The sequence below is a fragment of the Haliotis rubra genome, unplaced genomic scaffold (genome assembly GCF_003918875.1).
Source record: "Haliotis rubra isolate DU_JTF1 unplaced genomic scaffold, ASM391887v1 Scf1397, whole genome shotgun sequence".
Classification (NCBI taxonomy): Eukaryota; Metazoa; Mollusca; class Gastropoda; order Lepetellida; family Haliotidae; genus Haliotis; species Haliotis rubra.
This window is the reverse complement of record NW_025765333.1, coordinates 138,574-196,904: the sequence shown is the minus strand read 5'-3', so window position 1 is coordinate 196,904 and position 58,331 is coordinate 138,574. Positions and strand designations below refer to the sequence as shown.

Below are 58,331 nucleotides of genomic sequence, written 5' to 3'. Positions count from 1 at the left end.
CCCACCCCCCTTGAACCAACCCCACCACCCCAAAGATGAAATCAACGAACAAACACAATAAAATTAAAAATGAAAACAACGAATGAAGAACAACAAAATGGAACAAACAAATGAATAAAGAGGCCACATGGACACGGACGCACAATGAAGAGCGGAAGATGAATGGACATTTGAAGAGCCAGTGATCAGAACAGGAATGGAGGACATGGACAGGACATGGACACATGAAGAATGGATGAGAGGAATGGACAGGATAATGGAATGGACGGAGGACCGAATAATGAGAGGAAGGACGGAAGGAAGGACAGAAAGAATGGATGGGACGGAAAGGAAAGGAATGCAGTATACACACAGAAAGAAATGGAAGAAGGAATGGAATGGAGGAAGATGGAAATGGAGGAAGGAAGATCCAGACATGAATGGAGGGACATAGACAAAGGAGACCATGAACCGAAACACAAGAAGAAATGAATGGAATTGCAGAAGGAAACACGGAGGGAGGAACAGACAGGAAGGAAGAATAGGAAGAAGGACAGAAGAGACAAAGGAAAGGAAAGAGAAGGAAGGAAGGAAAGGAACAGAGGAATGGAATGGAAGAAAATAACAGGAGGAAGAAATGAAAGGACATTCATGGATGGAAGGAAATGGAAGGAAGATGGATGAATGGAATGGAAATATGGAAAATAGAGTGGAATGAAGCCTGAATAGGAACAGGGAATGAAGGACAGAATGGAAGAAATGGAAAGAAGGAATGGAATGGGAATGGAAGAAGGAAAAGAAGGAATGGAATGAACAAATGGAATGGATAGAATGGAATGAATGAAATGGAACGGAAGGAATGGAAGGATGGAAGATGGATAATGGAATGGAATGGAATGGAATGGAAGATGGAAATGGAAGGAAGAGAAAGATGGAATGACACAGGAAGGAAGAATGGAAGGAATGGAATGGATGGACATGGAAGGAATGACGAATGGAAGGAAGGAATGGAATGGAGGAATGGAATGGAAATAAATAAATGTAATGGAAGGAGGAAAAGATAAAATAGTACGCAGTATATTGACACAGCTGGAGGAACCGACAGTGAAGAGGGGGGGTGGATGGATGATGAAAGCCACGAAATGGACAGGGATCTCCTGAACACAGGGAACATACACAGGTGGATGAAAGAAGGAAATAAAGCAGGAAAGGAAGTGTAGGAATGGAGTAGTGGAAATGAAATGGATGGAAGACAGGAATATGGAAGGAAAGATGCCCAGAGAGAAGGGAGCACAGAATGAGAATGATCTCTGGCCGAAGGATATGAGATTGATCTTGAGGGTGGTTAGTAGTGGTTGATCGTCGGATCTTAGAGTTTCACCGAAGTGATATTTCTGGAGAAGTTCTTTCAGGTATGCTGGGTGCAACATCATGGTAACAGCTGTATGTCAGGGATAGAACTTTGAACTCGATTCAGCAGCTTTGTACTGGGAGCCAATGGAGATCATTGGTGTTATATTTGGATGTTTTCAATGCGTTGGCGATGGATTAAGAACTGTTCCTAAGCAGCCCAGTGCTGGTCTTGAGATTGTTATTGCTGGAGATATCAGTCATGTGGATTGCCTGGTCTGGCTCGCTTTATTTACAGCTCGCTGTTAAACGGAGGGAATATTTGTGTGGTGTTACACGTACAAACGCACATATTTGTCAATGTCTGAGACATATTTGTTGAATTCACAAATGCATCTATTTCTTGCTTATGTAATTATGAAACAGAACATATAGTATTCCCAGAAATTGTTGAAAAGGTTATTTAGGCAAATATCTAATACATAAAACTATAGAGTTTTACTCAAATAAATATGTTGAGATTTGATTCTCTTTATAGTCTATGAAGTGTCGCTTCAGTACTTTGTGTAGAGACCTCATTGCCTGCCCCGCAATACTGAATGGCCTTTGAATACACTACGGATCAAAGATTTAGTAGGAAATCGTGGCTGACAGGCGTATCTCAATATTTGACCTTCTTCAACTTTCTTCATTTCTCAATGTTTCAGTCCTTTCTAATATTTAAGTTCTTTCGGTTTATTCGGTCCTTCATTAGTCCCCTACACATTCTCACATAGGGTAAGGCTGGGCTGTAGCTGGGCCAGTCTAAAAACGTGAAACAATTTCGTCCGACAACCACCGTTTTGTAAGTAGCCATCAGTGTGTTTTTGGTCTTTATCATGTTGGAAAATCCAATTATCTTCATTCAGTGTTCGGGCCGTTGTAAGGAGGTGATCATTCAAGATGTCAATATATCGTTCCTTCGTCGAGTTTCCATTGAAAATATACAACGTTGTCACTCCACGTGATGATATCCTGGCACCCCACATCTGAAATTTCTGGGCATGTTTTGGGGCCTTGGTAGATAGGTTTCACAGTATATTTTGTCCACATTTTCACAAAGTTGGGACAAAAGCCAGACAGAACTTTCTTCAGAAATGAAAAACATTATCCCAATCTTGATTTTCGTGAGCCCTACACCAGTTTAAACGTCTTTTCTTTTGTACATCTTTCATCAATGGTAAGGAATTGAATTCCGCGCTTTTTCACCCAGTTAAGTCTATGTAATTCCTTGTCTTAGGGTTTCATTACATACCTGAGGACTTCTCTATTAATCATCTCTGTTTCTGACATTCTCAACGTTTTTCAATTTTCCCTACTTCACAATCTGACCAAATCGCCGTCAATCCGCGGTAGCATACTGAAACGTCCTTACCTCCTGTCCCTGTCTTGTGCTCAACCCCATCTCCTGTATATTGTAGACAGAGGAATGTCATATCTAACAGCTAACTCTTTTGGCAATAGTCATATCCCTTCCAAATTCATCTTGAACCAGCTTTCTTTTCAATTCTACTGTCAAATCTGACATGGCAACAACAAAGGAAGCGGTCTGCTACACCAGGAGATAACTCTGCTTGATGTAGTAAGGTTCATTCTTAAGTTCATTAAGGTTTGCCTCCCATCCATATTGAGTACCTTACAACATAATGTAACAGCAATTTTACATTCTATTATCGGTATTGTAGGAAACAAAGGGTTTGTTAATAATTTCTGGGGAAACATGTAGCGAGAGAACACGCTCAAAAACAAATTCCATTAGTGTAAAGGGAAAATAGCTGCAAAAACTATATGAATAATTCACTGAATGTGATGACACCAGGTGTTTGCAAAAAGGGTAAGCCTGTCCCTGCACAAGCGGCAGCATTTGCCATTCACTAAATCTGCCTAAAGAGTTGAGGTATTTTAGCCTGATGCCGCAATAATACGCACCTATCATGTGACGGTGGGTCCCGATCCACAGTATTTCGTAACGTTACGACCTGTCGTAACACTATAGTTTATCACAGGCTTTCGAGATGTAGTAAGCTGTTGAGAACGTTGTGGCTGGATCCGGGACCCACACAACAAGTGATCGTTGAACCCATAATTTGGAACACTGCTGCAGCTGACGTGAAGAGATTCTCATGTTTGTAAGTGAAATAAAACGTTTGGGAACAAGATTTGACATACAAACAGATTGGGGAGTCAGTCTTCGTCCAAACATATTTTTTGTATTTGACTTTGCATGATTAAATATGCTACTGAGCATATGATTAATCTCGGGGACGTAATTCCACCAGCAGGGACCACTGACTCAAGATTGAGCCGAGTGAGTGAGTTTATTTTTACGCCGCTTTCAGCAATATTCCAGCAATATCACGATGGGGGACACCAGAAATGGGCTTCACACTTTGTACGCACGTGGGGAATCGAACCCGGTCTGCGGCATGGGTAGTTGTTGTTGTTATTTTCAAAAGTGGCGGCGATTCTGGGTTCCACATCTTTGCTCTAGGTCAGTTGGCTGAATGTTAAGGCATATATTTAGGTATATCTGTTGTTCTCAAATACTCGAAGTTTATCCAGATAAAATAACACATCTTTCACAACTGGCGATTGTCATAAGCCCTTTGGAGATTTCCATCCACAATTACCGACTTACAAATAAACAACATACGTGAAAATCGGAATTTGAATCTGCGCTCATCAATGGCTTTACACAATAATCTGCAACTAATGGGAATGGAACCCAGTCTGCAGCATGACGATCGGAACGTTTAACAATAAAAGCTCCCACCGCCCCTCGACCTAGTTGAATGAAAACAGAACGTAAGAAAAGGTTTAAATGTATTCCAGGTTTTGAGTTAAACTTCGAACCTGTGGTTTTACTGTATATTAGATACAATCAAACTGATTCAAAATCACTAAAATGTCAGTCAACATCACATTTAAGGGTACAAAATGACTATAATTTGTCGAATAGTTTAATTTCATTTAAATATGTTAAAATCAGAGTGGCTTGAAACAGTTGTGAAAAGTTCACATGAGGCTGGAACATTATCACTTAAATGGTGTCTGATATGTGTAAAAATCCACACATTCAAATATATAATAATTAATACTCATTTGGCCATGACATGGGATGCATTAAGGCGGATCTTCATTCAATAAATAACGAATAATAACGAATGTGCAAAGTGCTAACTGGTCTTACGAGAAACTCTAAGACAAAAATATTTTAGAAATAGGCTCTTTTATAATCTCTTCATGGTGCGGTGGAGTGTTGGTGGGTTTTCTCTGCAGTGTTTTTGTTGTTGCTGCTAGTTTTTATTGGGGTGTGTACGTTGTTGATGTATGCATTGTTGCATTTTTGGCATTTTGTCTTTGTTGTTTGTTTTGTGTTGTTTATATATTTGTTGTTTCCGGGCTTTTTTTTGTTTGTTTTGTTTATTGTTATGTTATTGGTTTTATTTGTTGTTTTGTTTTGTTTTGTGCATTTGTTTTGTGTTTGTTTTTTGTTTTTGGGGGTTGTTGTCTTTTGTCTTTTCTTTTGGGGTGGGGTGGGTGGGGAGTGGTTGTTGTTGCTATTTTCAAAAGTGGCGATTCTGGGTTCCACATCTTTGCCTTGTCAGTTGGCTTGAATGTTAAGGCATATATTTAGTATATCTGTTGTTCTCAAATACTCGACGTTTACATCCGACATAACACATCTTTCACAACTACATTGTCATAAGCCCTTTGGAGATTTCCATCGACAATACTGACTTACAAGTAAACAAGATACGAAAATCGGGAATTTGAATCTGCGTCAACGGCTTCTCTTTGCGCAGAAATTCTGCAAATTGAACTGTGGTGCCATTGACGTTCTTTTGTCCGCTTTGGCACAGGATGTTAGCATTCATGTAATTTCCTTTAAAATTATTTAGCATTCATGTGATGTAACAGTAACTGACGTCACGCCAGGTCGCATTATACCTTGAGGAACGTCTCACATTAACTTTGCCTTGAGCTTTTCGCTACTTGTAAACTTTGGAACTTGTCCGCCTGTGGTTGACATATATTGTTGCATCGTTGAGGATTTACTTTGGCTTCTTGATTAGCGTATTATCCACTGTAGTTTGACTTCAAATATACGTTAAATAGTTTCTTATAACCACTGGTCGAGTTGCTGCGAGGAGAGACGGACAGATATCGGAAAGTCGTAGAAATAACTGGTGTAAAAATTTATCTCTGTCAAACACAATGGTGGGGTCATATCTCAAGTTGTCTGCTCGGTAAACTCGATCAGCTCTGTTTCATGTCAACATGATTGGTCAATTTCTTATTTCCTGACATGTCTATCTCTATGCCTCTTGTGACCTAATGCCATTATTTCCGGCATTGCCGCATGTTTATATACCCTGCTGAAAGGCTTGTCAATTGTAAGTCTTATATCAGCTGATTGATCATCAAGCGTTGGGTTGATCCCGCGGGTGTCCTGACTGGAGCCATTGCTGTTACACCTTACGTCCCTTTGATCTGAGAGTCGGATGTTGGGCCATGGTTGCCCTTGGCTCTATCATCAGAGCCGTCAGGCTTGTGTTCCCGAAGACTCTCCACGTTAACGCTCTCAACTGAGGATCCAGCGACGACAGCGCTATCATCCGACACAGCGTCTTTTTTCTTGGTCTCGAAGTGAGAAGTCAACCTTTGACCTCGGTGATGGATTCCTCTCTAAGTTCGAGGTCGTTTTCGTGTCCTTTAATTCAAGGTCGGTGTCACCCACTAAGGACTTCTTTTTCTGGATCAAACACTAAATGAAAACACAAAATTATATGTGAGTGATGAACTCGTTTTAAATATCTCGAGATACCTTCTGGACACGCACATAAATTCTCAGCAATGTGAAAGTTGTCTGACTGACTGAGTTTGGTTTTGCGCCGCTTTTAGCAATATTCCAGCAACATCACGGCGGGGGGCACCAGAAATGGGCTTCACACACTGTACCCACGTGGGGAATGGAACCCGGTCTGCGGCATGACGATCGAACGCTTTAACCAATAAGCTCACCCACCGCCCCTCGACCTAGTTGAATGAAAACAGAACGTAAGAAAGGTTTAAATGTATTCCAGGTTTTGAGTTAACTGAACCTGTGGTTTACTGTATATTAGATACAATCAAACTGATTCAAAATCACTAAAATGTCAGTCAAATATCACATTTAAGGGTACAAAATGACTAGAATTTGTCGAATAGTTTAATTTCATTTAAATATGTTAAAATCAAGTGGCTTGAAACAGTTGTGAAAAGTTCACATGAGGCTGGAACATTATCACTTAAATGGTGTCTGATATGTGTAAAATCCACACATTCAAATATAATAATTAATACTCATTTGGCCATGACATGGGATGCATTAAGGCGGATCTTCATTCAATAAATAAACGAATAATAACGAATGTGCAAAGTAACTGGTCCTTACGAGAAACCTCCAAGACAAAAATATTTAGAAATAGGCTCTTTATAATTCTTCATGGTGGAGGTTTGGTGGGTTTTCCTCTGTGTGTTTTGTTGTTGCTGTAGTTTTTTATTGGGGTAGTGGTTGCCGATGGTATGTATTGTTGCATTTTTTTTGGCATTTTTTGTCTTTTTGTTGTTTTGTCTTTCAGGTGTTGTTTATATATTTGTTGTTTTGGGCTTTTTTGTTGTTTTGTTTTATTGTTATGTTATTGGTTTCCATTTGTTGTTTTTGTTTTGTTTTGTGCATTTGTTTTGTGTTTGTTTTGTTTTTTGGGGGTTGTTGTCTTTTGTCTTTTTCTTTTGGGGTGGGTGGGGAGGGGTGGGTTTGTTGTTGTTATTTCAAAAGTGGCGATTCTGGGTTCCACATCTTTGCCTTGTCAGTTGGCTGAATGTTAAGGCATATATTTAGTATATCTGTTGTTCTCAAATACTCGAAGTTTACATCCGACATAACACATCTTTTCACAACTACATTGTCATAAGCCCCTTTGGAGATTTCCATCGACAATACTGACTTTACAAATAAACAAGATACGTGAAAATCGGAATTTGAATCTGCGCTCATCGGCTTCTCTTTGCGCAGAAATTCTGCAAATTGAACTGTGGTGCCATTGACGTCTTTGTCCGCTTTTGGCACAGGATGTTAGCATTCATGTAATTTCCTTAAATTATTTAGCATTCATGTGATGTAACAGTAACTGACGTCACGCCAGGTCGCATTATACCTTGAGGAACGTCTCACATTAACTTTTGCCTTGAGCTTTCGCTACTTGTAAACTTTTGGAACTTGTCCGCCTGTGGGTTGACATATATTGTTGCATCGTTGAGGATTTACTTTGGCTTCTGATTAGCGTATTATCCACTGTAGTTTGACTTCAAATATACGTTAAATAGTTTCTTATAACCACTGGTCGAGTTGCCGCGAGGAGACGGACAGATATCGGAAAGTCGTAGAAATAACTGGTGTAAAATTATCCCTGTCAAACACAATGGTGGGGTCATATCTCGTTGTCTGCTCGGTAAACTCTGGATCAGCCTGTTTCATGTCAACATGATTGGTCAATTTCTTTATTTCCTGACATGTCTATCTCATGCCTCTTGTGACCTAATGCCATTATTTGGCATTGCCGCATGTTTATATACCCTGCTGAAAGGCTTGTCAATTGCAAGTCTTATATCAGCTGATTGATCATCAAGCGTTGGGTTGATCCCGCGGGTGTCCTGACTGGAGCCATTGCTGTTACACCTTACGTCCCTTTGATCTGGAGAGTCGGATGTTGGGCCATGGTTGCCCTTGGCTCTATCATCAGAGCCGTCAGGCTTGTGTTCCCGAAGACTCTCCACGTTAACGCTCTCAACTGAGGATCCAGCGACGACAGCGCTATCATCCGACACAGCGTCTTCTTTTTCTTGGTCTCGAAGTGAGAAGTCAACCTTGACCTCGGTGATGGATTCCTCTAAGTTCGAGGTCGTTTTCGTGTCCTTTAATTCAAGGTCGGTGTCACCCACTAAGGACTTCCTTTTCTGGATCAAACACTAAATGAAAACACAAAATTATATGTGAGTGATGAACTCGTTTTAAATATCTCGAGATACCTTCTGGACACGCACATAAATTCTCAGCAATGAAAGTTGTCTGACTGACTGAGTTTGGTTTTGCGCCGCTTTTAGCAATATTCCAGCAACATCACGGCGGGGGGGGCACCAGAAATGGGCTTCACACATTGTGTCCATGTGGAGATTCGAACCCGGGTCTTTGGCGTGACGAGCCAACGCTTTAACCATTAGGCTACCCCACCGCCCCCAATGAAAGTTGAAGGTACCAAGAAAGGGTAATTGTAGGTTAAGTGTCACAGGCTCGCTACGGTATAACTGAAATGCTGTATAACGTTGAGTAACATCAAACCATGACGGATTAACTACACTGATAAGAAAGAATCGTGTAGTTCTGAACTGTTTTGTGAAGCACATTATATTGTAATACTATGATACTGTATGTTATACGTTTGTCCTTGTGTACAATCAAACACCGAAAGAGCCGTTGAACGGCGAAAGGTCTTGTGCTGATATAAAGGAGTTTTCGGAGATTAGTCTAACCAATGCAGAAACTTAGCAGAAAGTGAGTGAGTATGGTTTTACGTCGCTTTTAGCAATATTCCAGCATTATCACGGCGGGGGACACCAGAGGTGGACGTCACACATTGTACCCATGTGGGGAATCGAACCCGGTCTTCGGCGTGACGAGCCAACGCGATAACCACGAGGCTACCCTATTGCCCCCTTAGCAGAAAAGAGTGTGAATCTGGATGCAGGGCAGATAGATAGATACCTTTAAAGAGCTTGTTTGAGAGGTCGACATCTGCACAGGATGAAACACAGCATGGCAAGCAGGATCACCGATAGTATACCTGTGGCTATCTGCTGACCTAAACGAAGATAATATACAACCAAAAATCTATATGATTTCATGAACGGTTCACAAATCCCCTACTATGCAAATCAAGAGGACTTAACGATTTTACACTCATGTAAATATTGTTTTATGCCGCAGCAAGCTCTGTCCTAGCTATATGACGACTGAAGGTAAATTCAATTAAGGCAGCCCAATGGTCGATACTGTGAGCACAGAATCAATCCACTCACACAGCCTGAAAAACAGTACACTCAAATGGAGGTAATTCAAGTGATATGTGATAATCATCGCTTTCCTGGGATTTACATTACAATAAATTTGTTCCAGTGAATACTTAAAACACTTCTTTCGCCTTTCTGCTGGTCAAAAGCTCATTTGACAGTATATGTAGGATGAAAAGAACAAATATTTATCCCCAACACAACAAATGAAACTGGATGACTGGATGACTTGGACTTTACGCCGCTTTTAGCAATATTGCAGCAGTATCACGGAGGGGGACACCAGAAATGGACTCCACACATTGTACCCATGTGGGGAATTGAACCCGGGCTTTCGGCGTGATGAGCGAACGCTTTAACCACTAGGCTACCCTACCGCCCTTATTTCTTTAAGTATTGACTAAAATAACATTTAGTCAAATAATTCAAGAAACAACCCCAACTTGAAAAGGTTATCCCGTAACTAGAGAGTTACCTTGCAGTTGCTCTTCCAAGTCAGACTGTCGTTTAGCCATTAATGTATAGTTTGTCTGTAAATAGGACATTTTGGCGAGCTTTGTCTTTAAGCCTTCATTGCTCCTCTCCAGTTGGTAGACGGCATTCTTCAGTGTTCTCACTGTGATGTTGCTTGCTGCAATGGTGTTTCGGAGGTCGTCGTTGTTTCCCTGGAGACGTTGTAGGTAACGTGTTGCATTATGGAGAGACTGGTTGGTTGTAGCGATGTCGTGTTGGAGTGTCTGTATGGTTGTACTGCCGCGTTGAATGATTTCCCTAATCGTGTCGTTTTGCTGTTTTTCTTGTTCCAAGGCCGCCATTACTGAAATTGAAATAGGCACACAATGTATTTGGCATAGCTACCAAAGCGAGCGTTTTGCATAGTAACGATTTGCATAGTAATCGTGTCGTTTTGCTGTTTTTCTTGTTCCAAGACCGACTTTACTGAAATTGAAACAGGCACTCAATGCATTTGGCGCAGCTATTTCTGCCAAAGCGAGCGTTTTACCAGATTTCTGTCAAAAGGTTTTCTAAAAGCCAACCACGTCTTGTTCCAAAGTTCATATTCCAAAATACCTACCTTACCTCGACAGTGGGGATCTCAATTCACACGATCAAACACTCAGGCAATAAATGACAATTTAGTAAAGGCATTGTTGCTTTAAACGCAGTACTGTTCGGTTCTATACGGGGCGGTAGGGTAGCCTAGTGGTTAAAGCGTTGGCTCGTCACGCCGAAGCCAGGGTTCGAATCCCCACATGGGTACAGTGTGAAGCCCATTTCTGGTGTTCCCCGCCGTGATGTAGCTGGAATATTGCTAAAGCGGCGTAAAACCAAACTCAATCATCAGTCGGTTCTATACGGTATTATATCATCGTTTGTTCCTGTAAGCTCACGACCCGTGAAGGTCCGGGTTAGAATGTGCCTTTAGTAACCCATGCTTGTCGTAAGAGGCGACTAACGGGATCGGGTGGTCAGGCTTGCTGGCTTGGTTGACATGTCATCGGTTCTCAATTGCGCAGATCGATGCTCATGCTGTTGATCACTGGATTATCTGGTCAGACTGCCGCCATATAGTTGGAATATTGCTGAGTGCAGCGTAAAATTAAACTCACTCACTCCCTGTAAGCTCACAGTTATTCAGTATCTTCACTATACGATTGCATATAAAGATATATCAATTAACCAGTTTGATTTTGTCATTGGGCGGCTGGTTCACCTAATGGTGAAAGCGTCCGGTCTTCACGCGGAACATCCGGTTTTGATTCCCCTCATGGCCACAACGTGTGAAGCCCATTTCTAGTATCATCCGTGATATTGCTGGAATATTGCTGAAAGCGGCGTAAAACCATACTCATTCACTGTTTTGGAGCAATCACCTGTGGACTGGGATGAAATTGTAGATTTTACGGGCGCTTTTGTAAGTTCCGATTTCGCGCTGACATGAGTGATAATGATGTGATTTGTTGGTTTGTTTAAAGCCGCACTTAGCAATATTCCAGCAATATGGCGGCGATCTGTAAGTAACTGAGTCTGACAATCCAGTTATCAACAGTATGAGCATCGATCTAAGCAATTTGGACACGATTATTGTTATGTTTCGTGAGTATGGACCAAACATTGGTTCAACAATTCATAAGGACAATGCAACATTTGACTTCCCCACCATCAGATAAGGCAAAGCATGTGTCATCAGCTGAAAACATTTGGGATTTCATGTCTCAAGGCTGATTTACTGACCCGTGTCCCACTTAGACACGTTGTACTGATCCGGATACAAACATGCTGAGATTTAACACCGTGGGGTCATCAAGTGCTTTCCCTATTGTAGACACCGATTTGATATACTGCCCATAACTGCGTTTGATAGATAGATTTGATAGATAACGGACCTCAATGAATGTGCGCTGGGTACAGCTGACCTATTTTCCGTCATATTTATACATCTCTCTTCTCTATTGTGTCGTTTTACGTCACACTCAGCAAAGTCCAGCTATATGGCGGCGACCTGTAAATAATCTGGACCAGGTAATCCAGTGATCAACAACATAAACATCGATCTACTCAAATGGGATACGACGACATGTGTCAACCGAGCTTGATCCCATTAGTCGTCTTTTACGACAAGCATGGGTTGCTGAAGACCAATTCTAACCCTGATCTTGAGGTATGTTAGTACCTGCACAAAAGGCGTCACACTGTAACGGCAAATCTTCAGTTCCACAGAGGTCTTTGACGTCGTCGCAGTTGTAACAACGTTGTCTCTCCTCCACGCAGTACTGAACCCTCTCTCACCCATCCTTATAACACTTGATTCGTTCCAGGCTGACAATCCCCGGAAACAAGCCAGAGAACGCCGGTGACAAGCAGCACAGTAAACATTTTGTCTTTTTTCGAAAGGGGCCTCAGTTAATCCAGTAAGTTCCTTGTTCGAAAGCGATGTGTGTTTAAATCCGACAACCTAGTTTTGAGTAACAGTCAGATGTTCCACGGGTGATGAAGAGGATTAAAAACCTGCGATGTTTCCTGACATGGTACCAACTTGGATGACTACTTTTGGTCTATAGATATAAACAGTAGACTGTTTGTTGGCCTTCAGTAATTTCTTGCAACTGACCCGTTTTCTTGTTGTGGCTGGGAATACATATTAGGCTTCTTTCGAAATATATGGGTATTTCCGGACCAAAATTAGATCCACGTGGGAAAGCAATGCTGTATTTTATGTCGCCAACTCATAATGATCATTCTGTGTAACTCTGCTGTGATCAAGTGACCTTCAATCTCAGTCTCTCAGATAACAGCAACGTGGTCGTGGTTAGGATAGTGCACTACTGACATTGCATATACCTCTGCCATGCCCTGTCCCACTTCTGCCCTGCCTTTCCCCACCCACCCACACACCCCCACCACTCACCCTTATCTAGGTGTCACACTGACACGCGCACGCACGCACGCACGCGCACGCGCGCTACACACACACACACACACCTGGGTCCGCCCCCTGCACACAGTCAGTTCACACTCCAGCCGCGCACGATCTGTCACGATAACATATCCTGGTTTTCCGGAGTCAGCTATTAATAGATACAGGTCATTGGGTACCCCAACACGATATAAATCACCTGTGTGTGGCCATAGGTAAATCTATTTGCAAAGCCAGCTAATGATCATTTCGGTAACTAGTGTGATCTTGACCTGGAGGACTGACGTCAAACAAACTGCACTCGTGCCAACGCATTATGTTTAATGATCAGCGCGAAGACAGCGACACTCACTCTCTCTCAGGGCCTTTGGGTAGCCTTAGTGGTTAAAGCATTCGCTCGCCGCGCTGATCCGGGTTTGATTCCCCACATGGGTACAATGTGTGAAGCCTATTTCTAGTGTCCCCCGCCGTGATATTGCTGGAATATTGCTAAAAGCTGCCTAAAACCATACTCACTCACTCACTCTGATGAGTGTTCTTTCTTGCCTTTCTGAAACGTGGGCACATGAGCCACCTGCCATCAGTTATTTAGAAACCTGTAGGACATGTAGAATTGCTGTCACGTCCTAGAAATACAGTAGTTTGTAGTACTAATGGGAGCTCACTTACTTTTTCCATACGATGCGTGAACATCCGGGTTAGAATTGGTCTTCGGTAAACCACGCTTGTCGTAAGAGGCGACTGACATGATCGGGAGGTCAGACTGGCTGACCTGGTTGACACATGTCATCCTATCCCAATTGCGTAGATGGATGCGCATGCTGTTGATCACAGGATTGTCTGTTCCAGACTATCTCACTCACTCATTGGTATTCATGGTTCTCTGGATATGTCTGACACATGCATACCCAGGCTATCGATTATATGAAATCATGCAAAAGTATTCGGTGCTCAAATACCACATGGGGCTGTGGGGTAGCCTCGTGGTTAAAGCGTTGGCTCGTCACGCTGAAGACCCGGGTTCGATTCCCCACATGGGTACAATGTTTGAAGCCCATTTCCGGTGTCCCCCGTTGTGATATTAGTGGAATATTGCAAAAAGCGGCGTAAAACTAATCTTACTCACTCGTATATACAACACATTGTTTTGAACGCCTTATGAGCTTTGTGCCCTCAGCAATGTACAGAGGTTACTTATACGAAGCAGTACTTGGATCCAAGGTCGCAAGATCGCACGACAGACTTGAGGACAGATTTACCTCTCCCCAACAGACCAATCTCACTGTCAATCTGGTAATTCGAATAGGCTCAAGTCACCCTCCCAGGCCTGTTGGCATGTGAACCGAGGCTCCGGTTACAGTCAAGGTCTACGGAATCGATGTCAATAAGCCTACTACAAGGAAGTTGGTACGTTGATCAATGTCGGCAACCGTCTGAACACCATGTTGAATAATGATAATGTGTCCATTTATATAGCCCCAAACTCCACACTAGGTATGCTCATAGCGCTCACAATCAAGGCCATTATTACCCCGGATAACCCAAACTGCCTGCTAGGCGCTAGAAGGTTAAAGTCATATGACTTTTTTTCCACCGGGTACCCATTTTCCTGCTGGGTGAACAGAGACAATTATGAACAAACTCACTTGCCTAAGGTGAGACCACATGTGTCACATGTGCTTCGTTGTGGGGCAGGACTCAAGTCCTAGAAACTCTCAGGAGTCAAGCTGCCAAACACGGTCACCCATCCAAGGACTCTCCGAGCTCGACGCTGCTTAACTTCACCGATTTGTGACCTGAGCTTTTAAGCACAGGACCACGAGCCACCACGGCCCCTCATGTTGAAGAGGGACTTTAAGTTCGTGGTTAAAGGTCATTGTCCGTTACGTATTTCCTGTCTGTTTATACCAGCTACTCGATCACTTCAAAGCTCGACTGTTGTACTTCGTCCTAATTATCACAGGTCAATAAAGCTTTACGAGTTTGTCGTTCCCTGATCTTTGCACCCAGTGTGGGCGATATTAAAAAACCCCAAGGTCAGAACGATAATGTGAAATGTGTCACTATCGAGATAACGAGGATGAATATAACGTTTCACTTTTATGTGTATCTGACTCAACTCCAATTGAAAGAATCTGATATATTCCTGTGTACTGTTGTAATGATCCAGATACTGTGGAATTACGATATCTTTTAAACAGTCAATAAAAATAAACACCACAAAACATGTCTATGTATTTATACCACTTGGGCGGTGGGGTAGCCTAGAGGTTAAAGAGTTCGCTTTTCAAGCCGAAAATCTAGGGTCGATTCCCCTACATGGGTACAATGTGTGAAGCCCATTGCTGGTGTCCCCCGTCGTGATATTGCTGGAATATTGCAAAAAGCGGCGTAAAACTAATCTTACTCACTCATATATACCACACATTGTTGTATTAAAATTATGTGCAAATTTTCTATATGTACTACAGGTCCGTGGAATCAAAAGTACCTGAATAAGCGGCGTAAATGTATGCTAACTCACTCACTCACTCAAATATCACATACATCCATTACTGACCCCTGATGAAACCAGCCTGTGAGTCTCCAAACGTTACCACAAACAAACATAAATTTTACTAAGAATCATGATACCAAATACTGACCAAAGGAACAACATCAGGAGGATGACTCTATCCTCTGCCATCAGCAGCTGCTGACGTCAGTCCAGCAGGTAGGACATGGTGGGAAATAGCACGTGACTGGAAGTGTGTTATTGTGTAATGTTTGTGATTATTACGCATTTGCATACTTGGTACACACAAGATCAGACTGTTTTCAACAGTTCAAGGTTTTCAAGGCTGAAGTCATATGCTTTCAAAGGAATGTCCTGATTATCTTACGTGGCCTCATACATTTTCTTGTGTCCCCTCATATTCAATACAGAAGCCAAAATGTATGGGTGAGTGAGTCTGGTTTTATGCCGCTTTAAGCAATATTCCAGCAATGTCACGGCGGGGTACAGCAGAAATGGGTTTCACACATTGCACCTATGTGGGGAATCGAACCCGGGTCTTCGGCATGACGAAAGAACCTTTTAAACACTAGGTTACCCCATCGCCCCCAAATATATGATCCAGACATGTTTTGAATATGCTAAATGGCACAATATGTTTCATTTCCCTTCTATTTGCTTTCCACGCTTCTTTGCACCATATACCCGTGACGATCCGGATTAGAATTGGTCTTCATCGGTTGCATAGACCGACGCTCAAGCTGTTGATCACTGGATTGTCTGATCAAGATTCGATTATTTACACACCACAACCATAGCTGGAGTAATGCTGAGTACGGCGTAAAAAAACAAACAAACAAACACATCTTTGCAACATATATGTGTCTCAGCCCTTGTGCCAACCTGGAGGAACATACAGTGTTCACCTATCAACCTCCTATCAAATATCGGTGGACATTTATAACATTTGTTACACGTGTAAAGATCTGTTTGCTTTGGGGACAGGTCCTTGAGTGACTGTTTTGATAACCAGGGATTAAGGTCATGAAGATTACTGCAGTCCTTCCCGGAACCCACACGAGTTTCCCCGGGAGCTCACTGACGACACATATGTAACAGCTAAATACTCCACAAACATGTACCCGTCTGACCTGAAACAATTTGAATGCAATACTGAACACTCACGGAGTACATACTTTTACCGGAGTTATTGTTGGTAAAGTTGGTGCAACCACACAATGTATCCTACACAAATGTTGTCACTGTTTTAATGAGATTTAACGACAAACGTGCGACGATAGACTTCCCCGAAAATCCAAATGGTTGTTTGTGAAAGGATATCTTATTGTGGTATCTGCTGAACAGACCCTCAGACCGAGAGGATTAAACGCCGCAGCCATTAAGGGCGCTGAATACATGGGTTCGGGGGTAGCTTGGTGTTGGAAGAAGTCGTTTGTCAAGCCGAAGGTCCGGATACAAACCCCAAGTGGATATAAATACAAAGGCTCACTGGTTATGTTCACTGTCGTGACATAGCTGTAAAATTCCATACATTTACTTACTATATTAAGGATACATTTCATTCGTAGACGAAATTGAGAAAAAATAACAAAATGACGGAGGTCTCGTTTGTGGGCTGAGGCAACGATATTAAAGAGCGCAAAATCGTTATCTATCTGAATGGAGAACCCAAACATTACATCCGGGACGTATGGCATTATTTCGAACATTTTTACAACTACTAATGCAACGGAAATGGCATTGCTCATTATACGTCATTGGAATAAAATCAGACGCCATTTCAAACATATCAAAGAGAAGTAAAGTGCAGGTTTCACGTTCCCTGTATGAAGTTCATTAGTCACAATACGCCCCCAAGCTTGTCGCAGTATAACCGTATTTCTGTATGACATACCAAGTAGCTATATATACCACTCAGACGCTCTTTAAGAAACTCCTATTATTCTTCATTCAAAATACGTTTGCTTTACAAACTTACTTCTACACCAAGTTTTCTTGCACTGTTATCCCATTTGCTTCAGATGAAATGAAAGGATATTTGAATGGTGGCTCAAAGGCAGCACACATTTCATTTGATAGAGGGGATTGAGTAGAAGTCTCTATTTACCTTAACTGCGGGAGCTCAAATTTTAGTGATGCCTGTTGACTGGTTGTTTAGAAATCATTGTCAGCTAAACCTCGAATGGCAGTATTACAGCGTTGTGTCGACCTTTGAGATATCCAACTAACGATTGTTTCGAAGTAAGAACTTGGGCCCTTATTTTCGAAAAGTTCGTAGCCCTCAGAATTCTTGTAGCCCTAAGTATTCGTAACTTTGATCGTAGCTACTGTGATAAGAATGGGCTTAACAAGTTCGTAGGACTACGAACGTTTCGAGAATAGATAGCCTGGTCCCTGTGTATTCCTTATTTTGTCCTTATGTAACATTTGTGTCGAACATCGTAAATATATACTTGTAAGTTTCTTAAACTTCGACACATCGTCATTCGACTTATTAAGTGTTACACCCCGTGAAGACCCGGATTAGAATCTTTATATATGGCTATATATGGCGGCGGTCTGTAAATAATCGAGTCTGGACCAGACAATCCAGTGATCAACAGCATGAGCATCGATCTGCACAATTGACTTTACCATGTTTTAGGGAATCAATATTCTCTCTCTAATAATAAAAGAATATTTTATATTAGCAAATGTAGAGAAACTTCTTCACAATTAAATCTTTTTATTGAAAGAATGCGACGCTATTGTCGAATAGAAAAATATATTTTTCAAGAAAGTGTTTCATTTACACAGAAATGGTCTGTATTGCAATGTGATAAATAAGTATCAATTTTAACTGTTTAAATTTTCATTAATCTAGCCCTACCAGCTGTCTTTCCTAAACCAAGGCATGTCTACATATATTGTCTTATAAATAATAACCTCAATCCCTAGCCCCGTGGATATGTACAGGTCATTTTAAAAGCGTGTATTCTATCAGATTTTGTTTTCAATATGACCACTGATGTTCTCATGTATTCATATTATTTTTAATTAACAGAAACTCTTTTTTCTGAATGATGCATCACTTTTACGCTAGCGTATGTTTCCTCAGTGGTCCAAACGTAGACTGTCTCAGTCGGGTCAAGTATAGACAGCCATATACATATGTGTATGGTCCTTGCTGTGGAAGAGAAATCTTCTTGAACCCAGTTTCATCTTACCTCAGCTTACATACAGACTTATGGGAATGATTGAACCTTAATATACATACATACATACACACATACAAATATTTATATAGCGCTAGTTTCTGGCATCTGCCACGCAAAAGCGCTGGAAATTAGTCTGGAACGACATTGGTCAAGTTCGGTAGGCAGCACTGAACAAATGAGTTTTCAGTTGTGACTTAAATGCTGGTAGATTCTCTTGCGATCTCAGGTGCATAGGTAGACTGTTCCACATTACTGGACCAGCTTTTGCGAATGAACGGTCGCCAAATGTCTTTGTTCGTGTGGTTGGTACCTCCAAGAAATACTGGGAACCAGACCGTAAGGATCTGGGAGGGTAGTGTCTTTTAAGAAGATTTGAAAGGTTGCTGGGGGCAAGTCCATTCACACACTTGAACTCTAACAACAGTATTTTGTACTGGATCCTGTACCTGACTGGCAACCAGTGTAGACGGTGGAGTACAGGGGTGATGTGGTCGTATTTCTGGTGACGGGTTATCACCCTCGCTGCAGTGTTCTGCACACGCTGAAGCTTGCCAAGTAGATGCTCAGATGTTCCAAACAGCAGCGAGTTGCAGTAATCAAGTTTCGACGTGATGAAGGCTTGGATAATATCAATAAAGTGCCGTATTGTCTTCACTCATAATGTTTGATACAATCACAGTCGTCAGCAAATGGTTACACAGCGTCAAGTGAACATCAGAATGAGTGAGTTTCAGTACGTGTCAGCGTTATCAGAGGCCTCATTCAGGTCACCATCCTGCACTAGATGTTCCCGGAAACTGTTGACACCCTGGCGTGGAGTGAGCTTCTCGAGGAGGGAGTTGACGTTCGTCATGTGCTGACTGGCATAGACCAATTTGTTCCTGTCCTTTGTTGGATCAAAGTTCGTACAGGGAGGAAAGGACTTCACGACTTTTCATCAACACAACCTTCTTGGCTGTGTAAGAAATGTTTCATCAGATATTGGATGAACTCGAAGCGTCCTTAACTGTAAACTTGTCTGATTCGTTTCCGGCGTCAGTCTGTGGGCTTATCTCCTCTGTATGTGACATTTTGACTGCTTCAGGTCCTGGTGACTCTCGACCACCTTAAACAACGATGCAAACGTTCTTCAAGAATTTGAAATAGTATTGAATCCCATATGTCTTAGGATAAACATTCTTATGCATTTGTCACTTAAAAATGGATTAAGGGAGTATGTATACTGCCGTATTAGAGTATCATATGGTGAGTGAAGATCTAGGCCCTTTAACATATTTACATACAGGTGCCTTTTAAACTGGTCAAATCAACAAAGATTTCAACTTCCTGTTTTTTCAGTGTGACATTTCGATTTAACCTTCATTAGTCATTCAACGCAACAAACTGATTTAACGCCTCGAAAATAGGATTCAACTGAAAATTTCTCATAGATTTCAACTTCATGAATCATTAAATGCGACCTATGAATCTTAACGTTACGAATCATTAAGTGCGATTTATTGTTTTAAACTTCAAGAATCATTTAATGCAACCTATGAATTTCAACTCCATGAATCATTCAATGCAAATTATGAGTTTCATTCTCGTGAATCTTTTACTCTGACTCATGGACTTCTTCGTCGTGGGTCTTTCAATGCGACTTCAGTTTTATGGCTTTACATTTCAGTTTGCATTGAAGGGATAAAGAAGCTGACTTGAGCTACCGATCCAAGCTAGGATAGCGAGCTCTTCAGTAGGTGAGATAGAAAAACACTCATTAAGTTGAGGATTCCCCTAAATATCACCCAAGATTCATTCCATAAAAACACACATACAGTAAATAAAGGGCAACTACAATCTCATTTACAAGATAAATGGTAAGACTAGAAATCGAAGTGAAAAAGCTTGAAAACGTTGAAATTCAACTTTTGGTGCACTTAGTAGATCCAGAAGAAATTATAATAATTATAGTTATAATTAAAATACACATCTTGTATCCAGAAAAATAGAGTGAATTAGTACTTGAATACATTTAAAACAGTTTTACTTCAGAGTTTAACAGTCTGCAAAAAAAGCAATAAGGTATGTGCAAAAATATATAATTTTCATTTTATTTGTTTTTTTGTATGAAAATCGTGACTTGAACTCTCATTATGCGTCATCTTACAAACTGAAAATTCACCTAGGAAATAAACAGGAGTTGCTTCCCCTATCAAGTTGGCCTTGACATTGACATTTAACGGCAATGTGACAGTAAGGAGCAATGTTGTGATTAAACAGGCCGAGAATAGGTAAGAATGGAACTACTCTCTTTTGTAGATCTAAAGAATATGTACATTGCAACAAGTGTGTCTATTCATTACCGATACATTGATAATATATACACAAAACACTCTTCTTAACTCATCAAAATTGTGTGTTGTTGTAAATTCAAATGTAAGTTAGGCGAGTTATTTTGTTTAACAACGTCAAAATTGGTGAACATACAAGAACCACACCGTGTTGACTTCCACTAAGATAGACTTAGAATAAGTCAGAACCTATCCTAGTATTTGTCAAAGTTAGGATATCCTAGCGCTAGGATACTTTTCGAGAATAAGGTAGGACACCTATCCCAGATCCTAGGATGAAAGTTAGGATATCCTAGGGCTAGGATACTTTCGAAAATAGGGGCCCAGCTCTGTCTCCCTTGAGTCGACGGCTGCTTAATGCCATCTTAAGATATAGATCACGTTAATGTCATTGAGAACTGTATGTATGTAACCGTTTAACTTCAATATTAAGAACATAAACTGCATAATATATTCATTAAATCTGGAGAGATATGTTTCTTTAACGTGCAATATGTAGTGCTTGAAACATTTACTGGCAAGAATGTTACGAACTGACCTCGGCGATTACGATACCATCTTCTGTAGACTATTACGCCCACGACAACCAGTGAGATTACCACGATGACACCAAACACGGCACCAATCACGGAACCAGCTCCTGGTGCGTCTGTTTCGGATTCATCCAAGGTTCCATTCGTCAGTTTACCTAAGCAGTAAAATACCATACCAATATAAATTATAAGCAACGTGAACACCACTGAATCGTAAATGAAACTGATTTTCAAGTTCAAGTCAGAAAGATATTCTCTGTCTTTAATCTAAAACACATCAAACTATCTGTGTGCGAATCCTGGATGCAGCGTTTGCGTTTTACTTCCTCGTCAAGGGGACAATCACTGTTGTAACTAATTCTAACTGCTCACGAGGTCACTATTGAAAAGACCCGTGAAGATCCTGATTATAATTGGTTGTCGTAACAGGCGACTAACGGGGTCGGATGGTCAGGCTCGGTGACTTGGTTGACAAGTGCCATCGTATCCCATTTGCTAGATCGATGCTCATGCTGTTGATAACTGGATTGTCGGGTCCTGACTCAACTATTTACAGACGCCGATATACAGCTGGAATATTGCCAAGTGCAGCGTTAACCAACCAACCAACCAACCAGAAGACATAAGCTCAACACGTTGAATTCCATGACATTAAACGTGAAACGGTTCCCATTCAATGGCATACAGCCTGGCACAGTTTGCATGAAATAAAATACAGCATCACACAATTTTGTCCATGGCATTAACCTATGCAGATTTCTTTCAAAGCGATACTTTAGTGGTTAAAGTTCGCTCGTCACTTTTTATACTGGGTACAATGCGTGTAGCCCATTTATGGTGTTCCCGCCGCCTTGGTATTGCTGAAATATTGACAAACCCACTCACTCACTCAGTATTAATCTGGCTCAGTAGTAAACTGACATGCAATGATGCAGTTTAACATGGAAACCATTCTGACACGCAATCTACTGACTCTGAGTCTACAAGCTATTTGTTTATCCCAATATTACCGAGCGCAATGCAGAGCAACAAAAGAGCGAACGACTACCTGCTTTCTGGACAATATCAACAAGGCCGAAAAGATCACGAATACTTGTAATCGAAACAATAAAAATCTGCAATAATGTCATAAAAGACAATGGTTTCTTGGTGCAAAATTGAACAAGTCTTAATCGATGCAGTTGTTAGCTGGATTGCCTGGTCCAAACTCGATTATTGTAGACCGCCGCCATATAGATGGAATAGTGCGACATTAAACAACAAACAAACGAACGAAGTAGTCTTAAATATCATAGTAACATTACTTACTTCGAGGTACTCTGTTGCTTTGCATCTCTCTTCTTTGTAACATTGATCACACATAGAATTACACAATCCAATATTTTCACACACACCGAATGGGTATTTCAATTCTTGCATTCTATACATGCTTTTGTTATGTGCGCACACGTGGTATTCACACAACCTGTTTCACAACTAACATTGCAGTAATATCCAGTGCTTCCGTCTCGGCAACCCCAGGGTGGCACTCTCCTGTATTTTGTATGCAGACAGAACCATTGCACATTCGGCTGCAGTTCCTCTCACACCTTGGTCCCCAGTAATGCTGAAGACATCTGTCGTCACAGTTCCCCGAATCACGGTTACATCGCCTCTACTTCCTCCACAATGTGGGGGACACTTCGTTACATCTCCTGCCATGGTGACCATGTCTGCAGTTGTCACATTCACCTGTTGTTTTGTCACATTGGTCGATTTGGCAGTTTGAGCACTCAAGGGTACAGTTTGGCCCATACCATCCCTTAGCGCAAGTATCGCAGGTCATTTCACAGTGTTGTATGGGACGATGAGGATCTGCAAAATATAATGTACAATTAAGCAATAACCAAAACGGATAACCCTCATCTGATATGGATTTTATGGTTTACAGTAGTGTACATTGCTAAATATTGTCAATAATGACTGGTCTATAATGGGAGTTTTATGTCCTTGATTGCAAATTGTGTCAAATTGTGGCTTTCTGAGGTCAAAAGCCAAATGTATCAGGTTGTATGTCATTTAAGGAAAATCTTGTCAAGTTCTAAGCTGTATGCTTTAAAGTGAAAATAAATATAAAAAACCAAAAATCCCAATTGTGTATGAACCATAAAAAAAAATAATAAAAAATATTACACCTATACGACGGCGGTCTGTAAATAGTCTGGACCAGGCAATCCAGTGATCAACAGCATGAGCATCGATCTACACAATTGGGATACGATGATATGTATCAACCAAGTCAGCGAGCCTGACCACCCGATCCCGTTACGTTACTCGCCTCTCACGACAAGCAGGATGCTGAAGATCAATTCCAACCCGGATCTTCACGGGGATGTCTTTTGGTAATTCATCATGCATGAAGTAAATATTGGGGAGTTCTGGTCGTAATAGAGGTCACCAGTATCTATGCTTGTATTAAAAGTCGAACACTATCAATCTGGGTCTAGATTTTCGAAGCTCTCTTAGCGCTAAGATTGTCGTAAGTGCCATACATTAACATTAACTTACGACTATCTTAGCGCTAAGAGAGCTTAATAAATCTAGGCCTTGGTCAGAACTTAAGCTTGACCTTTTAGGTTCAAAAGTAACAGTGTCACCTGTGACTCTTGCAGGTACTCTTGAATTATTCCACTCATAATGCTATAATATTAAAGATATGATTCGAAACAAGGAAGTATTAGGTGGGAGATGATCTTAACATCCCGTGACTGTCACAGCCACCAGCACGCAGGTACAAGCATGAAAATGACTGCACTGACGTAACACTCCTGAAATCCTGGTCGATATTAACATAAATGTATAACATTATATTCATAAGGTACTCCTTGGCTTGGTTCATATTCATCGCCACATGCATAGTTAACCGTTAGACATTTATCTTAACTACCTTGATTACTGATAAGTAAACGGTGCATGCTAAACGGTGTATTGCTGATTACTGACCTAATTCACAGGCACTCGCTGTTGCTAAACGTTACTACACAAATGTATGTAACACGGAGATCATCTCAAATACTCACAAGCATAACTTCCGAGGAAAAAGAGTAACGGTAAAAGGCACACGACTCTATCCATTGCCACAACTGCCTGTTGAATGTACTATGGGTTATGTTATTTTGGGGGGTGACTCATACGTTCAAATATAACAACGGGGAATGCCGTGGGTTGTTTTTGAAGTCACGTAGCCGTTATCGTATTATGCAGTCTGGCGGTGTTAGAGTGGTGTCATGTCGATCACTCAACAATGTAAGAATTATATGCCTGGTTTCTCATTGCATAAAACGTTTTTTGCTACAACACTCCTGTCAACACTTTGTATCGTACCTGTATCGTAGTCACGTTTTTTTACCTTCTTCCATATTAACGTTTTTCTCCTTTCTTAAAAAAACTTCGACTTTTCACAAGACGTTCACAAATAGTATGGGGTGGTATACATGAAACGAAATTAAGCACCACCAACAACAATATGAACATTGAAAGAGTCATAATCTTAGATGTCAAGGTGCACTCACCAGTGATTTGATTAGATACAATATGACTGCAGTCTGGCGGTGTTAAAGTGGTGTCATGTCGATCACTTAATAATGGGAGTTTTTAATGCCTGGTTTCTCATTGCCAACCACACCCATTGCTACAACTTTCCTATCAACCCTTCAGTCCAGATGTGAGGAGGTCATTATGTCACGCTGTCGCATTGGCCATACGCGTTATAATCACAAATACCTGTTAAAATGTGAAGATCTTCCGTTTTGTATCCTTTGTGATGAGAGAGTCACAGTCAAGCATGTCCTGCTTGACTGTGTTGGATTCTCCATCATAAGGAATAAATATTTCAATGTGAAACAGTTAAGGATCTTTATACAAATGTTAATTTTCATTTAATTATTGTTTTTATAAAAGAAATTGATTTATTTGATGAATTCTGATTAATGTGTTTTGTAAATAGATACATTTTAAAGATTGGTAGTTTAGATTAGTAAGACGTGTTTGGTATGACATGGCCCTGGCTGTCAAATACTTCGGACGACATGTATCTTCAAGTTTGTTTACATTTATAGAATAATAGTATATCCAACTTAAAAGTCAGTTATATTATGTCACAGTTAAACACTTTGGTTAAAAGAAAGCCTTTTTCTGTACTCTTAACATATCTTCTATGAAACGTGCTTGGACTCTGTTCCGACTTGATCAGGTCTGTGAAAAAACATCCAAAACCTAACAGATGTTTACGTATATCGACCTAAAGACCCCTTTATTGTGTATTTGTCGTCTAATTTGTCTAACACACTCGTCCATTAGCGTATTTTCTCAAGGCAATCTCATGTCTCAAGTATTTGATCAAGCCTCAATGTATCCTCTATCGTTTTTCCGTTGTCCCCACAGATGCGATTGGTAACACCTCCGTGACGTTTTATGAGCTTTTAACCACCCGGGACAAGCAACATCGAAAACAGACCTGAAAAACGTTGTGTTGAGAGTAAAGGTACACGTTCACACCCTGATTGCTTTAAATAGCACGATCTGTCACAATTATGTAATATTTACGTTTACATAGTAGTATTCTGTAGAAGCAGACACTACTGATGTTATATCTACAGTGTTTATACTGATTTTAACAGCCTTAGCTCAATCGGTTCCAATGGAGATGCCTAGCCTGCTTCTTGCTCCAATGTCCTTTCCTTGACACATGCAAGCTGAATCGTTTTTGGCATTGTTTTCTTAGACAATTTTACAAAGCACATGCTTTCATTTTTGACAAAATCACATGTGTGGCATTCGCTTGGGACATCAGAGTCCACTATTCTCCCCCCTTCATCCGTCTTGACAATATCTGCATCTTCCATACTGGTCATATTCATTATCTTTACAGTTAATACATTCCCTGTTGCAGTGATTTCCATGGTAACCCCTTACATAGTCGTGGGTACACGAACCATCTCGACTGGCACACGATATACTACATGGCGCCAGACAGTGTTTTCCATTACCAAACGTAAAGATAGTTTTATAACTGCACGTATTTTACAAGACCGATCCAGTCCGCCAATTGGAACTGTCGTACGCTTTGTGGATTTGTCAGACAAACCTCAAACGGTGCTAGTAATACAGGGGCTTGTCACAATAATATAAAAACCAAACGCCAAGGTATATATTTTCGCTGACGTGATCTCATCACTGTACAAACGGAAAATGGATGTAACAATGTAAATATCCCCATAACACTATACACTCGCATGATCAGAAAGAATAATTCCATTTTCATTTGTTTTCTATTTTATTCTATGTATATTTCAGTGCAAGTTACTTGTTTGGGCGTAATATAGATTTTCTGTTCATAGGATTCTGGCATCACTGTTTAGCTTTTCCTGAAAGATTGTTACCATTGTTGAGCCATGACTACTGTATCTTGGATCCCGTAATGCCTGCCACTGTTGCCACGTCTGTACCCAGCACTGTCTTTCGGTTTGTCCAATATTCTGGAAGAGTGACTAGGATGCCTATTCTCGAAAGTGTCCCAGCTAAGACAGATCCTAGCTGGTTAAGACAGGAATTAGGACATCCTACCGTTAGGATAAGACCCATTCTCGAAACGATCCTATCCCTGTCCTAACTTGAGCTACCGATCCTAGCTCGGATAGCGAGCTCTTCACTACCTGAGGCAGAAAAACCGTCATTACTGATGGGGATTCCCCTAAATATTACCCATGATTCATTGCAAAGTAAAAAGCTTGAAAGCGGTGAATTTCAGCTTTTGATGGACTTAGATTCAACGTAGATCGAAACGAAATTATAATTGATTATAGTTATAATTGAAATTCATATCTTGTGTCCAGAAATATAGTGTGAGCTAATACTCTAATAGATTCAAAATATTTAATGAGATTTTTAATATTTGTTGAAATACCATACTTCCAGAAAAAAGCATTGTTATATGTTAATAATTATGTTCAATGGGAAATGAATTTTCTTTTAAATTCAGTCGTTCAACAAAAAGATAACATATTTAATTAGTTTAAAAATCTGCCCAAAAAGCAATAGGATATGTGCCAAAAATACTGCATTTTATTTGCTTTAGATTAGGTCTTGATACATTCCTGGACAATTGCCGGATCTGGTGTTCCAGACTGTTTTGATTAACTATTATTCTCCTTATTTGTTTCAAAAGGGTTGGCTTAAATAGAAGAACCAGATACAAAACGTAGACAATGTTGTAACTGTTAACTACTTCCTGATATTCAGAACTACAACCACACACACACACACACACACACACACACACACACACACACACACACACACACACACACACACACACACACACACACACCACCCCGTTTTTTTGTTTTAGCAAAGCGTTAATATTTGAGAACACCAACAGCAATATGTATACTAAAATGGTAACGAGGTCTACTGCTTTAGCACCCCAACACACGGTGTCGCTAAACGACAAATGTATATATGTATTACCGACAATCATCTCAAATACTCACCAGCAATGCTTACGTGGAAAAGGAGTAACAGCTGGCATAATGACTCTTTACCTCATTGTTACCATTCTGGAGTGAGCTATGCACTATGTTACGTTATGTGTTTTACATTGTGTGTGTGGGGACCCATATCGTCAAGTGACGTGTAAGAAAGTTAGTATGATATCGTGGTGATATGTTATCATGTTAGGTATACACAATTATAATATCAGATAACTTTGGTGTTCAAGTATACATACATATGATTCGATGATTGATAAGATAAAATGTGTCTGCAGTTTATCAATTTTAGAGCCGTGTTATGTTGATCACTATCTTATTAATGTGAGACCCGTGAAGGTCCGGGTTAGAATGAACCTTCAGTAATCCATGCTTGTCGTAAGAGGCGACTAACGGGATTGGGTGGTCAGGCTCGCTGACTTGGTTGACATATGTCATCGGTTCCCAATTGAGTAGATCGATGCTCATGTTGTTGGTCACTGGCTTGTCTAGTCCAGACTCGATTATTTACAGACCGCCGTCATATAGCTGGAATATTTTGCTGAGTGCGGCGTAAAACTAAACTCACTCACTTACTATTAATGTGAGCTTTATATACCTCGTTTCTCTTTACCGACAACACTCTTTGCTTCAACTTTGTATCTTACCTGTATCATGGTCACGGTTTTCCCCTCCTTTCATATCAACGTTTTTTCCCCATTCTAAATCAAGGTAACCTTTTCCCAAAACGAAAGCAAAAGGTATGTTGTGTTCTTTATAAACAGAAATTAAGCACCACCTACAATATCAACTATGAGAGAGCAATAATTAACATTGATGACGAAATAGATAAACACATTCATTTTTTATGTTAATACAGTGACTCGATCATATGCAATTATATCGTTGAAATAGAGCATCAAGTGACATATTTTGTAACTGGATACAATGCAGGCCCCTTTTCTCAATAAAGGGGCAGTGGGGTAGCCTGGTGGTTGAAGCGTCCGCTCGTCACGCCGAAGACCCGGGTTCGATTCCTCACATGGGTACACTGCGTAAAGCCTATTTCTGGTCACACAGAGTTCCTCCACAAAAATTTCAGCGAGATTCAGCTTCATTATATTTCAAGACATATCATCATCATCATCATCATCATCAATATCTTTATTATGTATGAAGGCCACAGGCCAATATACATATTGATATACGTATTCTAAACAGGTATGAAGGCGAGAACGAAAAGAGGAAACAATTTCTTAACAATTCATAGCATTTACCTGTCTACCTGCATAGATTATCTTGCACCCCAATGAAAAATATCAGAAACATATATATGTATAGCTGTACTGCAATTTTGCTAACATTTTAATACCTATTTCTAACTTTTGTCTCATTTTTCATGCATAACAGATAAAACGAGCTAGATTGTTTATGTCTTCAGTTTTGTTTTGTTTAAGTATATTGCTAAACGATATCATATTAACTTGCAGATTCTTAACAAAAAATGCTCTGCATTTCAACAAAAAGTGATATTCATCTTCTAAATCTACTTTACATACAGGACAATGTCTTTGAGATGCATCAATATTTTACCACCTTCCTACGTTATTCTTTAAACGTAAGACACCAGCTCTGAATTTGACCAATACTTTACGGAACTTATGTTCGACATTTGAAGACAGATACCCCTATGGCTCAACTCTTATATTCTGTATATAACTTGTAACGTGAACTGTTTTCAGAAGTAGATGTCCAATTTTGGTAAATTTTGATCAAGCGTTCTTTAATAATGTGAATAAAGGCGCACGGATCACCGACAGCTTGTGAAAACCAGACAGATCCAAAACCGTGTGAGCAAAGTATATGACAGATCACAGACGCCCATGTGGGGTACCCAGCAGTATCTTGGTAATACAACATATTATATGGCTTTTTCTGGATTCCTCCATTATGGATTGTCGTTAACGTAAGCCAATATTTCATGACCTTTCTCTAAAGAGAATAGATAAGAGATTGTGCGTAATATTTTCCTTGGCGTATATTGGTAGGAGGTACGATATTTCTTTTATCTGCTGCTACCGAGCTAGTTTTCAATATGCTCAAATGGCATCTTTATTGGTTCAATGGTAGGAGGTGCTATTGACAGAGGTGGTTTACGTAGCAGTCGATAATGTCAACGTAACATCACGGTTTTAGTCCAGAAAATAGGTGGTTGACAACATGACGAACGGTTTGTATCATCTGGCCGTGAAACACTACCAACCAGGGCTTCATTCACACATAGGTCCCGTCCAACAACTCCAGATTCTCTCAACGCTAAAGATCTCTTTGATAGTAACGGGGCCCTAGTGCTGTTTTGTAACCACTCAATCCTCATTCTAATGATGGATCAAATAGTCTTACTTACTTACCAGCTACAATCATGTCAAACGTTCGGTCCCTGGAGAATAAACTCTCAGAACTACAGGCGAGTGTATCTTATCTCTGTAATATAGATAAGCTAGCCTGCTCTGTTTTACTGAGACTTGGTCAACGGTCTCGATACGGTCAACGATAACACTCTTTCTCTACCAGGATTTGATACCCTTATCAGACTGGACAGAAACAAGGAGGCGAAGCGAAAAAAAGTGGGGAGGTGGTTTGTGTATCTACGTAAATCAACGCTGGTGTAAGCAGTATGTAATCAGAGAAACAATATGTAACCCAACTGTGGAACTTTTAAGTGTTTCCTTTAGACCTGTCTATTTACCAAGAGAGTTTGGTCAAGTGTTTATTGTTCTTGTTTATGTCCCACCATGCGCAGACACAAGGTCACCGGCGGAGACCATACATAATCATGTACAGAAGATTGAGTCATTGTCCCCTGACGCTCCTAAGCTTGTTCTTAGGGATTTTAACAGTTCATGATTGCTCCGTGGTCAAATTTGCTGTAACGCTTCTCGTGTTGCTCTCATAACTGGTACTGAGGACCACTACATAAATATCAGACTTTACAGACTGGTGTGAGAGACCCTACCTACAGTTGAATGTATCTAAAACCAAAGAGATGGCAATAGACTTTTGCATGAAGAAAGAGGCATTACATCCCGTGACAATAAATGGTACGGTAGTTGAGAGCGTCACAGAGTATAAGTATTGGTTGGTTTTATAGTTTTAGGGCGACGTGGGCCAATAAGAGGCCTATTTGCGCCCAACACATTGACTTGATTTAATAAACAATCATACGTAATTTCATTGCCAAAAGGAATCGTTTAGCTAAGATAAAAGAAACGACAACACTATTAATTTGATAGATGTATACATATATGGAATAACCTCTGCTTCGTGTTACGGATTAAAACCTTAAGTAATCACTTCCATTTCTGAAACATGAAATACTCATTCAATAAAAAAAAAGTAGGTTCAGATGACAGAGTGTTAAAATGATTTAAAACCACAGAACTAAATCTGTCTAAGCCATTCGAGAGCCTGTCTAGATTACATCATATTTTCCAGATGACGAGACAAAATCTAAAACTGCCCGTTGCACAGACCCATACATGATATTGGGGCCCAAAACTGTTTCTAATGAGAATACATCATCAACCTCAAGTACAGCACTTCTGAGATTTTGTCTTATGTTGTTATGCCCAGGGCATGTAATTAGATAATGTTCGATGTTTTCAGGCGTCTCCAAATTGCAATGGCCACATTTAGAAGAGACCGTCTTATCTATAATACTCCTGTAGGCATTTAGCCCACAGTGTCCAAGTCTTAGACGTGAAAGAATAACCTCATCACGCCTTTTACGACGACGAATTTTATGACCAGATTTTAGTGATGGTCTAAGTTTGTACATATGTCGGCCGGTAGTACCTGTATCCCACAACTGTTGCCAACTCCTTGTAACAGATTTCGATAAAACATTTTCATAATCTTTAGGGATTGGTTGAAATTTAAATAAATCAACTTCAGGAAACTGTAACCCGGATTTGGCCAAATTATCTGCAATCTCATTCCCATGTATTCCAACATGTGCTGGGACCCACACAATGTCGCATGCAATGTACTTCATGTTTAAAGATGTATCCAACTTTAATATCTCATGCACAATGTCATCTCTAGATCCATTTGCACCAGCTTCTATAGCTTTGATTGCTGCCATAGAATCTGTAAAGATAATTGCTTCATGGTCATGTTCATCTACCCATCTCAATGCTTGCAAAATGGACAAAAGTTCAGCTGCAAAACAGAAAGATAATCAGGGAATCTGAACACCTTAGCGATCGATAAATTGGGTATCCAAAAAGCCCCAGCAGTACGATTATTGGATGGTTCTTTCGATGCATCAGTGTATATATGTGTGAAATTAGAATAATTTTCAGACAGAAAGTCTTGAGTTATCACTTTTATTATGTTTTGGTCCATTCTCTTATTCACGATTAAATTGAGTTCAGAATTCAATCCAGGCTTCAGCAGAACCCACGGAGGTGTGACAGGCGGAGCAGAAGGATCAACTGGGTTACAGTTGTAAATACCATGTTGATCAGCTAATCTCTGAATATTCAAGCCAAAGGGTAATTTGCCATGAGTCCAGTCACACATGACATATTCCACACAGTCATTAACAATCTCAGTGACTGCATGGTGTTTGTTCTTGGTTTTCATTTTCAAGAAATATTTCAAAGATACCTGTTGTCTTCGAAGGTGAAGGGGCATTTCTGAACACTCAACTTGAAGAGCTGAGGTTGGAGTTGTACAATATGCACCAGTGCATATTCTCAAAGCTTTAGACTGAATTCTATCAAGCTTATTAAGATGACATTTAGCCGCCGACATATACACCTGACAACCATAGTCAAGTCTGGACAAGATAAGGGCCTTGTACAGCAATAACATAGTTGACTTATCAGCGCCCCACTTTGTTTTTGAAATACACTTTAATAGATTGATGATCTTGTTACATGTGTTATACAAATGTGTGATGTGATGAGACCATGTTAATCTTTGATCAAAATACACACCAAGAAATTTGAACACTGACACCATTTCCAGTTTATGGTGTCCAAGAGTTAAACTGATATCATGAGGGATCTTACGTCTTGTGATCATCATTGCCACTGATTTTGATTTTGAAATCTTAAACCCCCATTTTGAACACCATGTACTGACTTTACTTAAGCAGTTTTGTATAGATTCTATGACAAACTGAAAATTACCAAAGCGTCTCCAAAACGATCCGTCATCAGCAAACTGTGCTGCATTTATGTTTAGAGGCAGGTCCTCGAAAATGTCATTGATCATAATATTAAATAAAACTGGACTTATTACACTTCCTTGTGGGGTACCATTTTCAGTCATATGCACGCCTGACAGTTCTTGACATATGCGAACTTGAATGGTTCTTTCGGACAAAAATGACCATATCCACTTGAACATGTTGCCTCTAATTCCAAGTTTCCACAATTTAAAAAGCAAACCATTTCTCCAAATCATGTCATAAGCCTTTTCGATATCAAGGAATACACACAACATGTATTCCTGGTTGCATAAAGCTTTCTGTGCTTCAGTTTCCAGACGAACATGCTGATCTATACATGAACGCCCCTTTCTGAATCCTGACTGGATGTGAGTAAGAAGCTCATTTCGTTCAAGATAATAGTTCAGGCGATTAGTAACTATTCTCTCCATGATTTTACATAAATTAGAAGTGAGAGCAATCGGTCTATATGATGCAGGAAGCGATGGATCTTTTCCTGGTTTGGGCACTGGAACTATTATTGCATGTCTCCATGTCCTAGGCAAGGATCCAGAACACCAACTTAAGTTCAACAGTTCCCGAATAACAGCTAGAGAAGAATCTGGCATATGCTTAAACATTTCATAACACAACTCATCCGCGCCTGGTGCCGAATTATGTGTTCTTGATATGGCTGCCTTAAGTTCATCATGAGTGATAGCTGTATTGATTTCCAAGCTACTTTCCAACATGGCAGAAGACATTTCAGGCATAAAGTTTGTTTCAAAACTTGTTTATATTCTCTGAATTCATGACAATAATTTTCAGAACTGCTAACAGATTTAAATTGCTTAACAAGAGCATTTACTTTCTGACTTTTTGATACGAGTTCTCCAGCTTCTCCCATTACCGGTATAGGTGAACGAATATTATTTCCACCGATCGTTTTCACCTTGGACCAGATACTAGTTAATGATGTAAATCTATTAATATTAGAAATATATTCCCTCAGCTCAACCGTTTTGTACTCCGTACAATACGTTGGAACGTAGCTCGTTTCTTACGAAAATCAGCCAAATCACATGGCAATGACGAGTGGCGAACCTTATTATATGCTTTTTCCTTGCGATATTGGCTTTTCACAGCTGTCATTCCACCAGGACTTTGGCGGGAATGCCGCTTTCTTAACAGACGATTTTCCAATGGACTCTTCTGCAATTCTTATTAATTGTGTTGTGATATTTTCATTAGACATATTAACATCACCATTTATAAGATCGGATGTGATATGTTCAGTACACAGACTAGAAAAAAGTGCCCAATTAGCCTTCTTGAATTTCCACCGAGGGACTTTATCACAAGAATCACGATATGGTCGAACCTGAATTTCAGTAAAACAGGAAAGTGGTCACTACCTAACGCATCTTCCTGAAATACATCCCAGTTACACTTACTGGCTATGTGTGATGATATCATTGATAGATCTAAAGGAGAAAAAGTCCATTTGCCAAGATCCATGCGGGTCATTTTACCATCGTTTAAAAGGACAAGATCTGCTTCATCTAAAAATTGTTCAACAATCCGACCATTATAATCCGTCTTGTTGCTTCCCCAAAACATATTATGGCTGTTGAAGTCCCCACATATAAAATATGGGCCTCCATTGGGATCAATTAATTTCAGATATTCATCTACGTTTGGCTTACCTGTATTATAAATATTAACAATAGTAATGGCTTTATCTTCCTCATAATGAAGTTTTACTGCGTTAGCCTCATACACTGTATTTGGTAATTCTTGAACCTGATACGACAAATCAGTCTTAATAAATATAGCACAACCACCTCTCCGAGGATTTTTAGTATTCGGATTGCTGGTTAGTCTGTCCTGACGTAGACCAAAATAGCCATTAATTCTAAAATGACTCTCTGGCCAAAGAAAAGTTTCCTGTACACAAATAATATCTGGCAGTGGTGACCTATTTGATAGAAAATGCTTTAAATTATCCCCATGTGCAACAAGACTTTGTGCATTCCATTGCATTATGGTCAGGAATACTAAAGCTTTATCCATCATTCATCTCCACATGTACCTCAGTCAACAGATCACTAGGAACATCGATGTTAAGATGTATTTTTGCCGCCGACACAAGACGATTAATCTGTTCCTCTTTGGTTGTTGCATTAAAGCATCCTGAAATCACCTCAAACAAGAACGTTAAAAGGTTTGAGGAGAAGTACTAAGAAATGGATTGGCTACCTGTGGAGAGATGTAGCTGACTTCCAACTGAGCTGTAACAGATGGATTTGATACACTCTGGCTGGAGTTGGAAATTTGACTCTCGTGACTGACATTTGAAACAAATACAGGTAGAGTATAGTTTTACAGCCAAAGATGTAGCTAGCAAGCTCTTGTGATTCCACTCATCAAGAATATCAGCCCTGAACAAGAACTCCGGAACAACTACAGGCCAGTATCAAATCTGTCCTTCATCTCAAAGGTGCTGGAACATGTGGTCTCAGCCAGACTCTAGGAACATCTTGCAGACTGTCAACATGTGAAAGTACTGCAGCCAGCTTACAGGGATAATCACAGTAACGAGACGGCACTTTCGTGAGTACAAAACGACCTGTTTGAAGCTGTTGATACAAATGGAGCTGCAGTTCTAGTATTGCTTGACGTAGCAGCTGCATTCGATAGATCGACCAAACTATCCTACTCAATCGATTCCAAAAGAGATTTGGCTTATCTTGTTGTGTCTCTCAGGAGGATATCTGTCTGTCCTCATAAAAGAAACATCTCATATATTGGAATATGGAGTTCCACAAGGATTGGTCTTGGGCTCAATTTTGTTCTCGCTGTATATCTCACCTATTGGTAACATCACCAGGACACATGGATAGGGGTATCATCTATATGCAGATGATATCCAACTGTATAGTTAGCAGGGGGATCGATATTCGTTTTTCAAATAGCAAATAACGAACTTGCAGTGGGTTTGTTATTCACTCTATGCCCATCAATTCTATCAAATATATAATATAAGATATAAGGTAACCAGCACAGGATTTGTTATTCAGACTTGGAATAATTAAGTACTAGATGCCTAAATCCCAGCAGATTCGTGTTATTAACATATCTGCTGCTTGCATGTTTTCGTATTCGAGAACAAATAACGAAAATAGACATATCAGAAGTACTGAATTACCTAACAGTTGTTTGGAGAGAGACTATCATAGAGTTGATGGACATACACTGAATACTAAACACGATTATTCAGAAATATCTTAATCAAAAGGGACACAAATTCTATGCCTTATTTGTTGATTTTTCCAAGGCGTTCCATACAATAAACAGAAACAAACTATGGAATCTCTTAGCCAAGCAAGGTGTCAGTTGCGAAATGGGAAAATTACTGCGGAGTATACATGAAAATGTGAACATTTATGAGTAATGTGAGTAATAATGAATTATGAGATACATTTGTGAGCCAATTAGGAGTCAGGCAAGGCTGTATATTAAGCCCTTTTCTATTTACATTATTTATAAATGAATTAGCAACCCAAATCCAAGAAAACTGTTCGCACGGTATCCAATTACATCCATATATAATACAAATATTCCAGTTACTATTTGCCGATGACATTATATTGTTTACAAACACAATTAAAGGCCTACAAAGATGGATTATCAAATCAGAGAATTACTGTGATACATGGAAACCAATTGTAAACCACGTCCCAGATCTGTTAGCTCAATATTTACACTTTATACATATTTGTATTTTGCTGTTATAAACATATTCTATTTTTCCAAAACCCTTCTTTTCTTTCGCTCGTTATCAGAGATGATGATAATTCTCATGATAAACGTTCCTATAATCATGATTTCAATCTTTTGCAAATGCTGACATTTTATATGACCTTTCACCGATTTCTGGATGTACTGTATTCCTCCTGGGTCCCACCCCTCTTTCCATATAATGGACTGACCCATTATGGATTTGCTTGCTGTTATATTCAAGGGTGGAAGGTAGGGTAAAGGTGAAAGAACAGACCTTTTACCTTCTTTATAAGAATAGAATCACCCATTTCTGTTATATGGATGATTCCATTTGCGATTTTAGGGATGTTTTGGAGTGAATGTAGATACAGAGAGAACTGTAACATAGTCTCTCAGCTGTCAAGATTAAAACCTGCTTAAAACTGAAAAAAAATTTTTTTTAAAAATATGTACACAAACTGACAATTATCAACATGTTATTAGTATTACGTAGGAAACTGGGACACCGTCTTTGAATCAGTAAAGAATTTCTTTTAACTGGGCCTTTTTCAGTATTTAAGACTTTTTCAAGCCACAGTGAATTCGAAAATGCTGAGAACAACGGTGTTTATGTTCTTTGATGGCATGTGTTGTGTATTATGTGCTAGTTATTACACATACGTTGATGCTTGAATAAGAAAGACGTAACACTTAAAAAAAATACCCAATAATGAAAAATGGTTCTACAAGGGTAATAGACTGGAAACAATCATTTCGTATAAATGCTTAGGTGTGCATTTTACCAATCATGTTTCATGGGCAGTACAGGCATCATACAAGCAAAGAAAATATTAATAGGTATAACAAAATATAAACATATTTTAGGCGACGTATCTTTCAACTCTTTTTTCAAAATATTTGACGCCAAAATACATCCAATTTTGCTATATGGTGCAGACGTATGGGGTTTTAAAACTTATGATGTTATAGAAAAAGTTCATTTGTATGCATACAATAAAAGTTCGGGGCGAGAAAACAGCCACGTCAACTTGTAAAGTTTTCGGAGAATGTGGAAGATGGCAATTGTACATAGAATAAAATGTAAAACTTATTTGATACTGGCTAAAATTATTAACAATGCCCTCACACAGATTGCCAAGAAAATCTTATGATATGATGATACTATATGATAGCCATGGAAAACGGAATTGGGTAACAGATATAAAACACTTGCTATTATCTATCGGCAATACCTGGCATGAACAATTTGTAGAATCTCATTCTCATTTGTCGGTTCAGTTAAACAAAGACATGAAAAGATTGGCCAACTAGACTCTCATTATCTAATAAACGCTTTTACAACAAAATGATAAAAGATTCCATATATACATAACAACATCTTTCAGTTTTGACCTTCAGGAAATATACATCTTCACTAGCGAGATTCCGAAACTCTGCGCATGATTTAAATGTTTGAAACTGGAAGATACAAAGGAATTAAGAAAGAAAATAGAATCTGTCAAATGTGCAACTTAAACGAGGTCGAAGATGAATTTCATGTAATCCTGAAACTCATAAGTGTATATCATTGATGAATAATTCCAGTAAATCACGTTTTAGAAAGATTGCCCATATATAGTCACAAAACGTTTACTCTAAAAAAGCATGTTCTACTACCCACACGTGACTAATTAATGTACTACAGGCCGGTGGCCTTTCAGTATGACACAAAGATTGATTGAACAAACACGGTTCTGGTCAGTGTTTTGCTATTCGGAAGTGATGATCTGATAAACAGTTGTTGGGAGTCTGAAAAAAACTGATGGACATACAGGGAATAACAAACTGGCACTTAATTCGTTATTCGTGTTATAATAACGAAACACGGACCCGCTGGAAATACGGTATGTTATATTTGTTATCCTATATTTGATAGAGTTGATGGACATAAAATAAATAACGAACGCGGTGCTGATTAGTTTGTATCTTATATTTTATATTTGATTGAACTGATGGGCATAGAGTGAATAATGAACCCGGTGCTGATTAGTTTATATCTTATATTTTATATTTGATAGAACTGATGCCGGGCATAGAGTGAATAACAAACCCACTGCTAGCACGTTATTCATTATCAGTTTTCGAATAACGCTGCTTCCAACAGGCCTCTACTGTATTTTGCCTTCAAACCTAGCAATGAAACCTCAGCTCGTCAAACCTTTATGGCAATAACTGTCTCACACATGAGATGACCAACAAATTTGAATGATGGTAATAGAGAGTTTCTTATGATAACATTGAAACATGTCCACTAAAGCCTTTCACTTCCGCCTCTGAGCAATAGCCGCTGAAGCAAGAAACTTCGGAGTCTTGCATGATTTAAATGTGTATTATAGCTCAAAAAGTCGGAGAGAGCTACATATTTACAAAATGACCCCATGAAAAATCACTACCCAGTGACTGTTGAGATTTACTGGCCCGACTGGACTTTTACTAGCCACGGACTAGGGGGCCAGTTGCTATTTCGCACACTGCCTGGAATCACAAGTTAGTATGATCTGCAAGTGAGTTTTCTTCCACGTGCATGATAGTTGGTCATCAGCGCAACAACAGGGGCTACACTTCTTCAAGCACATGTTATATCCCAATTGGATTACTGCAACTCATTATTCTGTGGACTACCTCAAAACATTATTGTAAATGTTCAATGAGTTCAGAATGCAGCTGCAAGGGTTGTCAGTCGCGCACACAAACATGACCACATTATACCTGTACTCAAGGAACTTCACTGGTTGCTGTGTGTTTAAGAGTCCAGTTCACGATTCTGACTTTGATCTTCAAGGCAAAACGTGGCCTAGCACGACCATACATCTGCGATCTTGTTAAAGATCGGATTCCATCATTATTATCTGATTATCAGTTCAGATTATCAGAATCTTCTGTGTGTTCCTAAAACACGCACCAGTTCTTATAGTGACAGAAGCTTTTTCCAAAGCTGGTCCCGTTATGTGGAATTCAATCACAGAGTACCTCAGGAACATTCAGACACTTAGCGACTTAAAGTCTAGTTTGAAAACTCATTTCTTCGAAATGGCATACAACTGAAAACATTGTGTCAGAGCTCCTCAAAGCGCCTTTGAGCAGACTTTCACGGACTTGAAACAGGCGCTTCATAAACGACCAGTTTCATTGATTGATAACAGGGGACCTTAGTGACACCTTTCACCACTTATTCCTCCTTAAGATAACTTAGGCTTACTGGCTCCTTCCCGGAATCTGCACGAGTTTCCCCAAGAACCCACAGTGACGCGTTGATATCAAATCGCCATTCCACAATCTATCGTACCAACTCTTTCACCTGAAACACTCTAACGTACTGCAACCTACCTTAGTGTATACTTCTATTCGCCAGTTGTTAAAGTACTGATTGTAACAGGTCGATAAACACGCCACGTTGTGACTAGTTTTTGCAAAGATCTTTAACCACAAACATGCGCTGCAGGTATTATCCAGAGATTTCCAAAGGAACCGTTTGCGCGAGGGGTTTAATGGCAGAAAGGTTTAATTGCAGAAATTGGGCTATGACAACATCAATAGAATATTTTCAGTCTTCGGTTACTACAACGTACAATGGGTGTTGGCGATCGTTTGACCGTTTACCATTGGCTATGACAATGTCCCAGCGCACTGGGGAACATCTTTTGTTATGGGCGCGATGATAGCTTGGGGATTAAATCATATGCATGTCAGCTTTGGAAGTCTAAATGTAAACATGATCTCTTGAAAGTTTGTTTTTGCACGTGATGATAGAGGCACATGTACAGTGAACTTGGATCGTATTGTCCCTCCGTTTCGCTTTTTATTTTCCTTCATTATCTATCAAGATCGATATTCGTTTAAGGAATGTTAATGTTATAGGAGATCAGTGGATCTATATATAGGCTGATATAAAGCAAAAGCGACAGAAGAATCCACGTAGCTATTACAGTCGCGGCGAGACAGAGGTATTTGTGCTCACTATATCACCAATTCCACAAATGTATTGTGCTGTGTATATACTCCACCCAAATATTCAATATTCAAGTATTACTGGATCATGATATCCAGATGATATAAGATATTATAACTTCCTTAAGAGGCATTTAGAAGATGGTATTATTGAAGTGGAACACTCTTTATGGATAGACAACTCCTTTGTTGCAGTAGTAGTTGCGACGTGTCAGTGTAAATCCTAACACCGTTAGCATTTGCTTGATAACGGTGTTAGGATTTACACCGAAACGTCGCAACTACTACTGCAACAAAGAAGTTGTCTATCCATAAAAAGTGTTCCACTTCATATTAGATAGTAATATTGAAAATTGGGGTGGTCCTTAACGTTTTTGGTTGAGTATACTTTGTACAAGAACCTTATTTTTCCTATGATCAATATTGGCAATATGTACACATAGCAAAATGCGTGCATCGTCGCAGATTACCTGACTACCTTTCCTCCATCCACATCGTAATGACCAATCAACCGATGAAATGACAATCAGAAAACAAAGTAGCATGCAACTTTATGGATGACAACTTCTGGTTTATTGCATAGAGCGGCGTTTCGATGTAGGTTCTTACACCATTATCAAACTAAGCGTTAAAGTCTTTGAATGGCATTTAGCTGTGATACACATCCTTCATCAGGTGGATGAATGAAGGAGGAAGGATATACTGTATTCCTCATAATAAAGAAGCTGACACCCATAACACTCTCTTCCCAAAGCTTTATATTTCATGATTTTTGACTCATCAACTTCCTGAACGTATTCACAAAATAAATTGCACCCCCCCCCCTCCCACCTCCCCCCAAAACAACCAAAAAAACACACACAAACACAGTGACAATATATCCCGTTATCTGCAAATATGAGATATGTTATCAGGTTATACAAAAAGTTAAACCATTTACAGGGCAACCCTGGATGTCAAATAGATTGTATTTTGTGGTTCAGAAAACCTGTTCAGCACTTCCTTTCATTTATCATTATTACCCAAATCTATTGTATGGAGGTGGCTTTCATTTCGACAAGCTACATGCTAAATAACAGCGTGTTTTTTTGTCATTTTTGGGACATAAAAAATATGAATCATTGCGAAATGAAATACAGCTCTGGTTTATTCCCTGGAAGACGACAACTGTGATGTTCAAAACAACAAACCAGTGGAGCAAGCAAGGATTTTCAAGTCGACTCCTCTGGGGAATAATAGAGGTTCTAACATATGTTATATTTAGGATTACACTTTCTTCCAGCGGTGGAGGCCGCGGTGGCTGAGCGGTTAGTCGGCTGACTTTGTGTGCTGGCGATTACGTGCCTGACTCTGAGGGTGTGCGTTCGAATCACGGATGGGACTCAACCCAACAAAAGTTCTAGAATCTGTACTTTACTACGAAAATGCTATCCCAAATATTACAATATTACATATTACATATGGCATTGTGTCATAATAGGGGTTCTGTGAGTGTTCACAGGGTGATACTTAATTGTTAACCGGTAAATAAATGAAATACTTCCACGAACCATTATTTACACCCCTTAAAATGCATGACACACTTTTTTCATCCACGATCCTTTCAGTGATAACACACAATTTATATACATTAAAAAAACAGTTTACAGCCCTCTGAAATGCAAATGTTTGCTCACGCATTAGAAAGGCGTGCATAAGAAGTGATTTCAACGATCAAATCGCACACAATATAAGCGCAGTATGCACATACGCGTTTGTTAAATTGCAATTTATATTTGAAGGTTCTTATGTATGTCGAATATAGTGCATGGTATGTCCGTGTGGACTAGATGCCTTATATCCATTTTCATTAATTAAAAACAGTCATGTTTCTTACTTTGATAATGTATTTTAGAAAGACAAGTTATACATTTAAAAAAAATGTCCAGTGTCTTGTCTCAAACATATTCCGATTTCCGGAATCCTATCCACCTTAACAACCAATCACGTTGCATAACACTCCCAATCATTTCACAATGTGTACTATGATTGGTCATAGACTACCAAATGGATGCTAGATGCCATAGACCCGAACCAGGAATGAGGGAGCTTCAACATACAGGGCCAGTGATCTACCTTTGGATAATCATCTTTAATGCATGATGGTAAGAATAAATGTTCTAACAAATAATCGTATTCTTCATCTTTAACATTAGAAATATATTTGCCTTATTAATAACTATAGCTAAATTTTGAAAACTAGCCTCTATCTGTATTTACTGATGCCTCATGGGATAGGATTTGGGAATGTATGAACATACAAATAGGTTTTTAATGGTTTAAGAAGGAAAATGTTAGACAGTTTAATGAAACCGGTCGGGACAGACCATGCTGTTAGCTCAGACCCAAGTATAAGGGGTGTTAAACTGATATATTTGCAACTGAAACTCGATGTGCGCGTTCTCTCAAAGAGCCAAAGATATTTTAGATCCAATATTTATACACCTACCACTAGTTGAAGGTAGTCAGTACATTTTGTCATGGACATGCATTATGTAGCACTGAACAAAATGGAGATGGACAGTGGTCTCAGAACAATCAGAAGTTACAACAGTACGTCGTGTGTGATATAACAACAGCAGGGAGCAACGAGAGAAGAAGGATGACCGATTGTTACTGAAAACAGGTCACCATTACCCAGTGCACGTGTAATGGTCCTTTATCTACCGTGTGTCACATACGCTTCAGAACACACTTGATGGTCCTCACCATGCTATATTGTGTAAAGAAATGACTGAGACAGGTATATACTTACTTTAACATCATCCGGGTTACGAATATTGATATGTTGAACACCAGTAACTATCCTCCGTTCCTGTTAAATATCCTGATTAATATTGCATTTTGCATTTTGTCCTATCTTCGGGCGGTGGGGTAGCCTAGTGGTTAAAGCGTTCGCCCCTCACGCCGAAGGTCAGGGTTCGATTCCCAACATAGGTACAATGTGTGAAGCTCATTTCTGGTGTCCCCGCCGTGATATTGCTGGAATATTGCTAAAAGCGGCGTAAAACTAAACTCATTCACTCACTCATCCTACTCCTATCTTGATCGAGAATTTGTAGTGTACAGACGCGTTGGTGGAAATCCCATACTTACTTCAGTCATAACGTGCAGACCCAGTCTTTATCTGACAATGAATCTGTATATAAAACGTGACCAGCTAATCAATGGTCATGAGCTACAGCATGAGTCACATCACAAAAGGAAAATCCATTGCAACCAGATGCAGGTAAATTGTCATAAACTGACTCTCTGGAAAATTGTTCCATTTGTTCATTAGTTGCAGTGAATGAAGTCACTGAGCACGATCGAAAAAAAGTTAGCGGCAAAAATGCTCCATTAAAGGAATATACGTAATTGTTACACCCAATCTGTGCAACTGCCCACTCCGTGCATAGGGCAGGTCGTTTGTCCAATGCGTGCAGTGTGCAGAGGGCACACAATTATCTGCTCAAACAATTTTCTACACAAATATATGCATGAAATGTTGTGAATGAAAAACAGTTCTGTAAATATTTCACAATGCGGATATCCAACTTGTTCATTTCACGCAATGGACAGGTAATTGGTCTACCCAAAGCAGGCACTTGGAATGGTTTTTGTGTTATATGTTTTGTTATAATGTGCAGTTGCACAGATTGGGTGTGACGTGCGTATATTCCTTTTGTGACTTCATATTTACATCTACAAACATACAACTACCAACATCATTCGGATATAAAATAATACTCATCACTCTACGCAAATTCACAGTTCAACTCTCACTTAGTGGCAGTCAATTATTAAACAAAACAGTCTGTCCTACTATGCGCCATCAATGAGTTTTAGCAATGCAACACTTAATTTTTTTGTTTTGGATTAGTCTATCCTTTCTCAAGTAAGCTATAATTGTTTGCCGATAAAAACTATATATCAAAAATGTTCTATGATATAACACAAATACTGCATGATGCAAAGATTACAGAATACGCTGCTCACGAATGAAGTATTCCTTTACGGACACGACTCGAAACAAGGAAGCAGTTAGTGGAACGTGACCAGCATACAGCGTACAGGTACAAGCATGTGTACATCTGCACACACGACACCTCCTCCTCAAATATGTTCAGTGATCAGATATTAATAAACATTGGATCTATTAAGTACTCACATGGTTTAAATTCATGTCGAGCTGTGTCAGACACCTGCATGCCCAGGCAATCGATTGTATAAAGTGTAGGTATTCATTGTTGAAGTACACTATAAAGTATTCGTGATCGTTGATCACATATATCTGGAAGTCTCGAAACGTTACCACAAAGGTATGTAATGCTAAAAAAACATCTCATATACTCACCTCCATAACTTCCGCAGCAAAGAAACAACGGCAGCATAAGGATGACTCCATCTATCGCCATGATTGACTGTAGTTGAAGTAGTTGTAGAGTGACGTCAATCTAGGGAATGTCACGTGACTGGTAGCGCGTTGATTTGTTATTATGTAATGCTTATTGGTTGGGTAAGAGGTATTATATTGTATTTGTATGCTAAGAACATTGAAGGGTTTTCAAGGGTTGACGGGATAGAAAAGGTATGCAGTGTGGAGGTTTGAAAGAGTGTGTTCCTTATCACCGTCTTAGTTATGGGATTTTTATTTGCCTCGTCGGTGCATTACCCAAAATGGCTGTATTCTTTATAACCTTCTTTTAAACATCAACAACGTTCCAGCAATTAAACTTTTATCAATCGCATATTATCAAGTCAGTATTTAAAACCAGATAGGATTAAGTACGCGAGAAACAAAATTAAGCACCACTTACTTTATATATACATATGATACAGAACTACTAATAAGCTAAGTATGTTTCATAAACACCTGCTCTGTCATCGTATCGCATGGTCACAATCAGTGGGTTGTCTGGTCCAGAGTGTTTGCAAACAACATTGTTCGGATGTAATACCGCTGAAACTTACATATACTCATGATATAGTGAGAATTGTACAATCGACTCTGCTTTTAGCAGTGATTTCTTATGGCTTTGGAAAGGGTTTTGTCACTTCTGTTCTATCTGATAAACTCATAATAAGTTTTGTTGATAAAGTGACTCGAACATATTCAATAATGAAGTTAAAATAGAGCATCAAGTGACATGTCTTGTAACTGGTTGTTTACAAAATATAATACTCTATTCAATAAGAAGCCACAACAAACGTGCCTTTGCCATGCTTTGTATCTGGTCCATGGCAACATATATTTGAACATCTCAGCACCGTGATCGCCTCTATGTTGATCATATTTGGGGCGAGAGAGAAAAGGCAAGCAGCAATATTAGGTAAAGGAAAACAGCTGGTTGACAACGGTCCATGCTTGAGGGAAGGATGAAAATGAACGCTTCCAACCAGGGTTTCATTCAGCCAGGAAAAGTTCAGATAGACATTACCCAAATTTTACTTTAATTACAGAGGGGCTTTGTAAAACTCAGCTTTTATCCCATATTTCTTCCTCACTAACCAGAGCAGCTGGAATCGTCCCCCGAATCACAAGTAAAGAGCGCGATAGTGTTAGGTGGTTAACAATAAGAAACACCAAAAACTCAATCAATCCTTATTCAGGTGAGGTTCTTGACAGGCATTTAGAAGTTGGTGTTCAAGTAAAACGCAAATATTATGGATGACAACTTCTTCTTTATTGTTTGTCATATACGTTCAAGGCGTAAAACACATCCCATTCAGTCACTTCTATAACATTGTCAGTGTAGACAGGGATTCAAACCCAAGAGTTAGTGAGTGGGTATGGGTTTACGCCGCTTTTAGCAATAGTCCAGCAATAACACATGCGGAGGACAACAGAAATTCAAACCCAAGATCATAGGGTTCTGTCTTGACCAAGAAATAAAGAGGAGGTTGTCATCCATAATATTTGCGTTTTACTTATTCAGGTACTTTCGATTCCACGGACCTGTAGTACATATAGATAATTTGCACATAATTTTAATGCAACAATGTGTGGTATATACGAGTGAGTATGATTAGTTTTACACCGCTTTTTGCAATATTCCAGCAATATCACGACGGGGGACACCAGAAATGGGCTTCACACATTGTACCCATGTGGGGAATTGACCCTAGGTTTTCGGCTTGAAGAGCGAACTCTTTAACCTCTAGGCTACCCCACCGCCCAAGTGGTATAAATACATAGACATGGTTTTATGTGTTTATTTTTATGGACTGTTTTAAAGATATCGTATTTCCACAGTATCTGTATCATTACAACAGTGCACAGGAATATATCAGATTTTTTCAATTGGAGTTGAGTCAGATACACATAAAAGTGAAACGTTATATTCATCCTCGTTAGCTCGATAGTGACACATTTCACATTATCGTTCTGACCTTGGGGTTTTTAATATCGCCCACACTGGGTGCAAAGATCAGGGAACGACAAACTCGTAAAGCTTTATTGACCTGTAATAATTAGGACGAAGTACAACAGTCGAGCTTTGAAGTGATCGAGTAGCTGGTATAAACAGACAGGAAATCCGTAACGGACAATGACCTTTAACCACGAACTTAAAGTCCCTCTTCAACATGGTGTTCAAACGGTTGCCGACATGGCCCGCCAATGGAATCAACGTACCAACTTCCTTGTAGTAGGCTTATTGACATCGATTCCGTAGACCTTGACTGTAACCGGAGCCTCGGTTCACAGGCCAACAGGCCTGGGAGGGTGACTTGAGCCTATTCGAATTAACAGATTGACAGTGACATTGGTCTTTTGGAGAGAGGTAAATCTGTCCTCAAGTCTGTCGTGCGATCTTGCGGCCTAGGATCCAAGTACTGCATCGTATAAGTGACATCTGTACATTGCTGAGAGCACCAAGCTCATAAGGCGTTCAAAACTCGTGAAGATAGGGATGACTTTTGTGGTTTGGGACCCTGTGTAATGGTGTCTTCCCATTCTGCCTATAGTCCCATTCTGCCTACAAGTTAAAACATGATACGGTCCAGTGATCAGGAAGTGAGGTTAATGTGCTGACCAATTCACCTCAGGCCTTCCTGTGACGTCTGCTATCCCATTCAGTCACTCCTATAAAAGCCAGAAACTGTAGATGAAATACGTTCAAGGTATAAAACACATCCCATTCAGTCACTCCTATAAAAGCCAGAAACTGTAGATGAAATACGTTCAAGACGCAAAACACATCCCATTCAGTCACTCCTATAAAAGCCAGAAACTGTAGATGAAATACCTTCAAGACGCGAAACACATCCCATTCAGTCACTCCTATAAAAGCCAGAAACTGTAAATGAAATACGTTCACGGTGTAAAACACATCCCATTCAGTCACTTCTATAAAAGCCAGAAACTGTAGATGAAATACGTTCACGGTGTAAAACACATCCCATTCAGTCACTTCTATAAAAGCCAGAAACTGTAGATGAAATACGTTCAAGGTATAAAACACATCCCATTCAGTCACTCCTATAAAAGCCAGAAACTGTAGATGAAATACGTTCAAGGTATAAAACACATCCCATTCAGTCACTCCTATAAAAGCCAGAAACTGTAGATGAAATACCTTCAAGACGCGAAACACATCCCATTCAGTCACTCCTATAAAAGCCAGAAACTGTAGATGAAATACCTTCAAGACGCGAAACACATCCCATTCAGTCACTCGTATAAATGCCAGAAACTGTAGATGAAATACGTTCAAGGTGTAAAACACATCCCATTCAGTCACTCCTATATATGCCAGAAACTGTATATGAAATACTTTCAAGGTGTAAAACACATCCCATTCAGTCACTTCTATAAAAGCCAGAAACTGTAGATGAAATACGTTCACGGTGTAAAACACATCCCATTCAGTCACTTCTATAAAAGCCAGAAACTGTAGATGAAATACGTTCAAGGTGTAAAACACATCCCATTCAGTCACTTCTATAAAAGCCAGAAACTGTAGATGAAATACATCCAAGGTGTAAAACACATCCCATTCAGTCACTCCTATAAAAGCCAGAAACTGTAGATGAAATACGTTCAAGGTGTAAAACACATCCCATTCAGTCACTTCTATAAAAGCAGAAACTGTAGATGAAATACGTTCAAGGTGTAAAACACATCCCATTCAGTCACTTCTATAAAAGCAGAAACTGTAGATGAAATACGTTCAAGGTGTAAAACACATCCCATTCAGTCACTCATATAAAAGCCAGAAACTGTAGATGAAATAAGTTCACGGCGTAAAACACATCCCATTCAGTCACTCCTATATAAGCGAGAAACTGTAGATGAAATACTTTCAAGACGTAAAACACATCCCATTCAGTCACTTCTATAAAAGCCAGAAACTGTAGATGAAATATGTTCAAAACGCATAAAGCATATTTATCTCAATGTTATTCGCTGTTATCCAGCCTGGTACTACGGACATTTTCGTGCTTTTCATTGTCCAATGGACGACTTCTCCTCTTGCAGAGCTCCTACATTTTTTTACAGGTGATAAATCTGAAATAAAATGTTTGAGGAATGTAACTCAGCACATAAAGTAAAACAAAAAGCATATTACACAATGCGTTTCGAATGCTGCAAATGTTATGTGACGCGTTAGCTTTGTGTTTAACTAGCGAGGGAGTGAGTATGTGCTTTATGCCGCTTTTAGAATATTCCAGCAACATCACTTCGGGGGACATCAGAGAGGGGCTTCATACATTATACCCATGGGGATTGAACCCGGGTCTTTGGCATGATGAGCGAACGCTTTAATCACCAAGCTACCCCACAGCCCTTGTATTGAACTAAGTGCTACCTCCATTTATTATGTATGTGTCCTCAAGGCTGTACGCTCTGATTTTTTGTCGGATTGTCTGTCGGATAGACTTCGGGTGATATTTTAAGCGACATGCACTGCTCGTCTTGCCGTGCCACACATGTACAAAGCGGATGTCACACTTGTTTAACCCTTTTAAACCCATTTAGAGAGTCATTGTTGAGTAGGTTTAACTGAGCACCGCAGCGTAACTGACAACAAGAGGGTAAACACATGGCGGACTGACATAGTATCAATGTACGCAACGTTCCTGTTTGATCACCGCGTGTCAGCTCAATGTGGAAGGGGGATGGTGGGGTAGCCCAGTGGTTGAAGCGTTCGCTCGTCACGCCGAAGATCCGAGTTCGATTACCCACATGGCTACATTGTGTGAAGCCCAATTCTAGAGTCCCCCGAGGTGATATTGCTGGATCGATGTTACAAGCGGCGTCAACAATGTTTGCTGCTGACCAAAAAGAAACCATTGTCAGTGTAGACAGGGATTCAAACCCAAGAGTGAATGAATGGGTATGGGCTTACACGGCTTTTAGCAATATTCCAGCAACAAAAATTGCGGAGCACACCAGAAATTCAAACTCAAGATCATAGGTTTCTGTCTTGACCAAGGGACCAACTGCACTCGGTGGTTCATGTCTGTACTGTTGGGCACGTACCATTTGTGCACATCGTGGCGCAAACCAGGCATATTTCTCAGTGTTACCACCAGTTTATCTTCCCATAGCCGTGTTAGTATGAAACGATTATGGTGTCGAATCCCAGATTCTTAGGATCCCTGGTTTGTGAGCAGCCTATCTTTGGCTTCAGATTAGTGGTTTACGTAAGTAACCTGTAAACAGTACTATTCCGGCTCCCTACTTCCCCAAAATAATTAAAATAATTAAATGTTTATAAGATTAAATAAATAATTAGATAATAAATAAATATTGAACATTATGAAATAACAAATAAAAAGTTAATATGTTAAAGAAATGTAAATGTATAAATACAATTCAACAAAATGTTTTGTGTGTAGAGATATCTTGTGGTATCAGGCTGCCTTGGAAAAGATATACTGTTCAAAGCGGCATTAATTAATCTAACTCACTCAGAGTTCACCTTACACAGCGACACATACCATTGCTTGTTTGCAGGGACCATTCTTCAGGTAATGGATGACGAGGCCGCCAAAGAAAAGACTCAGATTTATAACCAGCATCACACCAAACACTGCCGCTAGGACGAGCAGTGTCGGTTCCTGGCTCTGTTCCTCTGGAAAGGAAGAAGTGTCCAAAAATGATAACACGCATCTTTGGATTGGAGTAGTACAGGGATTGATAGGCAGATGAATAACGACTATGAAACTACGCGAACTCAACGTTGTCGAACATTTCAAGGTAATTCAAGTCATCCGTACTTCGGGAAAAGCGGAGTCATTATGTTATACATGTGCATGTTTGTTTACAATGAAACTGATAATTAAGTAGTTAACACTACGTTCTCAGTCCGACGAAATTGCATCGCATTATCCATTCTTCGAGACAAACGGAGTCACTATGTAACGCGTTTCCAAAATGTGACCCACAGGGCTCAGTAAAATGATAAACCTAATTAACGTTCTCGTTATCTCGAAAAGAAATCCAATTATACATTCTTTGAGACAACCGATATGACAATATAAGAGACGAACTGTCATCTAGATCAAAGGGAAAGCAAACCGAAAATGAATGATAGAATAGGGCCTCGGTTATCTGATATAGTCCGCACGCCTCTAAAAGAAACACGCGAACTACGTGTTCCGGGTTGACCTGTAATTTAAGAGAGCTTGTTTTGACACGTAGTGGTATTACTCTGTGCAACATGATCGCTTATCGACAGCTTCTGTTGTGAGCCATGGTGCATAACTGTGTCAACCCACCTACAGCATGTTGAGTCAGCCTCTGACATGTAGCGGCATGAGGCCGAGTAGGAACTCCCGTTACGCTAATGGTGGTGTGAACTGTACTTGGCTCTTGCTCCGTCAAATCTAAAAAAATGGTAAAAAGAGAGATTGATACATAGACACTTTCACATCTACCAGATCTGTATATTTCCCATGTGGAACAGATTATTTGTTCAGAAATAAATGTCAAATGCGTTGGGGTGAGTGAATATTGCTGAACGCCGCACGGTATTCCAAATACATTACGGCGGTCTCTACAAAACCATAATAGGATAGGCACCAAACTTTATTTGAGCAATGGTCCATTGGTTTTCATTGATACCATTTGTCCTGCGAACACATAAAACACGCCAGGGAACCCATGACCATCAAGGCTGACGTTACCATTGATATACGAGATTATGAAAAAAGAATTATATGAGTTGCACCTTTGAAATTGCGGTGCCCTCCCTCCTCGATATTCCCTTTGCTCTATTGTCTTGTGATGCCCCTATTGCCAGCTCATTTCCTGGTACTCTATTCTTTGGCGACGATCCCTATTCTCTGGCTGCACCCCTGTTCTTTGGTTATGTCCCCTTCGGTTGGTACTACCGTCCTATACATTGACGACACCATCAATCGTTGGCAATTAACCAATTTCTTGGTGGTACCCAAATGTTCTTTAGCCCAAAAGTCCCGTTCGTGACGATGTCCAATTATTTCTTGTCAATGCCCCTTGTCGTGTCAATGTTTTATATTCTTAAAAATCCTATACGGTTATTTTTCTGGGTTTCTCACCACCGAAGTGGTTATTTGTTTGTTGTTTGTTGATTGTTGTTTGACACTCCATTCAGCAAGATTCTAGTTATATGTCGTCATTCTGTAAGTAATCGCGCCAAGACCAATCAATCTAGTGTTCAACAGCATGACCTACGCGATTGGTGTCAACCAAGTCAACGAGCCTGACCACCAGATGCCCTTAGTCTCCTAAGCAAGCATGGGCTGCTGAAGACCAATTCTAACCAGGATCTTCTCGGGTCCACCAAAGTGGTAACCGTGTGATACCTGCATCACTTCTGGATTCCCTTGTGAAGCCCATTTCTGGTGTCCCCCGCCGTGATGTTGCTGGAATATTGCTAAAAGCGGCGTTAAACCAAACTCAGTCAGTCAGTCAGTCTGGATTCCCTCCTGATACAACTGGAATACGGGCAAAGCCACGTTAAACCCATTTCACTCAGCATCCCATAATGATACCTTAAAAAGCGCTGTATTGAAATAAATGTTCAAGACTGCTATTCAAGACTAAACAAGTCAAATTATCTTTCCTTCTATAAATCCGTTAAAACTGTCTTTGAAGCTGAATAATATTTTTTCAGATACTTTACCTAAAGATTTATTAAGGTTGTTTGTTAAATTACGATGTCAGTCTCATAATCTCAAAGTCCAGAAGTATAGGTAATGTAATAGTGATAACGTAAATGATATAACCTGCACACGTTGTTGTTTACATGAGATACAAGATGAATATCATATTACTCTCATTTGTCCATACTGAGAGTCTCTTAGAAAATTGTATGTACCATCCTTTTATATCAATACTCCCACAAGGATGAAATTCTGTAAGTTATTATCATACATAGACTTATCATTGATAAAAAATGTTGCTATCGTTTTAAAGAGAACCCATTTTTTAAAATGATCTCACTGTACAACCACACCGTATTATGGCTATTGTGATGTACTCTGGGCCATGAGGCCTTAAATTCTGAATAAAGTCTGTCTGTCTCTTCTAATGATACCCCAACTCTCTAGTGATGTCCCCCTGTCCCTTGCCTATCACGGTCATTGCATAACATATAACATATTCCATTTCCAACAAATATTACTTACTCAAACAGTAGAGATGGCAGTCACTGAGGATGCTGACCGTACCACAGGCATCCTGCGTCTGGCTACATGGCACGCAGTGACGTGAATCCTCGGCGCAGTACTCCACTCCGACTTCACATAGGTCTCCATAGCAACCAAATGTGTCTGTTGGGGCAGCCAAACTGTTTTCAAACATAAACTCCAGAACGATATATACAACAAGTTTCATTCCGACAGAACAAGAGCACGAATCTTGAGGAGATAGGACATTGGTGTCCTAAAGGATGTATTGACAGACCACAGACTCACGTAGAACATTTAGGACTTGAGTGACCGAAGGCTCATGTAGAACATTTAGGACAGTCTAATCATGGGTGACCAAAATGCTCTCCACATGGGCATCACACTGTCTTTGTCTCCCCTTTGACGTGGCTAGAATATTGAGGTGAGAAAATGACCGGCGCAAAGTACTCCTGAAATTAACATGTCTCCAGACTTACAGATGGACATAAGCTTAATGTACCAATGTGCATGTATCAATGCCCGAACATGCACGCCTATAGACACTATATACAATTTCATGTTTGCATTCTTAACAGGTGTGTTATTTTGTCAGCTCCTTGTGTCAGATTGAATCTGTTCAATATGACTAGCTACAGTACTGCTTATACATTTTGTTTAAATAATTACGTTACTTCATTCAGACACACGGAGTGTTTGAATGCGAGGCCCTTTTTATTGCTTAGTCGTCACAATTGCAGCTATAGTGCATACAAATAGACCTGTGGCTGTTGTGTGATTTATGCACCCACCATGTGGTGTCAAGTGCTGACGACTCATTGAAGATAGTGACAGATATAGTGTATGTCTGCATACTTGTGTACCACTTTCCTCTCCATGGAGATGGGTGATTGTGTGTCATATCAGAGCGGGTATTACGTATAATTATGTAGTCATTACTATTGACCAGGTTGTCGTTGTACAAAGAGATCTTAACGTTAAAGTGATCGTAATCCCCATACCTTAACATAGACTTACGACAGGCGTAGCGCTAAGGTTGCTCTGTAGAACGGTACCCAGGGCCAACTTCCACAAAACGATCTTAGTGATATGATGACCCTAACTCCTAGACTCTAACACATAGTTGTAATAGTCATAACGCTAAGATCGTTTTGTGCCGTTGTACAGCGCAGGGTGCCGTTGTACAAAACAACCTTGGAGCTCAACTGTCGTATGTCTTTGTTAAGGTGTTGAAGTTACCATCACCTTAGCGCTAAGATCTTTGTGCAAGTGGGTCCAAGGAGCAAGTGCAAGTGTGTTAAAGTATATGAGTTATGATCAACTTTGCGCTAAGATCGCTCTTTGCAACGGACCTCTGTCCGTTTCACAAAGAGATCGTAGCATTACGACTGTCGTAAACCTAATTTTTTCGCCACTATAAAACTGTTAAAGTTGTGATCTCAGTCTCAGATCCATCGCTCCTGCTTCAAACATATACATCGAACGCAGCTCTACCATCTGATCTACCATCAACGTTAACGCACAGTTCGCTTTTTGAAACTCGTCAGCTCCATCATCAAATATGACCAGTAACTGTTCTCTCAAGCGCTCATCATCAGTAGTAGCTGATAAGGTTAGAGAAAATACAATGTTCAAAACCCCAAGTTATCTCATTTTTCACTTGATGAACTGATGAAGAAGGTTGACTCGGATGGGATCTTGCTTGACAACACATCAAGATGCAAAGTGAGTGACCTGCCGAAAAACGTTTGGATGCAAATCATCTCGCATGAATCCATCAAAGTCAAGGATGAAGACGTCTGGAAAGTTCTTCTGTGTCCAGCCGTGAAGAAGGAATCACTTCCAAGATAATTCGATGTACTTTTGAACACGCAGTATTCCGAGGCTCTGGAAACTTCAACCCACATGATCTTCGCTGGAAAGGAACGTTAAAAAAACAATCGGTTATTTAATAAAATCAGATTCTTCCACTGCGTGGAAGATGGGGTGGAAGAAGACGAGCAAGAATAGTAACTGGTCTGTCAAAGTCAGTATTAAGTGAGTATTAATTTGAATCTAAATATTTTGTGCAACATTTCATTGATAGTTGATAATGAGAACATCAACGTATTGTTTTATATTAAGATTATTTGTTCTGTTTTTATCTATCTGTCACAATTCATCTATCTGTCACAATTCATCTATCTGTCACAATTCATCTATCTGTCACAATTCATCTATCTGTTTATCGCTAACGTTTGCATAATGTTAAACATATTTTTTGCAAAATGTCATACGGATTGGCGAACAAGCTATTAAGCTTATTTGAACGTAGCTCTAGTACATTGTTTTCAAAAGCTGGATACAAAACTATAAACTAATACATACAAATTGTCAGATTGTCGTGTATGTGGTCGTGTATGTCTAGTAATAAAAACGTGTGCTGCAACACGAAATCCGATTATTTTTGGAAATGCATTAAAATATTGAATGTGTATAAATACATTGAGTATGTTATGCTCACAGTAATAATTTAAAATGTTTGTTGAATAAAGAAAATGATCTCTCCTTTTCCATTTAGTAACCAATTCCTTAGTGTAAATATCATAATATACATTATCATTGTATCTTCGCTGTAGCTTTAACATGTGTTTAGTACCTTGCACTAATTCCATGTTCCCATTTGTTTTGAGCACACACACACGCGCACGCACGCGCACACACACACACACACACACACACACACACACACCGACAGTGAATACCGCCCCTAACAACTTTCAACTGAGGAAGAACACCGATGAGCCTATCATTCACGTATCGATTTAGTTACGTATGTTTTTCTCAATAAAAACGTGAAACTTTGATAAATATTTGTTGTTTACTCACTCACATAAGGCAGTTGTGGATGTGCGTCTTACATCTCATGGTTAGGACTGAGCTTTTACAAAACAGTTACGATTAGTCATAAGATTATGATGATCTCACTTTTCTATACATTAATACTAAGATAGGATCATCTTAATCCTATGACTAATCGCAGTTGTTTTGAGAAAGCATGTCTTCACTTGTGAAAGAGTCCATGTTCATCCTACGCACGTTGCTGTGCTCTTTGTCCTGTGTATGTCAGGAGAACATCCGAAGCATATATGTTGAGACGAGTCAACACAGCTAGACGACACACATGTTATGGTTGGTTACAATCGCTTCTGTGAGCGTAATGTATGTTATACAAATATCCCAACTGAGAGTCTCTTAAAAGACTGTCTGACCTACATTGAACAATATGTTCAAATATGTTGGGGCAAATACTGACAAACTCGCTTCTTACAAACTACCGTATTTCCTCGAATACAACCCAGAATCCAGGTTTTTTTAAGGTTACTCCACTCTACGATCACAAACGATATTCAGTTTGCATTGAAGGAAATACGACAAAAAGGTAAGTTTGATGGCGACGGAGGCACATGACAACACTGAATCATCGTAGTAAACATCGAGATTTGATTATGTTACTCTCCGACCGGGTCGCTTATCACAACTAAGAAAGACAGACACAGATAGATACATGATCAAAGGAAAATGTTAATAATCACAAACAAAAGCTTTCCCGCTTTTGACCAACTACCAAATCCATACCATCTGTATTCTTTATTTTGAGGCAGATGCGGGGGTAACACTTACTCAAATCGATGTAGGCATTGACAGGGTTAGCAATGTTAAATTGGAGGGGACCCGCGACCGAAGTGACGAAGGTCTTCCTGTCTAGAAAAAACGATACAATAGCCTATAATGGTACATTTCGGTGTATATATTGCGCTGCCGTGATGAAGGACACGTACAGCAGGTTGCTGACCCATGGCAGTAAGTGCCCTGTGAAAACAAAGATGGGCATCCACCCGTGTCAGTGTTTAAATCTCTGTGGTCACTACCCTCACCCATCCAACACTCGTTTTCAGGACCAATCATCTCTCTCAAAATGGTGCATACTATGCAAACAACAACAATAATGATAGGTTGACATTTTCAATATTTTATTTTCCCCGCTAACAAGAACACTTGACAAAAAAAGACGCAGGAGGTAACACTGACTCAAATCGATGTAGGCATTGACAGGGTTAGCGATGTTTATATGGCGGGGACCCGCGACCAAAGGCGGCACCACTGACATTTATGGACCGCAGTCACCAAAGGTGGGGGTAATTGAACCCTTTTGCATGTGGATGGCCCTTTATGATGCTTGATCAGACACAATGTTCGCAGTTGTGAGGCGGATGTTCTTGCCAAAACGTCAGTACTGTTTTACCTTTTATAGAGTAAGCAGTACTGTGTTTCGACTGTTCATAATCTTGCTCCTTGAGCCCGCATTCAAATGCATATTGGCCTTTATTCCGGTCATCTTCAGTGCTAAAATAAAATACGTTCACTCGACCAATGGCACGGACTTCTTCAGCACATATTTCGGGGCAAAATCGATTGTTCCACAGTAAATCCTGAAAACAAATAAAAAAAACACGTGTCACATATTTGTTTTTCTTATTATTATAGGTTATTTATATAGCGCACATATCCACGTAACTAGTACATGCTCAAGGTGCCTCGATCATTTTGATGTCAGTCTCAACGGCACATCGTATTATCAATCTCAAATCCCTTGGGAGCATACAACTCTTGCAGACACTAGGTGCACCGAGTTATTGTGGCTTTTCCATCCTTACGAGGTACCCATTCACAGCTGGGAGGACTGGG

General features: G+C 39.8%; 1 protein-coding gene and 2 long non-coding RNA genes across 9 annotated transcripts; all 3 read right to left on the bottom strand.

Annotated features, from left to right (window-relative positions):
- Nucleotides 1-7,918: 7,918 nt before the first annotated feature.
- Nucleotides 7,919-12,845, bottom strand: LOC124268658. The gene is made up of 4 exons (XR_006896320.1): nucleotides 12,152-12,845; nucleotides 9,953-10,294; nucleotides 9,173-9,269; nucleotides 7,919-8,379 (listed from the first exon to the last, which is right to left on the bottom strand). It is a non-coding gene; the product is annotated as an uncharacterized LOC124268658 (long non-coding RNA).
- Nucleotides 12,846-16,907: 4,062 nt separating this feature from the next.
- LOC124268657 lies at nucleotides 16,908-45,445 on the bottom strand. Its single transcript, XR_006896319.1, has 4 exons — nucleotides 45,340-45,445; nucleotides 22,779-23,324; nucleotides 21,476-21,625; nucleotides 16,908-19,712 (listed from the first exon to the last, which is right to left on the bottom strand). It is a non-coding gene; the product is annotated as an uncharacterized LOC124268657 (long non-coding RNA).
- A 1,737-nt stretch (nucleotides 45,446-47,182) lies between these two features.
- On the bottom strand, nucleotides 47,183-56,807 carry LOC124268655. 7 transcript variants are annotated; one of them, XM_046703629.1, is made up of 6 exons: nucleotides 56,472-56,807; nucleotides 55,338-55,518; nucleotides 53,604-53,764; nucleotides 51,711-51,818; nucleotides 50,931-51,064; nucleotides 47,183-49,494 (listed from the first exon to the last, which is right to left on the bottom strand). In XM_046703629.1, the coding sequence occupies exon 6, from the start codon at nucleotides 49,112-49,114 to the stop codon at nucleotides 48,029-48,031; it is 1,086 nt and encodes a 361-aa protein (XP_046559585.1). In that variant the 5' UTR covers nucleotides 49,115-49,494; nucleotides 50,931-51,064; nucleotides 51,711-51,818; nucleotides 53,604-53,764; nucleotides 55,338-55,518; nucleotides 56,472-56,807; the 3' UTR covers nucleotides 47,183-48,028. The 7 variants fall into 4 exon arrangements, with proteins under 7 accessions (XP_046559585.1, XP_046559589.1, XP_046559586.1 ...); XM_046703630.1 differs by having other exon boundaries at nucleotides 56,476-56,807; XM_046703631.1 differs by lacking the exons at nucleotides 55,338-55,518; nucleotides 56,472-56,807 and having other exon boundaries at nucleotides 53,604-55,242.
- Nucleotides 56,808-58,331: the final 1,524 nt, after the last annotated feature.

Coding starts and splice junctions, on each gene's coding strand:
- LOC124268655 (XM_046703629.1), bottom strand. CDS start 49,114: ATGGGATGTGTTTTACACCTTGAACGTATTTCATCTACAGTTTCTGCT.